The following is a 72,089-nucleotide window of genomic DNA, read 5'->3' as shown; positions in this document are numbered from 1 at the left end:
TGCTATAGTCAAGGTTGAATATGAACTGTGAGGTCAGAGGCTCAGTTAGTTACAGAGCACTTAAGGAAGAATCAGTACACCAAGAACAACAGAAACTGTTAATAAGAGCCAGTGGCTTTTGTAACAAGTGGGAGTATTCTGGCACAATTAATATGGAAGATTGACATTTTAGCAGCTAACTGTTAGCACAGATTTCACTCTCACGCACCTTCAAAAGTGCACAGCTTTCATTTTTGAGAGGAAGGATGGTGCAGTGGTTAGGGGACTAGCCTGGGACTCTGGAGACCCAAGATTCAATTCTCTGCTCCACCACAGACTTCCTGTCTGGGCAAGTCACTTAGTCTCTCAGTTCCCCATCTGTAAAATGAGGATAACAGTAATTTCCTATCTCACAGGGGTGTTCTGAGAATGAATACAATAAGCACAAAATCACATTTCTAGTACTATAGGGTATGAATATTTTAATACATTAATCTTAACATCTACAGTTTGTACTTAAAAGTTGGTGATATTTGTGGTTAATTGTTTTTATGTTTAGAGACACCATGGCAGTTCAAAGCCTTCACCTGGCTTTCCTTTTTGAGAGCACTATTGAAAGCACTGTGTCCCAGGGAGCTCCAGTGACACGGAGGAATGGGTTGGCAGTACCTTTCTTCACACATACAAGGAGCTTCTTTCCCTCTCCTCACAGACAATTCACAATTGCTGATTTTATTTCTGCATAGCAGCTTTCGTAGGACAAGTGTCACACAAAATGCTTCATGGTCTGTTGCAAAATACAAAGGGTTACAAAAGTACCTTAACAAGGTAATTACTCAGAATTATTAATAAAGATAGTGTTTTAATAATAAAAACAAAGCACTTAAACTTTAATGTACTTTATCTGACCAGTTAATTCAACTTTATTACACCCTGTAAGGTAGCTATGTAAATATTACCTCTGAGATAGGGGCAGTGAGAGATCTGAGGGCTGAGGTAGGTACGTACTATACATATCAATATTCCAGTTGTATTCCAGGGGGGAAATGAGAAGGCGAGATTAAGTCACTTGCCCAAAGCCAGAGGAAGTCAGTGTCAGGAATGTGAGGAGAACTCCTGTGCTCATTCCCAAAAACCACCCCTCTCTCTAGGCACTTACGTGGTGCATTTTTAGAAAGAATTTGAAAAGGTTACAACCAACAGCAAAATGAGGTTACAGGAACAGGGATAAGAGTCAGACTGGAGACAGCCCCTGCCACAGCAGTGGAGAGGCGAACCAAGGATGAAGGAACCAAGATTCAGAGCCAGCTGATGGGAGGACTGTCAAATGGCACATTTGCCCTGTAGACCTCCCCACCCTGCTGACCAGAGTGGCTATGCTGAGGCCTGCCTCTGTTTCTCTTTGACTCAGGGCCCCTTAAAAAGTCTACACAGGCCAGATATTCAAAACATTCCCCTTCTGCAGGCCAAGTTATTAAATCCTGCACAAAACCTTGTAAAGCAGAACTCAAACCTACGAAGTCTTCATCCCAGTTTGAGCTGGGCCCAGCCTCTACTCCCTTTGGGTCTGTCTTCCTGTCTCCCAGCACCTTTTGCCTGGAGTTTGGCCTTCTCCAGAGGGGGAAACCTGTGGAGTCTTCCCCCTGCTGACTCAGGGCCCTGCAGAAGCTTTCTTACTCCCTGCAGTGTTTGCCAACAACTCCCTTTATAAGGCCAAGGTGCCATCTCTGAAGCCCTATTGGGCATCAAGGAATAAGTCCAGGTGCACTGGACTCTGCCAGTGGGCCAGTTACCCTGTGACAAGGGATTATGTGGTGATAAGAGAGGCATAGGATGGAATAAGGTTGTATAATTACATCAAAGTCCAGAAGGCAGATCTTGCCTTGTGTTCCATAGGGAATGGCATGACAGTGGCGATCAGTTAACTCTATGTTCTATAGGAGTTGTAAGCACTCAGCACCTCTCAGACTTTAGTTTTACAAGGTCTAGAGCTTGGATAAGGGAACATTTGGGAAACCAGCACATGGGGTGGATTGAAGTAATGGAGACAGTAAGTAAGGAGGGTCTAGGCATATCTGGACAAGACCTTTCTGTGAATATTCATGCAAACTGAGTTCACCTATGGCTGTGTTTGTGCCCTTCTTTTTGCTTCCCATACATATTTTAACATGATAGTACTAGGGAATAGTCACATCAAGTTTTAAGCAAATATTAGACATTATAGAGAAAGCACATTTTTAACTCAAACATGAATATTTACACTGGAAATCTGATCCTAAGTATTATCCTTAACAGGGATACAAAAACAATGCTATGTAACCCGTGTGTCCAATCAAAACTAACCAAACAGAACTCAAACTTCAAATTTTGCACACTGAACACTCACAACGGACTCCTCACAAATGATCAACAAGGCCAATAATTAAATCAGCAAATACTTTCTAATAACTAATAAAAATCAAGAAATCTATAAGCAGCTGTTGGACAATTCAAGAACAAAAACAGGGTTAAATTCATTGATTTATCTAATTCTCCCCTCCCTCCCCAGTCCTCCAATACAAATCTCTAGCAGGGTACACAAACCATTATTTTATTTAAAGGAATGAGGAAAAAAAGATAATAATCACAGTTATTTGGTCTAATTATTCCTAAAGGATTCCACAAGAGACTAAAAATGTACAAACTCAGCCACTACTGATTTTCAACCTGGGAAAACTAAAATATATTCTGATGGGAAAGTGGGTGAAAAAATAATGAAATTAGCATCTCCAAATTGTTTAAAAAAGATCTTCAGCCTAAAGAGAATTGACAGCGTAGCTTTAAGGATAGATAAATGGCTGCCTCAAGGATCTGTCTTACCTCCTTATTTTTTTTTTAAGTAATACCTTAATTTGCATAGTAATAACCCAATTATTGTAAGATTAGGTGACAGGAATCTCATTATTACTATTCCTACAAAACAGCGAATATTCCATTCAGTACCTTTTAATGTTACATACCTTAAAACATAATTGTTCCAATATACACTCATTCATCTTTAATGCAATTTCTTTATTATTATTATTAATGATACTAAACCCCCTTTTCCTGTAATTGTTAGGTTTTTGTTTTAATATATTAGTGTTTAAACATGATTTTTCTCCTTCAGGCTGCTATAGAAACAAGCAAAGCCAACCAACTGCTTGGGGGCATGCTCCCTCCCCTCTTCCCAAGAGGGAGTGTGCCAAGAGGCCTACAGCACATATGTTAAAATCCATTGCAACAACCCCCATGCTGAGTGTTGGTCATAAGCAATGTTTTCTAGCATCAGGATTCTGATGTTAGTTTTTGTTTGGGGTTGTTGTTGTTCCTGGGGTTGGGGGAGGGTTGTGCTTTATGGGTTGAGGCATAGAGCATCAGAGACAGCACTACAGAGACCATCTGCCTGCTACCTGCCACAGGCTTTCACAGTTTCAATTACAAAGATAATAAGTACGATAAGTGGTCAGTTACCAGATTAACAGTAGAAAGGAAATAGAAGAGGCAGGACTGGCTCCACAGGGCTGCAAGTGTTACGCTTCAAAAGGATATCATAAATAGTTGAGAGAGAGAGAGAAAAGCAGCTGTTATTTTGCAATGATTTTCAATCTCGCTCAGTGTATGCAAGGTGAAGACAACAGTGCTTTTCACCTGTATCTTCTATGCTTCGCTGTTTCAAATCCAAGCCAGGCTGAAAATGACTGAAAGATGTTACCATCTGATAGCTGTTTGGCAGCCAATGCAACACAAGTGGATGGTCTAAACCAACTTCTGAATGTCCAGATCACAAATTCCATTAGTCTGTTTCACAGTCTCAGTAGAGGGGCTAGGGACTAAAGTGGTAGGCAGAGCAAACTCACTTCTAGAAGTGGTGTCATACAGTCTGGGTTGAGGTTCTGATGATGCTCTAGCTACTCTGCGTATCAAGCTAGGAATTCAGTCTGCTGGCTGTCATTTTAGCACCTATCTCACTAAATGAAGAAACGGTTTTGACCAGATGGAAATTCACATCAGTTGCTATTGTTTAAATTTTTGTGAAAGCCTCCTGTTTATTTATATCAATGTACTTAAATGTTAGAAATGAAGCTGATAAGCTGGCACCAGCCAGACCAACTGTCACACCAGTAATACTCAAATGCCAATTAACCACTACTGTGCTCCACCCAGAAATGCTGTCATCACAGTGCCAGCCAATCAGGTTTTCTGGTTCTGCAATATCACTGCAGGAAGAATAAGCTTGGGGTACTATACTTCACTGCGTAACAGAGAACTCATCATAGTTAGCAAGTAGGAGGAGATATGGGGTAGCCAAACATCCATCTCGATTGGGAACCTCCAAATTCTACATCCAATCTCAGATAAACACTACACCTCGGCCCTTCATTTGGGCGACACTGTCCTTTCTTTGCACGTATGTTGCTTATCCCACCTTCACTATTACCCAAACTTGTTCCCTTTTTAACCCTGCAGCAATGCACTGCCAAGGAAATTTCTCTTTCACCTGGCCACGTTCGCCTCCAAATCACTCGGTAGCAGAGACATTAATTACTGCACGACAAGGTGCAGCAGAACACCCAGTTCACAATGGAGTAGTGAACCTTCCCCACTTATCCTCAGGGCAGCATATCCCAAAGCATGTTGTATGCCCTGAAGATACCAGCTACAGATGTAGAAGATATATAAAAATAAGGTGTGTAGCCCTTTGAACAATACATGGTAGGTGTGTCTGGGTTCATATTCTTGAAGGGGGTTGTGACGGGACAGCCCCACCCCGCACTAGCCCCAGCGGCGTCAGACCAGTAGCTCCGACGGAGGAAGTCCCGCCCCATTCATACTGGGCATGCTCCAGATGCTCACTGAGTATAAAAGGAGGGAACTCAGCTCAGTCAGGGCTGGCGGCCGCAGGGGAAGGACTTAACTGGGAAGCTCCTGCAGAGGACCAGCCGACGCTCTTGAAGCTGCCAGGAACAGAGGCTTCTACAGGCCGGCACGAACCCCTACTGCGGGAGGAACCAGAGGAGTCGACGGATCCGGAGACTCGCAGAGAACCCTGAGATCCGTGGGAGACTCCAACTCCCAAGCCGGTAGGAAGCGACCCGGGGGAGGTGACGGACTGGTACCTTGACCCCGGTAAGCCTCAGCGTGTTTCGGTAGGACCCCCCCACTGAGCCAGTAGTAAGGTCCTACGGCCCTGCAACCAGGGGCGGTTATATGGACTTTGGCCACTAGGCCGTGCTGCCCTGCAACCAGGGGCGGTTATATGGACTTTGGCCACTAGGCCGTGCTGCCCTGCAACCAGGGGCGGTTATATGGACCCTGGCCACTAGGCCATGCTGCCCTGCGACAAGGGTTTATCCTATGGACTCTGGCCACTAGGCCGTGCTGCCCTGTAACGAGTGGCATAAACCCTCACAGGGGTACTTAGCTTTCAAGTCTGGGAAGTGCTGCGTTCAGGTTCTAACCTCAATCAAATGGTTAATGGAAACAAATAAAGGTCAGAGTTGTATAACAGTAATTGAGGTTTTCATGATGAGCAGGGGATGACTAAGGCCTAATAGGGCATGAATCTCTCTCTCACTCACACACATACACCCCTAGGGATGAACAAGAATTCTCACCAGAGGGATGCTTTGGAGTGCAGGTGATGATGGTCAGACCCTGGAGAGTATGAACATTAGTATGGCCAGGCTGATCAACTGCACTTAATCACCCACAGATGGTGAAAAAAAGTTTTGGTGGATCTGGTGCTCCTCTGAATACATAGCTACACCAAGCCTTTGTGATTAGCTGCCATTCTACTTAAGCATCTACTAAAAAATATAATCACAATACTAACGCCGTCCTCAAGCCCCAATTGTGGACTGCTTCAGAGCTGTATTTTATACAGTTTAGCAGGGTGGCTTTACACCATATCGTTAATGCACCCCCAATCTCAAGCCCATCCCAGTCCCAGGTACAAACTACCTTGGCTGCTGTACGTATGGCCCCCAAGAGGCTGTTTCAGCAGCCAGAGACCATGTGTGCACAGGAACACCTTGGCCTTGCTCCCTTTCCCCCAATCACACCCCTAGGTAGGACGTTTAAAAAGGGATACCTGTTTGGCTAAATATTCTGACAGTGTGTTGGGTGTGGCCTTTGCCAGCTGCCACAAAGGGGCTCTTAGGGTCACACAGTAGCAGGCACTACAGTATCTCTAGATCACCAAGAATTCCTCCATGATGGGGACATTCTGCACCATATGGTTGACATAGCATTACAGCTGCTTTGTGTCACTAGAGTGGTACAAAGGACTTATAGCAGGGCCCAGTCTCTGGCCCTTAGTCTCTTTGGGTATATCTACACTGCAGCGTAAGCCCACTGTTAGTAGAACTCATTTTAGCAGACCTTGAGTTTGCTAACCTTGGCTTGAGCATCTACACTCATTTGTAACCCCAGGTTAGGAATTGTTGAACCCTGGGTCCCAACTGAGCACTCTTCCAAAACGTGGCTGCTCTACCCTTTCATCATGGTGCAGTGTGGGAAGCTTCACTGTCCACCAAACTTGACTGTCCAGAGGACAAAGAAAGTCAGACTGTGGGATTGTGGAATACTTTTGGCAGACTCCCAGAACATGAGTCCAGTGGGGCTGTGTCTACACTGGAAAGCAATAGGGCTTGAATCCTGTGTCCCAGCTTGACTCAGGCTCAGACCCTCCACTTCCTGTGGGGTCCTGGAACTCTGGGTCTGAGCCCTGATTTAATACAATTTGTGTATAGATGGAAGGTAGGTTAGGCTTAAGTTTGAGTTTGAACCCTGGGCTTACACTGCAGTGTAGACATAGCATTTGTCTCTCTAATACCCTTCATAGTCCCTTCTAGCCATTGGGTTATACCGGATTCCAGTAACAAAACACAAAGTAGAGTATGCTAAATGGGAAAGAAACAATATGCAGTAATCCTCTAGAACTACAGCAGGGCATAGAAATGCAAGTTGCTATTCTTTGGGGCTGGACACTGCAGCTTTTGATTTCAGCGAGACTAAACACAAATGAAGGTTGCAGGATTGCCTTTAGATTACCCGAGAAATCATGGGACAGCAAAATATCACATGCCAACAGACAAATCCAAAGGGGAGAATTGTCTTCTGGCCATGCATACATGCCTGCAGGGAGAACAAGCTCCATTGTGAATTGTGCAGACCATTTTCTGAAGATCACAATGATTTGAATTATTTGCCTAATAGTTGTGTGCTTGAAAAAATTCAAATTATACCACATTCCACAGAAAGCAGATTATCTACTTTAAAAAACATAAAGCAGTGAATATGCTAATAATTTTTTCTTATATTTTTATCATCTCATTTCATGCTTTAAAAAAAGAAAACCTTGTGGCTTTCACTATGAAAATTATCAACAGAAAAGAAACAAAGTCTTCCTTCTTACACCAAAACTCGGTAGGTCAAGTTTATACCACCCTGACCCAATCTGACAGAACATGAAAAGTTCACTCTTCCATTAATAGCTTTTCCAATTCCGCAGTTCAAAGATGCAATCCCTCACAGTCTATACAAGGATTTGGGATCATTTTATAAATCTGGGTGGCAAACGAACATCCAAGAGAAACTCTCCTTATGGCAGGAGACTGTCCTTTGGGGGAGAGGGGGAATGTTATTAGCTTTTTAGAAAGCATTTGCAAGTGTAATTTGCACTACAGCCTCCTCTTTTTATTGGCCTTGCAAGCAAGTGTTGAAACAATTTGTCCAATCATACATCTCCATTTAGAAGAGGAACCTCATGTGAACTGGTCCCCCTAGAATAGAGAACAATGGATTAGCAAAAACCAAAAAAATAAAGTTGTTGAAGTGTTGAAACGTCTTATTTCAAGTGGTTCAAAAATAAAATAAAATACAAATGTGAAAGGCGACGGATTCCTTGCAAAAGTTGAGACTGGGAGGAATTGCTCTCATGAAGTCAATGGAGTTACGCTGATTTACACCAGCTAAAGATCTGGCCCAACAGAAAGAGAAATAATATACCTTTTATTTTAATTTCCTTTCATGCATGAGAAACTGACTAGAAAAAGAGTGTAATTCCTTCTCCGAGCTGAGGAAAATGCAAAGAGTAAGAAAACGGCAAAAAAATTAAAATTTGTAAAATAGATTTTTTTTTAATTTTGTCTTTGCAGAGCCACTGACCCTTTTTTTTAAAATAAGAAAAGGGGTTTACCCCCAAATTCCTTGGGCAAAAGAGTGTGTTCCCTAATTTGCAAATGGCTTCCCAAATCCTGCTCTTACTCATATGAGAAGTACCATCAACTTCAGTGGTCTACTCATTTGAATAAAGTAAGCCTGTTTGGCCAATAGCCTGAAATATAGTTTGGGAAGAAATGCATTGTATAATAAAAAGATATTCTTGCCAACATTATCTTCATAGGTTACACTTGTATTTTAGACTGACCTGTGTAGAATAATCCTTACAATTAATGCTAAAACTTGCACAGATATCAGTCCAAGTAAAAGGAGTAAAATTAGTCAGTCAAAAAAAAAAAAAGGCCTAAAAACTCCTATATTATACAAAATTCTCATTGATGCTTTGGTCAGCACTTTGTACCATCATGAAATGGACAAATCAATTTCTGGCAGCTTTGAACAGCAATTTAAGTCCATAGCTTAAAAGCTTACTTATAACTTGTATTAAAAGTTAAAGGTCAGAATCAAAGTATATGGCTTTTTTTTTTTTTTAAACCAAACCTGAGATGCTCTGTTCTGAGACTACGAAAGTATTTCCTCCTGTTAATCATGGGCATACCCAAGCTTTTCTGCTTTGCATTGTTTCCTTGTACCATTTCCAAATGAAGATTCAAATTACAATGTACAAATGGGTACATCCATAAGTCCATCTGTTTGTTGCAATACAATATACTGTAACTATTGCATTAGAGGTTTAACTGGGTATACAAGTCCCGGGTTCAGCAAGATTCTTAAGAATGTGCCTAACTTGCAGCATGCGACTACTGACACTGACTTCTATTACTCATGCGCTTAAAGTCAGGCATGCACTGAAGTACTTTGATGAATCGGAGTCAAAGAGAGAATACATGATGATGTGGGATAATACAGAGGATTAATCGCACGCATTTGGGACAGCCATATCACTCATGAGTGATGAAGCCAAAACCAAAGTCCGATCTAGTGAATTTTACTGTCACTATTTTGAAAACACTCAAAGCTTATGAAGAACTCAGGTATAATGAAACTATATTTAAAGTGAAGTAGAATGAAAATTCCCAGTTCATTAAATGTGAAAACAGCATTACTAGTCACTGAATAGTCAGCTTCCACCAAGCATGAAGCTGATTTGGTTATGATCAAAATTTGTCTGCATGCATAACAAAGGGACTTGAAACCGAAAAACTGAACGCAAGGTTTAAAATATGGAGGAGCTATTTTGAGCTCCATAACAAGGATAGAAAATTTCATAAACACCCGTTTAACATTTTTTTAATTGCAAAAGACTTGATAATATTCCTGATTATCTTCCACTATATCCTCTTGCTAATTCGACATGATTTTTAAAAATAGAAGAGAACAAAAAAAATCCTGTGCATTAAAGGTTTCAGGAAAACTAAATAGTTAATAGAGGAACATTAGCACTGACTATACTGAATGTCCAGGGTATTTCTAAGATGTTTTAATATTTAACACTCTTTAGTTTTAACCTAGTCGCACGTGGTTGAAACATTAAAAGCATATGTCTGAACCACACAAAGACAAGAGTTTGAGGCAATATATATTTTTACCAGTGTGTGGCTTCCAGTAAAATCTGGGGAGTTCACCATCATGTAACGTGTCACTTTATGTAAAATAAAATCTGGGGATTACTGAAGTCACTGTCATTTCAGATGACAAAAATATCAACGTTAAATGTGCCTTTAAAACATTTATCAGTCACGTGTGTCAAGAAGCAAGAGATAAGGAATATTTCATGTGAGTAAAATTTGGGTAAGTTAACTTGGCAAGAACATGCATCCACTTAAGGATGGGGATGTGTCCCTCTTGGCTTGGGCATCATATTGTGCAGGCACTTCAAGCATTTAATTAGAGCTTGTAATATAGTAATTAACTACGGTATATTGAAATCATTTGATTTTTTTTTTTGAGTGGTGGGTGGGAAGAGGGAAATGATCATGCTGGAAAAATGTATGGCACCAGAAATCAAAATCCACAGGCAGGAGAAACGTGAATGCCAGTTTTTGTTCTACCAACGACCTCATCTCAGCCCTGATCATCAAGACACCTTCTCTCTGCATTGCATAAATGATGCATTAAAACCCTATTTTTTGCTGATAATTTTCTGAAAGTTACTCTCCTGCATTCAGAGAAAGCCTTGCTCCCACTGACCTTGATGGGTGCAGAATGGGGCTTGATATCAGAAGTGTTACAATTAAGGAGGCATGAACCAGTTCTGATAAAGGAAGAACCATCCCAAACCTTTGTCCAAAACTCACAGACATTTGGAAATATTGTAAACTGTTTCCTTTTCATCATTTGCATGCCCCTCAGAGCTTTTTGCCTTTCACAAACACTGATGGGAGGAAAGGAAGCCAGATCTTGTTTCATTTTTTATAAACCGGACCAAACCAGGAATTAGAAATGGGCCCGAACTGGAGTCCTTCCACCCATCATCCCTCCACAAGCAAACACTGAATCTTGGGAACATTCAGGTTCACACTTGAACCCAGTTCCAAGCTTCACAGCCTGAACTCAATCTCTACTAGGAGCTCTCAGAAATTTCACATGAAATCACAGTCTCACAGAGGGAGCATGATCCAGCGAACAGGGCAGTAGATTGGGACTTGGGAGAAATGGGTTCATTTCCCACATCTGCCACTGTCCTGCAGTATGGCCTTGTGTGAATCACATAGATTCCAAGGCCAGGAAGGACCAATGTGATCATCTAGTCTGATCTCCTGTACAGCACACACCATACAACTTTCCCAAAATTCTTAGAGCAGATCTTTTAGAAACACATCCAGTCTTGATTTAAAAAACGGTCAGTGATGGAGAATCCACCACTGCCTTTGTTAAGTTGTTCCAATGGTTAATTGCTCTCATTGCTAAAAATGTCTGCCTTATTTCCAGTCTGAATTGTGTTATATTTTCTCTATTGTACTGAAGAGCCCATTATTAAATATGTGTTCCCCATGTAGGTAATTATAGACTGTAATTAAGCCATCCCTTAGCCTTGTCTTTGTTAAGCTAAATAGACTGAGTTCCTTGAATCTATCATTATAAGGCATACTTTCTAATCTCTCTCATTAGGGCTCTTCTCTGAACCCTGTCCAATTTATCAACATCCTTATTGAACTGTGGGCACTAGAACTGGACACAGGATTCCAGCAGTGGTCACACCAGTGCCAAATACAGAGGTAAAACAACCTCTCGACTCCTAGTTGAGGTTCCCTTGTTTCAGCATTCAAGGATTGAATTAGCCCTTTTGACCACAGCATTGCACTGGGAGCTCATGTTCAGCTGATTATCCACCAGGAACCCCAAATATTTTTTCAGAGTTGTTGCTTTCCAGGATAGAATCCCCCATCCCGTAAGTATGGCCTATATTCTTTGTCCCTAAATGTATATACAGGGGAACCCTGCTATAACGCTCCCTGCGATACCACAAATTCGGTTGTAACGCGGTGGCTGCAGTGGGCGTGGGGCGTTTGGGATCCATGTCCCGGCGGCTGCAGCAGGAGCGACTCTCCCTGCAGCCCCGGCGGGCCCCTGGGGTTCTCACCTCTGTCCCCGGCAGGGCTGGCTCCAGCCCGCCCCGGCGGCTGTGGCGGGCCGGCCGGGAGAGCGGGACTGCCGCGCTCCGGCCAGCGTCTGGCTGGCGTCACGGGGCTGCGGGGCTGCCGCGCTCCGGCCGGCGCTCTGGCCAGGGGAGCAGGGCCCCCAAAAACGACCACCGCCGGGGCGAATCGGCCTAAAGCTGGCCCTGCTGGCCGCCCCCCTTCTCTCTCTCCCCCCGCACCCTCCCTCCCGCTAGCCAGGGCGCACACTCTGCTGCAAACTGAACACAAGTACAGTGGAATCCCGCTATAACGCGACCCCGCATTTACCGCGATTGAATTTTTTGGACCCCAATGATCGCGTTATAGCGGGGTTCCATTGTATTTACATTTAGCTGTATTAAAACACATATTGTTTGCTTGCACCTAGGTAACAAAGTGATCCAGATCAGTCTGTATCAGCGACTTGTCCTCTGGATTATTTACCACTCCCCCAATTTGTGTCATCTGCAAACTTTATCAGTGATGATTTTATGTTTTCTTCTACGTCATTAAAAAATGATTATCTACCTTTTCGTAACTTGATCTTCAAGATGTGTTGCTCATGTCCATTCCATTCTAGGTGTAGGCACACCCATGTGCACAGTTGTTGGAGATTTTTACCTTAGTGGTATCCATAGGGTCAGTTGTAGCACCCTCTTGAGTGCCGCTCTCATGCTTTGGTACATTAGGCACTGCTGACCCTACGCTCTCTCAGTTCCTTCTTGCTGGCTACTCCGACAGAGGGGTAGGAGGGCGGGTAATGGAATGGACATGAGCAACACATCTCAAAGAACAGTAGTTATGAAAAGGTAGGTAACTGTTTTTTCTTCTTCGAGTGCTTGCTCATATCAATTTCATTTTAGGTGACTCACAAGCAGTATCCTCGGAGGTGAGCTCATAGTTCACACACTAGCAGCTTGCAGTACAGCTCTACCGAAGCCAGCATCATCCCGGGCCTGCTGGGTAAAGTGCGTAATAGGACGTGAACTGTAGCCCATGTTTGACTCAGACAAGGATGTGTATAAGCAATTGGCTGCAGTTCAGTCCATAGGTCACCTTGAAAATGGCATCTATAAAGGAATGTGTCAACGTTCCTGCCTTGGTAGTCTATCACAAACTGACCCAAACCTGGAAAGTTCCGCAGATGGCCTGTTGCTCTGTAAAGGGGTCTCAGTATATCTGTAGATGCAATGTGTCTGAGGCAGATACTGTCTTGTGTGAACTGCATGGAGAGCTCCGGAATCAATCATCATCAGTGTGCACTGTCCGACTGACCAGATAGAAAACTCCTATGAAGAGGGTGATCTATGCGGGAAATGGCCGATTTTGCATAGTAACTAACCAGGAATGAGTAGTTTCTTTACTATATGGTTCCTTGGAGTGTCAGGTCACCGATCGGAATTTCTGTTTTACTCCAAAGTAGTTTACTTCATTTGGAAACCAAGTGATTTCCACTATTCCCGCCTTTGAAAATACTACCATTATTTTTTCTGATCCCTTTTATCAGGACTTGACTGTCCAAAACACTCCAACATTTTTGGTATATATTCCCCCTCTGGGACTACGATTAAAACAATTATTAATTTGAAAGGAAACCCACCTCATTCAAATTACAAATAACACGAATGAGGCTAAACAAGCTATTGACCAATTATTAGATGGGGGAGATTAGGTAGTAGATGCCGCCTGGGAAGAAGTTGGGTTAAAGGGATGTATTATTGTCCAAGGTATTGAAAAAGGAATTATTTTAATCACTTTAGGATACATGCAATGTAAGATCAACAAATTAAAAGAAAGAGAGCAATTGCCCGTACAACCGACAGATATAGATGCTGGTGAATATGTATCCATAATGTCTATGGTAGAAATATATCAGGAGGTAGATCATTATGACATCTTACCTCCACCCCGAGAGGTGGAAATTAATGTGGAACCTGTCGCCACACATCCACTATCCACCCCCTTATCTATGTGATGGGGTTTTTATGCAATCACCCCCATCAAAGGGGGGATTTGTAGCCCATAAGGCCAGTTTGCTAGCTTGCTATATTGCACAATGTGTTTTCTTCACTGGTTTGACTGATTATATTATTTTCTTGGGTTTTGTTTATGTCAAATTCCAGTATATGTTATTCATAATAGTTATTCATGGTTATTCATAATAGTTGGAAATAACACAAGGAACCTACAGGCCTGTATCCTGTATGATTAGCTAGAGCAAGTCAGTATGAGTGTTTGTAACCTTTGAACAATCTGTGTTGTCTAACCTTGTAGCCTGAATTGGGACAAGAACCTAAATATCTTCTGAACAAAAACCGAATATGTTTACCATAGGTCTGGAACAGACCAGTAACAGGAGTGTACACTGCAGAACATGGAAGTCATAAGTTAGGCCAAAGGTAACGGTTTTGGGGATGAGATAATCGATATTAATAGGCATGAATATATGACATAATATGTTCATCTATAGAGTAAGTGTACCCGAAGATCTATCTGGGTGAAGAAATAATATTTGGGCAGGGTAGGTTGGGCCTGGATTAAGGTAGTCCCAGGACCCTATAAAAGGGCAAACAACCATGCGGGAGGGGGTCGCTCTTTCCTACCTTCTATCAAGCTATCAGCTCAGATTTTCAATACAGTTTAGCTACTCAACACTTGAACCTAATCCCTACCAATTTGGGAAGCCTGGACCATCGAAGTCACTGGGCATGCCAGATACGACACTGATCCTCTGTCTCCCACTACCAGGTCTTCAAGGAAGGGTGTGAGTATGCTAGTTTAAGTAGTCTTTTAGAATAGAGATGTTACCACCAGGGGTCATAGAACTGTTTTACTTCTTTGTGACTCTGGGTTTTATAGCGTTTATTATTCTTTCATTCATTTTAATAAAGATCTTAACAATTTGGTACTGTCCTCAGTATAAGTGTCCTTGCCACACAACCCGAGAGTCCTCTCACACTGTTGAACAATCTGTGTTCTCTAACCCTGTAGCCTGAATTGGGACAAGAACCTAAATATCTTCTGGTCAGATCATTGTTGAGTCGTAATATACTAACCCATAAATTCAGGTCAACAGAACGTGTGGACAGACGACCAGGTGACCGCCATACAGATCTCCTGGATAGGCACTTGGGCTAGGAAAGCTGCCGAGGAGGCTTGCGCCCTGGTTAAATGGGCGGTTACGATCACCGGAGGCAGTACCTTTGCCTGACCGTGACAGCAGCAAATGCAGGAATGAATGCAGGAAAAAATTCTTTGAGTGAACACTGGACGACCTTTCATCCTGTCAGCCACTGCAACGAACAATTGCATCGACTTGCAAAATGGCTTGGTCCTTTTAATGTAGAAGGCTAGCATCTTCCTGATGTCTAGGGAATGCAATCTATGCTCCTCCTCCAACTTATGCAGCTTTGGAAAAAAGACAGGTAAGTAAATGTCCTGTCCCGTATGAAACTGCAAGACCACCTTGGGCAGGAAAGCCGGGTGTGGCCGCAGCTGTACCTTGTCTTTGTAGAAGACCGTATAGCGCCCTAATCTCGGAGACCCGGCGGGCGGATGTTATCGCAACTAGGAACGCAACCTTTCAGGACAGCATAATGAGAGAGCAGAGGCTTGAAGGGGGGTCCCATGAGCTGTGACAGCACAAGATTCAGGGCCCATGGCAGAACGGGGTCCCTGACATGTGGGTAGAGGTGCTTGAGGCCTTTGAGGAAGCTCGCAGTCATGTCCTGGGCGAAAACCAACCTATCCTTGAGCAGCAGATGGAAGGTCGAGATAGTGGCCACCTATATCTTGATTAGATTAAAGGGACAGGCCTTGGAGCTTGAGATGCAGAAGGTAGTCCAGGATCAACTACAGCGAGGCCCGCTCAGGCCGAATACGTTTATCCGAGGTCCAACAAGCGAACCACTTCCATTTGGCCAGGTGGGTTGCTCTGGTGGAGGGCTTTCTGCTGCCCAGAAGGACCTGCTGGACAGCGGCCGAGCACTCCTGCTCCCCTGCATTTAACCATGCAGCAGCCAACCTGTCAGGTGCAGCACCGCCAGGTTCGGATGCAGAAGACTGGCATGGTTTTGGGACAGCAGCTCTGGCCTGAGGGGCAGCCATAACAGAGCAGTCACCTAGAGGTCCAGCAGAGTGCCGAACCAGTGCTGGTGTGGCCAAGCCGGCACTATGAGGATTGTCTTCACCCTGTTCTGCTCGATTTTCATGAAGACTCTGAAGTAGTGGCACTGGAGGAAAGGCATAGAACAGAACCCCCGACCAAGGGGGCAGAAAAGCGTCCGACAGGGAGCCTCTGTTGATCCCCAAATCGAGCAGAAAACAGGCAGTTGAGAAAAGAGCAGGGGGGATGGATCCTGGGAAGTGACTGGGGTGCCGTCTTCAGGCACATCCTCAAAATGCCTGCTCCTGGCTTCCTTGGCCTCTGGAAGAACCAGGCTTGGCAGAGGAACGGGAAGACGAAGGGTGACACCGTTTAAATCCTTTGTCTCTGTCCTTCTTTCTGTAGGAGCTGGACTGGGGGACACCCCAGGACCTCAACGGAGGCCGAGGCGGCAGGGGACAGAAAGGCTTTCTAGCCTGCTGAGGGGTGTGAAGGCCCAAGGAACAGAGGGTGGCATGGGAGTCTTTAAGGCCATTGACCCATGCATCGGTCAGCTCTGAAAAGAGCCCTGCTCCCTCAAACGGAAGGTCCTGCAGGGTTGTCTGCAGGCTGGCTGTCGAATAAAATTTCCTGCCAAACAAGTCCAGCCTCTTGGCATCTTTATTTTTCGGCGTGCCGCTCACCTGTCCCTGCCTGTCCCTTCCGTTGACGGCGGACATGACCACGGATCCTGATGGAGGGTGGGTGACAGGTACTCAAACCCCTTTGCGTGGACATAGTCTGTCTTTTCTGCCTTCTTGGAGTTAGGCGGAATAGAAGAGGGGTTCTGCCACACAGACTTGGCAATTTTAAGGACCCCTAGGTGACAGGCAATGCGACCCAGGCCAGGATGGAGGAGAGTATAACATTAAAGAGGTCGCCTGACTCCTCCGTTAGCTCCTCAACCTCCAAGTTCAGGTTGGCAGCTACCCTTTTGAACAGGGCCTGGTGCTCCTTGAAGTCGTCGGGGGAGCTGCTCTTTTGCAAGGGACCCGTGCCACTGCTTCGTCTGGAGATAACAAAGATGACTGCACAGCAGGGGGAAGAGGCGACTTCCCCTTGCTCATCCGGGGATGGCTCCTTGGGCATCAGAGCCCACAGTGTCACCCCCACTTCAGATTCGGCACCGTGCACCGACTTGGGTGCCAGCCGTGCCAGGGGCAGTTTGTCCGATGAGACCTGGGAGGAACAGTGGGAGTACGGGACCAGCATAACAGGTACACTCCATGGGTTCCTGTACTGCCACTGAGTGGGCCACTGTCCCTGCCTCCACGCTGCTGCTGCAGGAGCCGCACCGGTCTCACGGGCCAGTGGCAATTCGCCTTTTAAAAGCGAGGGGCTAAACTCCCCTTCAGGCTTGGACCATTGCCCTTCCGGTGACCAGAGCGGAGCCGTAGATGCCTGAGTCTGCCGACTAACCCTTGTCGGCGACTGGTAAGGAGAGGGCGAGGACCAGCGCCTGCCCGAAGAGTGGTACCAGGGAGCCAGAATACCACTGGTACAACCAGGAATGATCCTGCACCAGGGGGAAATAGATGCCTGGGAGACCGCCGAGGCAATGGCGATCTGCACTGTGGTGAACTCTGGCAGGAGGCCGAACAGTACCATAGGTACAGGGATCGGCATTGTGACTCAGGTGTCCCGGGCCTTGCAGGCGAAGACTTTGGCAGCAGGGACCTATGTCTTCTAACCAGGGACCGAGGCCACAGTGATGAGGACCTGCGGTCTGGGGATGCTCTGCTGCTTTAGGGGGCAGTCCCATAACCGGCTTGCCCATAGATGCCGGGGCCTTGGCTGGATCCGTCGCCTGGCTTGGCATCTGTGATGTTGTTCGGCCTGCCTGCTCTTTGGCCACCAGACCTGCTTTGGGCACAGATGACCCTACTAGGGGCCGGGACCCCCTGCCGCTCCCAGGAGTCAGAGGCGAGTCCCTGGCTGGACTAGGGGGTCTGACTGCAGTGGTACCCCCGAGCAGCTCCAAGGCGGGCACGTGGCCTGACACAGGGCCTTTGCCCAAAGCCCCCTTTTTCTGTGGTACTGGCGGGCCCAGCGACTTCAACCACTTCTTAGGCACCAGGGAGGAGAACCGGTGCCGGGAGGGTTCTAGTACTGGTGGTGCACTGTGTGTCAACACCGAGGTGCTGCGCATGGAGTCCCATCAAGAGGACTCCAAGGTAGGACGAAGCGCAGCCTCCATGAGGTAAGCCCTCAAGCAGATATCCCGCTCCTTCTGAGTTCGAGGGCAAAAGTTTTTGCAGATTATGCAGTTATTCTTTCTGTGGGACTCCCACAAACACTTCAAACAGCTATTGTGGGGGGTCACTAACAGGCATCAGCCAGCTGCACAATGAACATGGATTAAAACCTGGGGAACGAGGCATGCCCCACTCCAAGGCGAAGTCCCAGCTGGGACTCTAACTCCTAAACAACTACTCTCTAACACTTAACTGAAATGTCTAACTAAGAACCTATCAACTAACAACAAAGGAGACAGAACAATGAACTGTAAAAACCATGAACGCTCTTGCGATGCAAGACAAGGTGCTCCGACCAACCGTCATAGGCGGTAAGAAGGAACTGAGAGAATGTAGGGTCAACAGTGCCTAATATACCCAAACATGAGTGCGGCACTCAAGCGGGTGCTACAGTCGATACCATGAAGGCAAAACTCTCTGACAACTGTGCACGTGGGTGCGCACACACCTAGAATGGAATTGACATGAGCAAGCACTCGAAGAATAAAAAAAAGTTAAATAACAGAGGCCCAAGAACAGATCCCTGCAGGACCCCACTGGAAACACACCCACTCACTGATGATTCCCTGTTTATTATTACATTTTGAGTAATATCAGTTAGCCAACTTTTAATCTACCTCATGTCTATTTCCCCCTCAAACACTTTGACTGACTTGTCTATTCAGACTGTAAATTCTTTGGGGGCAGGAACAATCTTGTATTATGCTACTTGTATGGAACCTAACATGGAGATGCCTTGCGCTGAGCTTGGACCTCTATGCTGCAAAATGGACAGAGCACTGGACTAGGACTCAGGAGACTTAGGTTCAATTCCCAGTTCTATCACTGGCCTGCTGTGTAATTGTGGGCATATCACTTCCCTTCCTGTGTTTCAATTTTCCCACCTAGAAAATACAGAGAATGAGCTCCTTCAGAAAGCACTTTGAGATCGATGGATGAAAAGTGCTATCCGAGAGGTGGGTATTATTATTATCAGGAGTTACTATAAATATAAACAACACATTGCAAGATTTCCATATTAAAGAGGACCTAAGCATCTGAGGTCCGATTCATCACTGTCTGACTTCACGTGGCTGTATCTCCATTGCAGGAGGCCTAAAGGAGACTTGGAGCCACCCTGGCCTTCCCCACTCAGCAGCATCAAGTGGAAGCTCAGTGCAGCGGAGTCTGAGCCTGTTGCATTCATGGAAACCTCAGAGCTGTAATTTTAATTTATTTTAGAATCATACTATTTCTATTAGGGGCAGATGGACTTAAACTTTTACCTACTCCTCCAAGTGAACTTCTTTTTGGGGGGAGGGGAAAGGTATCCAGACACGGTTGAGGTTCCAAAAAGTTTAGTTATTTCCACATGCTTTCTTCTCCCCATGTTTTTGATTTTCACATGAACTCTGTGCTGTCATAAGCCATCCAGAACCAGACATAACCATTACCATAAGGAGGGCCTATGGTGCAGTGGATTATGGGCCAGTTCAAGCACTATTGGATACTACTAGGAATCTATTTAATACTACCCCCATTTCCCAAATAAATCTTTTAGTTAAATTTGTTAGCGAATATAAAGGTGAGGACAAGACAGAAAAAGCAAGGGCCAGATGCCGGGGCAGGCTCTCTGGGGATGGTGGGAGAAGAGGCTCAGAGAGATGGACAGGCTGGCTAGCAGAGCCATTGTAAGACTAAAGCAGGCTGCTGCAGCAGTTAGCATTACCTGGAAAGGCCCCAGCCAAAGACAGTGGTACCAGTAATATGGAATGGGTGCAGAAACTGAAAAAGCCCTGTTTGAGTCTGTAATTTCTTTTCTGTGAGGGCCCTCCTCAAGCCAGGGCTCTGCCACCACCTACAAGATGTGGCCTTGAGTGCATTAGGCACAGGCCTACTAGACAGACTTGGGTTCCAAACCTGATTCAGATAATGTCTTTTTTGACCTTGGCCAAAAACACATCCCCTCTCCGTGCTCAGTTTCCCCATCTGTTATATAGGGGTAATAATATTCACTCAACTCTGTAAAGTATCTGTGGTCTACATATGAAAAAAAAATGCTAAGTGCCATGTCTAGTCTGACAGAGGGCAGGAAGCACCCAAAGTCTCTCAAGAAAGCCTGTTCTTATGAGATTTCCAGGTGAGCCTTCCTGATCAAAAAGCCCCAGATAAAGAAGCCAGACTTGGGGGAGCTTATCCAAACTCAAGCTTTGATCTTCACCCATCTCATTTCCATTACAGGGACCCTGCAAGGACACCTTCTTATTCTTACAGACTATCTGCACAGGAACATTAGTTAGCCACACCCTCATTCTGATCTTCTTCCACTTCTCTTGTTGGAATCCTTCTGCTAATATAAATGCAGACTGCAATCAATCAAACGCACCCCCAACTACTTCGTTTCTTCTTCACCTGCTCAATAATCCATGTCCTCCTTCCATCCAGACCAAAATCCTCCTGTAGCACATAAAATATGACAAATATCGGGGCAATATATGTCTGACTATCAAAATCATTGTAATTCTTCCTCTTCTACATTAAAAAAAGTAATCCTCCCACCTCCTCCTTGTTTGCATGCATCTAATTCTTCATCCTCTCACTCATTACATTAGATACATGCATAATCCTTCTCCTCCCACAGAACATCTCAAGAAATACAATCCCTCTCTTCCTCCTCCTCCCCCCATCACACAAAGTTTAATCCCAATATTTGATATTACCAGCAAAATAGCCATCAGTAAAGCATGAACACAGAACAAAGTGTGCTATCCATGCATTATTTAAACTATGTCATTGTGGTTTATGACACTAGTTCTCTACTTAATCAGGTCTCATGTTCCAGTCTATACCTGCAACTAGAAGTTATTTCTCTATATGATATCACCATTTTTATTTTTAGTGGGAGAGAGGTGGAGAAGTGGGTGTTGCATAATTTCACAGCATTTAATTTTTCGTTCCTTTAAAAGTACATAGTTGTTTGTAGGGTATGTGTGTTTTGTTCCTGGTTTTGGTTTTTTGTTGTTTTTGTTTTGGGGGGGGGGGCGCATTTTATGGCTCTGTGTTACAGACAAGTTCATAGTAAGTTCAGAGGAAAGGAATTTTCAAAGAAAGTCCAGCACAAAGCATTGTGGGGAATGATATGGAAGGTTGACAAAATGATGATAAACAATGAAAAAAAAGAAATAATTAAGTGAGTTGGAACACTGCATTAGCATTTAGCACATTGTTAACTTTTCTTAGGGAAAATGTTTTATTGTGTGCAGTTTCACAGAGAGATCTTAACCCAGGCTATGGAAGCAGAATGCTGCATGTATAATGGTTCTGAAACAATTTTTTAGAGAGAGAGAGAGAAAAAAAGAAAATGAGCAAATATGTCTGTATTAGATAAGGCTTTTAGAACAAAATATAATACATGGAAATCCTTTCTTGAAGTGCTTTGTGTCTTAAGGAGGTAGGAAACTTAAAACAGTGGAATTCCAGTAAACACACACATCCAAACAAGGTGTGAAAAATTGGGGTATAGGGAGAAACAAGCTAGACAAAAAGTCAATATAAAGTAGCCAAAAGAAGAGGGTAAAGTGACGTCTTAAGGGATGTGGCTAATCTTTGTACAGCTATTTCAAAAACCGTTTGAGTACTGAATCACAAATAAAAACAGAAAGGCTGTGCCCAGCAGTTTGGAAGAGTCAATGAGAGAAAGAAATGAGCACAGACTTGGACACCCAGTCTGCTATGATGCCTTAGTCAAGTTGTGTCTTAGTCTCAGCTTCACCTTCCAGTAAAACGAGGGAGATAACACTGAACTCACAAGGGGGCTGTCAGGATTAATTACCTACATTAAATTATTTTAAATGTCACCTAATTGTCCTCCTTCAAATCTTCTCTCAAAACTCTCCTTTGCCATGATGCCTACCAGAAACCTGACAACTGTTAGGCAGCTAGGGCACTATGACTACTGCCTACATGCTGACCAATATTGTCTCACTGTTTCCTTATACTCCCTCGTCAATCTGACCGTACCAATCTGTTGTCCCATGACTTTGGGGCAGGTACCATTTGTTTGTTCAGTGTTTATGCAGCACCTACCTCAACGGGGTCCTGGTCCATGCTTAGGGCCCCAAAATGCTACCAAAATGCAAACAAGTAAACAGGGCCGGCACCAGCCCAGCAAGCAGGTGCTTGGGGCGGCCCAGGGGAAGGGGTGGCACGTTGGGCTGTTCGATGGCAATTCGGTGGCGGGTCCCTCTCAGAGGAAAGCATCTGCCACCGAATGCCCGAAGAAGAAAGCGGCGCGGTGGAGCTGCCGCCGGAGTGCCGCCAATCGCAATTGCGATCGCGGCTTTTTTTTTTTTTTTTCCCCCGCCGCTTGGGGCGGCAAAAACCCTGGAGTCGGTCCTGCAAGTAAATAAATGTGAATTAAGTTACACCAGGCATTGATTTGGCCAAATGTCCATACAGCATTTTTTAAACAGGTAAAAGCACTGTTAGCAATAATTTATATAAACATGAATGTTAATAATGTCACTTTTTTGCTGCACATTTTCCCTATCAATTTATTATCCTCCTGAAAGGAACTTTTACTTATTGAGATAAACCATGTTAATGCGAAAGAATAAATGATACATGTTTACAATTGTCTAGAGTTAGTTTAGTTATGTTCAGTGTTGTATCTGAAACCGCTACCCAAAACGGTCACTTTATTGCAGACATTTGATACGGCAGTGCTGAGAGTGGTTGGCAGATGCAGGAAAAGGATAATATCTTGGAACAGGCCAGATAATATTACAATTAAGACGAATTCACATGAGCTCTTACTGTGTATTTGAAATGTAACAGGTGAAGTCTTGTATTGTTCTTGGTGGAAAATCAGGTTTGGACCAGCAAAGAGAAGGAGTGTCTGCAAATTGCAGCTCCATACGCACTGTGCGCATGACTACAGAGTCAAAACAACACTGTTTTACAACATTGACAGAACCAGCTTGTGCTAACTTATTTCCAGTGGACTCTTACAGAGTTCTAACATTTCATATGGGTGACTGAATGCTCTTAAAAAATGCTATAGTAACCACTGAAAATGGCAATTTTTCTACTTTAGGATACCATAGTCTGGATTCTTGATTATTGTTGTAGTGGACTTTTTTATATGGAGGCTTGGTGCATTGATGTTCAATAAAGAGCCACTTTGTGCCCATTCAAATTTGAGCATGACTAGAAGTAACTAAAACCTGTTTTCAGTGCCACTTATGTGGAATTATTTGATAGTCTGTCCTATCCATATGCACATAACTAAAATCACTGGGTGAAAGAAGCCAAGGATTCAACGAGCATGAAGAGTGAGCTCTCTCTTCAGCTCTGATCAGGGCTGATCCTCCAGGTCAGGGATGAAGCACATTCTTCCATGGATAAATAGAGGAAAGTAATCTCCAGAGACATCCATCTGTCATATTTCAAGACAAGTAAATGACAGACACATGGCTTTGGCAAAGGTAAGAATTTCTTCACTGAACAATCCAAACCATGGTGATATCTAAACAACAATACCACAGCTTTAACTCTTGGAAATACTTAGATTTTTGTTGTTTTGTTTGCTTGTTTTTAATCTGCTCTTTTATAAAGAGCAACAAGGCACAGGAGAGTAGGACGATACTAGTCTATCAAACACTGCCCACGGTGCAACAAGAGTCATAGGCCTTTAGATTCAGACTCCGATCTCAAGGTTATCACCTGTCCTGATGTTTCTGTGATCATTCCAGTTTCACTCATTTCACAAGCACCTGATTACGGGTTATTCCCAGATCCCAAAATCTATGATGTGGCCCAGGAATGTCACTGCCTCGCCACATTATCGTGACACACAAACCTTTTGGTGAAACCTGGTGATTATGCTTTGAAGTATTTTTTATTAAATTGCACCAAAATGTCCTATTACATTGTGACAGTATCACTGGATCATGATTGCCAGAAGAGACTCTGTAATGGCAATCTCAGGTGGTGAAAATGTACATAGCTTCCTCCCGTCATGTTTTTTTATTTATCCTCATGTAAACTCGTTCAATTGCTATTGCTACTTAAGGGCCAAATTCTACAAGCTTTACCACACGGAGCAATACTTATTCACATGGGCAGTCCTGTTGACTTCAATGATACACTGGATTCCATGTCCTCCAGGGGCCTACTTGCATGAGTAAGTCATATTCAGTGTGAGTAAGGGCTGTTGAATCTGGGATAAGTGTTTAGCTATGTACTTCCCCCACAATGTACAAAACTTTCTCTCCTTTGAATTAGTGTCAGAGTTGCGCTTTTAATACATGGCCTTGGTTTGATTTATGAGTACACTTGTGGAATGTGAGGTCACTCAAGTTAGAAAACCAGCTGGCTTCTATGCAACCTAACAAAACAGAAAAGGCTTAAAACTTAATCTAATTGTAGTTGTTTCAAATAATGTATAAAAATTCTGTTTTTTATTTTATTTTAAATAAAGAAATCCATACTTTTACTTCTAAAATATTTAACCCTTTGTACACAAGAGTCCTTTTGAGCTCAGTGTGGACCTCAGCACCCTGGCGGCAGGCACAGATGTGCTGGAGTTGAAGCATCCTTTGAAATCTCTACCTATGTTAGCGGAACAGCATCTGTACATGGGTGGCTAGCTCATTCTCCTGGTTAGCAGTCAAGCTTCAAGAAGGGAACATCTATTCCAACCCTAATATTCAGTGATTCTATGATTCTAATGCCACATATTCAATTCCCTCAAAATAAAAATGAATTAATAAAATCACGACTGTTATGAGATGTCATATGCAATTTGCAAAAAAAAAAAAAAAAGCTTTTTGCACAATTTATGCAATTTCTATTTGGTTGGCAGCTTGGAAATGCAGGTGCTGTAAGGGTTAGTACTATATACATTAAATTAATGTTAGAGTCAGAGTTAGCCAGTTTCTGATAAATCAGACATATTCAATCCTCCACTCTTGAGGTGCATTCTCATAGCCCCACACTCAGTTATGTTGTAAGTCAATGAGGCAGCGTGTGGAACCTAGACAAGAATGGGGTGCTTGCTTCAATATGGCACTTTAAAACAAAGACAGAAACAAACACTTATACAGATGGATGCATACTTGCACAGGCTTAGTATTGCCAACTCTCATGATTTTAACATGAGTATCGTATTTGGTGTACTACTTAAAGCCCCAGCTCCTGGAATTATGTTAGTATTTGAGAATCTCAGCTTTATTTAAAAAAGAAAGAAGGAAAGAAAGTTTCTATCCCTGGTGATTACAGAGAAAAGCCTGAAAACATGAAGCCTAAGGGCTCAAAAACCAGAAGACAAATAACCTTCCCCCCGCCCCCTCTTTTTTTTTTTTTTTTTTTTAAGATCTCATGATTTTCAAGTCAATCTCATGTTCTTTTGTGGTGTGATTCCTGATCTCTGAATGATTGAAGATGGCACTACTGCAGTTTCAACCAGACACAACTGGTGACACATCATAGATGGTTAAATCTGGTTTGGTTCTGCTAGTCAAAGTCCTGCTCCTAAAGCCTTTTTACTCATCTGAGTAGTCCCAGTGTTTTAAATGGGCCTATACAGATGACTAAAGAGACCCATTCATGCATAGAACTGAGAACTCCCATTTCCTACTGAAAAGAAGATTGGGCGCCAAGGTAAGGAAAAACTTCTGCTCACATTGGCTCTGATCCTGCTTCCATTTAATTTAGTACCAAAACTTCCACTCACTTCTATAGTCAGCATCAGGCCCACTGCATTAACTAGGGGAGATAAAAACTCTCATTAGAAAACCTAAACCGCGTAACACTCACCTGGCTTCAGAACTCGGAATGAATTCAAAAGACTTGACCTAGACTCGTCTATCTGTGAACATGGGTCACTCTGGGTATGTCTACACTGTGTTTTAAAACATGCGGCAGCAAGTCTGAAGCCCGGGGCTACAGACTCAGGCTCATGCTATAGTGCTAAAAGTAGTTATGTAGATGTTCAGAGCCCAGGTTGGGCTCTGAAGCCCAGGGAGAGGGGTAGGTTTCAGAGGCTGAGCTCCAGCCTGAACTGCAGTGTCTACACTGCGGTTTTTAGTTCCATAGCATGAGCCCTGCAAGCTCAAGTCTGTAGACCTAGGCTCTGAGACTAGCTGCCGCATGTTTCAAAATACAGTGTAGACATACCCTGTATGGATGAAGTGGAAACGATGGGGAACTTGTGGTTTTTAGGCAAAAGCAGATAAAACTTGGAGCTTTCATTCAAAGCTCAACCTTCATTGAATCCAACAGATATGCGCCCATTTACACAAGGTCTGAATTTGGTCCAAGTGGTGCAAACCCAAGTGAGTCACAACCAAAGGAAAGGTTTGTCTGAACCCTGGTAAACTGAAACTACTATGCTTGGCACAGCTCTGGCTACTGCTTTGCAGCCAACCTGCTCAGTGAAGTTCTTAAATTCTAAATAATTTTTACTCCTTTTGCTTCTCTCTGTAACTGTTTGAAGCAAGACTACATTAATGTGCATTAGGGAACTTTTTGCTCATGACAGCAGGTCCACACAGGCTGGTTTTTGTGCCACATGTGAGTGTGGGCTAAAATTTACACCCCTCTGGTGTGGACTAAAGCACGATATAGACAAGCCCTTAGTTTCCTCACAGAGCAGTTCTTTGGCAGCAAAAAGAGCTAGTGCCAATGTGGGCTCCGTTATTCTACAGAAATCCAGTTTTGCCACATCATGCTTTTCCTAGTAAAGCTTCAAAGGGGAGCAGATATATTCCTCTTAAGTTACCCTTTTAATCAATCCCCTTTCCCCCTTGGAAGGTGGTTAGATAAGGATAACTAAAATCTGAAAATAACCTCCTTACCTGATCAATTAAACCTGAAAAATCCACTTATCAGCACAGTACTAATTCTCACTCTGCTCTGACAGCACAGGGGCTGAATCTGAATGTCTGTTACCAGAGCTATAGGCTGTATATGTGTTCCAAAGAAAGTTGAGCCTTTTTACTCTCTCTCTCTCTCTCTTTTCTTTTCTTTTTTTTTGGCAGACTAACATCAGACAAGGTTTTTTTTTTAGTATGTATAATGAATAAAATTATATGCTTGGAATGCAACCCTCAGCATAACAGTATTAAAAACTAAATTTTTATTTGGATTATATTTATGGTAATAACAACTAATGTTTTTTCCGTGACATAGGTTAAAAAGTCTGTAACCTCTAATTTGACAGGAACTCTATTATCACTCTCTGGAAAATTAGACAAGATGGAATATTAAGACTTCCAAAAACTGACACAAATAGAAAACTAGGTCTCTCACTTGCTCTTTTTCTCTAAACAAGGAAGATGATTATATGCTGTTTGACATTCCATTTTCAGGGCAACTAAAGAGATGCCGAGAGTCACACTTCATTTATTCTTCCAAATGCCACCAAAGAAAAAAACCTCATTGGTATTTGATGGCACCATGCTCCCACAAATAGAGGCCAGAATTAACCTTGTCTTCCCGATGGTCTCATTTGTGAATTTGCTTAGTTGAGTTTCTCAAGACAAAAAATAAAAACAGCCTTTCTTTTAAGTGTGAACCTATGATGCATATATACTACTCGCTGGGTCAAAATCACCTCTGATGTAATTCCATTGAAGTCAATGTATTAGACAAGTTATGGGAAAGTTTGTTCCTTGGGAGATTTTCAGCCTAAAGATGTTTGGATTTGCTTACAATTAACATCTGAAGATTTAGAAATTTAGAAAATTTTGCAGATATTGTGATACCTTGAAAATGTTAGAGATTCAGCCTGCAGGATACCTCACAGCAGGACTTCTGATGGAGTACAAACAAAAATTAATGCTATTTCACTTTCCATCATAATGCATAGGAGCAGAAGACATTTCAAACCATTTTGTCGATATTTATCTCCTTATATTTATGTCAAAATTTTGACAGCAAAAATCATCAACATTTTGAAATACAAAAAATTTCAAGCAACTCTGGATTAAATACTGAAGTCCTTAATCAGTTTTACTCTGCCCTTAGTCACATGAAACTTCCATTGCATGAAGTCAACGCTCAGTAAAGGATGTCAGGATTTGAACATGGCTTTTCATTCAACTTCCAGGTGGTTTACATTAACACACAGCTGAAACCTTTAGTCACATATTCTCCCTCTCAGTGTTTGTCATGGGTATGATCTCATTAACACTGATGCACCTAGGCATTTCACTGAAGTATAATCTCTCTACTCCTTACCTATCTTTGAGGTATAGCCAATGAAATACATATAAAAAAACAATATTACTGTATGTGAATAAAATTTGATGTTTATTGTACCGAAAAACATCTTTGACAACCTAGAAAAGCTCAAATATACATTGTATGCAAGTTCAAATCCTAAGGTATTTTAAAGACAGCAATTAACATTTATGTTGACATGTACTAAAAGGAACATCTGAAACCAGATGAAGGTGGAGAAAGGGAAAATAAAACTTTAAGTATCTCACCCTAACATGAGGCTTCTCAACGTTCTCTACTACACCATGATTAAAAACCCACTAAAGATATAATATTTAGCTATTAATAAGAATGTTTGCAAAGTGCTTTCCATATTAAAAGCATTATGGACATGCAAAATATTATTATAACCACATTCAATAATAAAACAAATTATCTCTGAGACCTCTCAACCCTCCAATACCCAAATGTTTGACGCTGGTCTTGTTAATGTATGATAAAAAAAAACCCTCAAAAATGAAGGACACAATGAAAAAATAATAGAAGAAAAAAGATGAAATAAAGAAATTCTAGTGGTTAAGGGGCAAGATTGAGTAGCAGAATATCTGGGTTGTATTCCTAGCTCTGCCACTGACTTGTTTGTTTTTGTCATCGACCAAGCCAAGTTTGAAATCAATCAAGCCAAGGATGTATTACTGTACTGCAACTGTTAAAGGTTGTGTAAGAAATTCCAGCTTGTATTAGATCAGGGATCGGCAAAGTTTGGCACGCGGCCCGCCAGGGTAAGCCCCCTGGCGGGCCGGGCCGGTTTGTTTACCTGCCGTGTCTACAGGTTCGGCCGATCGCGCCTCCCACTGGCCGCAGTTCACGCTCCAGGCCAATGGGGGCTGTGGGAAGCGGCAAGGGCCGAGGGATGTGCTGGCCGTGGCTTCTCACAGCCCCCATTGGCCTGGAGCGGTGAACCGCGGCCAGTGGGAGCCGCGATCGGCCGAACCTGTGGACACGGCAGGTAAACAAACCGGCTGCGTGCCAAAGGTTGCCGATCCCTATATTATATTATATACTATATTAGCTAACAAATAATTTAAATGATATATGGAGAATATTTGAAGCCATTAGGCCAAAAGAGCACAGCTAAGCCTGAGGAACTTCAACTCAGTGTTCCGACTCTTATGATATTATCACAAGTCTTGGACTATTTGGCATTTTTCCTAAAGCCCCAATCCTAGTGTCATGTCATGACAAGTATCTCTGCAGCCAAATTTTTTTAAAGTAAGATTATTTAGTCCTCATGGTTGGGAGGAAAAGCTTAAAAATGAGAACCTTACCAGCTCAAAACCCAAAGACAAATAAAAAGAACCCCAAATGTATTTGGCTTAAAAACAATAAATATTCAATGTCATGATACTTTGGGGGCCTGACTCTCAATTTTTGAATGCTTGGGGTTGACAGTACTGTTAACTGTGCATTTCCTTAATTCTGAAGGCTTCATTTTACAACTTTAATGTTGACTTAGCACTAAACGACTTAGCACTAAACGAGTTTTTTGGTTTGTTTTTGTTGCATAGAACACAATTTAAAACAGTTCAATGTTTCCAACATTGGCTTACAGGCAAAGCGAACAATTAGTCACATACGGTGTTTTAGTTTCAGGATGATGTGAACATATAGTACTCAGTGACATTTCTTGGGATTCTGGGAATTGTAGTTTGTCAGTTTAATCTGCTCTTGAACTGTAATAATTTAAGGGAATCCATCCAGAGATTTCTACAGGTAAGAATGATTCAAGATATTGCAACGTGCGAATATCTCCACAACTGAAGGGGAGAAAAACAAGTGAGCCTATTCCTCTAGTGTAAAAAGATAATCCCTCTACTTAAAGTGATGAAGCGGTCTCTCCCTGTTGCACAAATATATAAAACAATATATCTTATCTATTTACCATGGTACTGGGTAATGTCTCCGGGGCTGACTATGAGCTGCTTTAATTGTAAGACAGTTTTATATTACGCATAGAAGATGGGAATTTGGTATGCACTGTGGAGGAGGCAGGAGAAGAAATAGGTCAGATAGCATGCCAGAAACACAGACTAATAGTTTTAGTTTTTATTCTATAATAAAATTAATGTTGCCCCAACAGCATGCTATCTGGTACATCCATCTAATTTATTAAACAAACCAACCAAAAGACAAAACATTTGCTGAGGATTGTACTGCTATTGTGTGTTTGTGAACTAGTTTCTTGCAGTTCATGAAATGATTGTTAAATTTAATTTTGTTTACATTTTCTTTGTTTTCTTATATAGACCAGCAAGAATAAAACTTGATACATTAATTACAAAGCTACTACTCCACTATTCATCTTTATGGTTATTAACAGTGTTTTCCCTTCCTTGGTTCATTCACTTGTTAAAAAAGAAAAAGAAAAAAGACCAAAATAGGACATGCAGAATGTCATACACTCAGACTATAAGGCCAGAAGGGACCATCAAGATCATCTAGTTTGATTTCCTGCACATTGCAGGCCACAGAACGCATTCACTCCTGTAACCCATCTCTGGTGGAGTTAACGAAGTCCTCAAATCATTATTTAAAGCCTTCAAGTTACAGAGAATCAACCATTTGCTCTAGTTTAAACCAATAAGTGACCTGCCCCATGCTGTAGATGAAGGCAAAAAACAGGGTCTCTGGCAATCTGACCTGGGGGGAAATTCCTTTCCAATCCCAAATATGGTGACCAGTTAGATCCTAAATATGTCAATGAGATCCACCAGCCAGACACCTGGGAAAGAATTATCTGTAGTAATAACTCAGAGCTCTTCCCATCTAGTGTCCCATCTCCAGTCATTGTAGATATTTGCTATAGCAATCGCTGATGGGCCACATGCCATTGCAGGCAGTCTCATCATACCATCCCCTCCATAAATTTATCAAGCTCAATCTTTAAAGCAATTAGGTTTTTTGCCCCACACTGCTCCTCCTGGGAGGCTGTTCCAGAACTGCACTTCTCTGATGGTTAGAAACCTTCGTCTAATTTCAAGCCTAAACTTGTTGATGGGCAGGTTTATATCCATTGGCACTTAACTTAAATAACTCTTCTCCCTCCCTGGTGTTTATCTCTCCGATGTATTTATAGACAGCAATCATATCTCCCCTCAGCCTTTGTTTAGTTAGGCTAAACAAGCCAAGCTCCTTAAGCCTCCTCTCATAGGATAGGTTCTCCATTCTTCAGATCATCCTAGTAGCCCTTCTCTGCACCTATTCCAGTTTGAATTAATCTTTCTTAAACATAGGAGACCAGAATTGCACATAATATTCCAGATGACTTCATGCAAAGTCATATATCAGATTTGTATATTAAATCCTACTATGCACATGCCACATGTACTGTACGTTCATGAACAGCTAAGCAAATGTAGTATAGAAAAAGAAGCACTGGATAACAGTGGACAAAAATTATCATGAGTACTGTAAATTACAAAGGTTGGAGAGAAGCTCTATAAACTGGAGGGTAGAGGTTATTTCTAAACATATAAATATAAATACCAAAGAAGCCCATCATAGTAGCATTTAACTACAAGAAGAGTAACTACACAAAAATGAGGAAGCTAGTTAAATTAAATTAAAAGGAGCAGTCACAAAAGTGAAATGCCTGCAAGCTGCATAGAAACTTTTAAAAAACACCATAATAGAGGCTCAAATTAAATGTATATCCCAAATTAAAAAGAAAATTGTAAAACAAAAAAATGTCACCATGGCTAAACAGAATAAACGAGGCAGTTAGAGGCAAAAAGCTTCCTTCAAAAATTGGAAGTCAGATCCTACCGAGGAATATAGAAAGTAGCATAACTCTGGCAAACCAAGTGTAAAGGTATAATTAGGCAGGCCAAAAAAGAATTTGAACAACAACTAGAAAAAGACACACAAATGAACAGTAAAAAACTTTTAAATACATCAGAAGCAGGAAGCCTGCCAAACAAGTCCGTGGGGCCACTGGACGATCAAGGTGCTAATGGAGCACTCGAGGAAGATGAATTCATCTAGCTTCTCTGCAATGGCTTTTTTACATCAGTCTTCACCACAGAGCATATGACAGAGATTCCCACACCTGAGCCATTCTTTTTAGATGACAAACATGAGAAACTGTCCCAGATTGAGGTGTCAATAAAAAAGGTTTTGGAACAAACTGATAAATTAAACAGTAATAAGTAACCATGACTACATGGTATTCACCCAAGAGTTCCGAAGGCATTCTAATATGAACTTCCAGAACTACTAAATGGGGTATGTAACCTATTGCTTAAATCAGCTTCTGTACCAGATGACTGGAGGATAGCTAATGTGACACCATTTTTTAAAAAAGGCTCCAGAGGCAATCCTGGCAATTACAGGCTAGTCAGCCTAACTTCAGTACCAGGCAAATTGTTTGAAACTGTAGTGAAGAACAGAAATATCAGAAACAGACGAACATGACTTGTTGGGGAAAGAGTCAACATGGCTTCTGTAAAGGGAAATCATGCCTCACCAATCTAGTTCAATTTTTTGAGGGGGTCAGGAAGCATGTGCACAAAGGTGATCCAGTGAATATAGTGTACTTGAACTTTCAGAAATCCTTTGATAGATTCCTCACCAAAGGCTCTTAAGCGAAGTAAGCAGTCATGGGATAAGAGGGAAGGTCTTGGCATGGATCAGAATCTGGTTAAAAGACAGGAAACAAAGGGTAGTTTTCAGAATGTAGAGAGGTAAATGGTGGGGTCCTTAGGGATCTATACTGGGACCAGTGCTGTTCAATATATTCATAAATGATCTGGAAGAAGAGGTAAACAGTGGGGTGGCAAAGTTTGCAGACAATAAAAAATTACTCAAGATAGTTAAGTCCAAAGCAGACTGCAAAGAGTTAAAAATGGACCTCACAAAACTGGGTGACTCAGCAACAAAATGACAGATGAAATTCAGTGTTGATATATGCAAAGTAATGCACACTAGAAAACAAACCCATTTATAAAAGGGATAGATAAGATGCAAATATCATAATGCCACTATATAAATCCATGGTACCCCCACACCTCGAGTACTGCATGCAGTTCTGGTGGCCCCATCTCAAAAAAGATATATCAGAATTAGAAAAGGTATAAAGAAAGGCAATAAAAAATGATTGGGGTATGGTACAGCTTCCATACGAGGAGAGATTTAAAAGACTGGGACTGTTCAGCTTGGAAAAGAGACAACTAAGAGGAGGTATGATAGAGATCTATAAAATCATGAATGGTGCAGAGAAAATGAATAGGGAAGTGTTGTTTATCCCTTCACATAACACAAGAATCAGAGGGTCACCCGATAAAATTAATAGGTAGCAGGTTTAAAACAAACAAAAGAAAGTACTTCTTCACACAACACACAATCAACGTGTGGAACTCTTTGTCAAAGGATGTTGTGAAGGCCAAAAGTATAACTGGGTTCAAAAAAGAATTAGGTAAGTTCATGGAAGATAGGTCCATCAGTGGCTGTTAGGCAAGGTGGTCAAGGATGCAATCCCATGCTCTTGGTGTCCTTCAGCTTCTGACTGCCAGATGCTGTGACTGGAGGACGGGGCATGGATGAATCGTGCAATAGTTGTCCTGTTCAGTTTACTCTCTCTGAAGCACCTGGGATTGGCCACTGTCAGAAGACGGGATACTGGGCTAGATGGACCATTAGTCTGACCCAGTATGGCCATTCTTATGTTATCGGTCACTCACAAATCAGTCCTATTACTGTGCATGATTTTACAGTCTTTACTGCCACTAAGATAGTACTACAGGATGGCCTTGTTCACATTGCATTTACTATAAAAGATAGAGGTTTAGACCTGCTGTAGCAGTAAAGTTTTACCATGATGAAACCTAACGGAAAACCCATCATGAATTTTAATAATATGAAAGCAGTTGTATGATTTCATCTTACTGTTACTATACATACACACACTAAGGTAGTGCCCAAAGGCCTCGTTTGTGTTTGAAAGAGCTCACAATCTGAATTAAAGTTTGCATTCTAACTTAAGAGTTTACAGTCCAAATTTCCTTCTCTAAAAGTAGGGACACCACCCATACCTACATTCAGAGAATACATGTGATTTTCATTGCTCTGTTCCACGTGTCCAGTGGTCAGGCCAATTCAGTTAAAAACTCCCAGATCCATGGTATGTGTCGCAATGGCAATACACTGATATGATGAGTATAGCCATGACATAAACCCATGATAAATGTCTGTGAAGCTATTTCAGTTCATAAGGGTTCACTGTAACCTCTTCACTTTGGGTTACAACTCCCTGTGGTTCAATACGTTTTAGGTTTCACGAAACCCAAAGAGTCCAAAACAAAGTCCCAACCAAGCTTTGTCTGTTTTTGGACTGAACTGGTGCAAAAGACTCTGACCTCTGTAGCTTTCCACCCAAAAAAAAAAAAAAAAAGTGTGTGTGTGTGTGTATTCAGCTTTACTCAAAATTCAGCCCCAGTTTAGTGCTGTCAGTGAACCTGGCCAAGTTTTGTGTTTGTAATAAAATCTAAAAACGGGTGACAAAATCATCTAAGTGTTTTGTTTGTTTGGTTTTTTTTGGGGGGGGTCCCTACAAAAGTTTTGTGCAGCTCTAATCACTAAACAGAACAGCAGATATCACAATATGCAATATCACAATATGAAAACATGGATGTCATGATTATTCAGGTCTCACAAGGAAAGAGAAAGAGGTGGAATCCCACTATAAATGGTTTTCTTTTAAAAGCAAACAGCACTTAGAAGTGTATGCAAGAGGGGGGCAGCATATAAAAGGTTCTGAAGAATGCAGCATGGTCTGAGGGTGTGCATGACAGAGAGGGTGGGAGTAGTTTCAAACAGGTCCTGTCAGACCCCAGAATTAGCCATCCTCCTCCAAATCTCCCTACTTTTTCCTTTTATTCTTTGCCTCGGTTTTTTTGTTCTTGTTTGAAAGAAAACAGCAAGAAATGATTCTGGGGGAGAAGTGCCAGGACTCAACTCCTGCTGGGAAGAGAGAAAAAAAAATTCTGGAGCTGCCTCCAAGTCCTGCTCACTTTGTGTAATGAAATCACACAGCATCTCTTTCAGAGATTGAAATAGGACAAATAATGTTTACCCGGGTAAGATCACATCTTTTGTTAATGAAGCAAAACTAAAGCCTCAAAAAACAATGATGCACTTCTGAGGTATAAAAATATCTGCTAATTTGACTCCAGTGCCACCGTGTGCACTGAGGGCCCAAACACTTTGAAGTGTGGAGAGCCCCAAGCAAGTTGCCTCATGGCTTACTGAAGTCTACAGGAACTGAAGCTCAGCATCTCCTGGGAGGAACTCAGCACCTTGCAGGATCAGGCAGAGTGACAATACAGGCAGTCCTTGACTTTACAACGTTCGATTTATGACGAACGGCACTTATGATGCTTCTGAATCGACACCCTGATTTGACTTATGACAATTGGTTTCGACTTTACGACACTCCGTCCCGCAATGGAGTGGATTGAGGTTCCGAGTTACAATGTTTCGATTTACAACAATTTTCAGGAACCAATTGTGTCATAAGTTGGAGGACTGCCTGTAGTACCTTTTGGTAACAGGGTGGACACTGTGGAGTGGGAGTGGTTGGAAGGAACGTCAGGGAGTTGAGAATCGTGGCTTTATAACAACAAATTCCCCTGTTGTTCAAGAGAAAATGCACTGAAAATGTCTGTCCTTTGTCAGCAATGATTCAAGCTAGAGTGCAGTGGGAGATGCTAGGATTTCTGTCATCCTATTCACTTTTCCTAGCCACCCTGTTTTTACACACAAGGATTATAATAAAAAATGTGACATACAGGAATGCTAGCAAGATACTGCACTTTATATCCTGGCTTCTGTCCTATGACATGGCTTGGTGTTCCAAAACTTTATACCCCTGCCATGTGGCACCATGGCTGGGATCAGCACACACTGATTCTAGTGGTTACTGTTATGCCCTTATTTTTTGTTCAAAAATAGCCCATAAGAATGAAAATTAACAATGCTTAGTACTTAAATCTGAGAATCAGAAAGTGCTTTTATGAAGGGGGCCAAATATTGTTATCCCTATTTTACAGAATGGAAAATTGAAGCACAAAGAGCGGGAAGAACTCAGAGCATGTTAACAACTCGCTCAATAGGAAAATGGATCAGTTTTCTCCAACCTTTCCTAACAATGAATCAGACAGGAAGTGGCAAGGGGTTGCTACAGGAGCCTTGTCATACAGACACTTACTAGAGTGAGCCAGTCACCACTAGGTGGATATGCTATTTTCCATCAGTCTTTGGACAAGTCTCTTTCCACTCATAAACCTAGGTCCTAGGCTATGGCAATGTACTACTCGTTTCTTCATACTTGTTTTTTGACAAGTTAGGTGGCTTCCTCTTCCCTCTCCTTTTCCCCCTCCACTTTTCATTGGTTTATTTTTCTTTCAATGTTTTTGGAGGTACTGGGGGGGAAGTAATGGCAGTAACTCATGCTAGGGAAGAGCGTGCAATGTAACACACTGTGTGGATTGTGTCCCCCGCTGGTGGCCAGTCTATATATAAAATATAATAGCTAACAGTCACTACCACTACCAACTCAGTAAGCTACCCATTCAGCTCTACTGATAGAGGCCTGTGTGCTGAAAGTCCCAAGTTCAATCCCCACCAACAACTCATGATGGGAGTTGATACAAGGTTATTTAAATAGTAATGTTATTTCCTCCCCAAACCTCCCATTCATCTGCCCCTTCCACATTTTCTCCTATGATCCCTGCCTAGGAGTCACTAACAAGTCAACTTTTATAAACGTTTACAAATTATTTTAAACTTTGTTCTCTATTCCAGAGAGACAAAGATACCTCAGAGAGTCTGGCCCAGGCTATTGCCACAAGTCACAAAAAAGGGAAGAGAAAAAAAGGAAAAAAACCCAAAACACTGCATCCTGCCCCTCAGAGGTCCCTTCAAGTTGGTCCAAATCTCCTACCAGAAAGCAACAGGATTTCATATTTAGCTTAGTTCAGCCAGCGGAAGAAAAACAGTCCTAAAATTACAAAGTCCTTTAAGCTGTACTCAGTCCTTCCATTTCCCAGTTTTTCCTTGTGTCCCTACCCGGTGGCTGGGTGAATATTTCCTCTCCCTTGACCCCTTCAGGACTTCTCTCTCAGCATCCTATTTATATCTCTGATTTAACGAGTTTTAGTTAAACCTTCTCTGCCTACTAAGCTGTTTTAATATTTTGATTTTATTTATTTTTCATTTCCACACAAGGCTCGTCTACACATTGCTTTAGTCCACACCAGAGGGGTGTCAATTTTTAGTCCACACTAGAATAGCCTCAGGGCCACCCAGAGGATTCAGGGGGGCTGGGGCAAAGCAATTTCCTTAAAAAAAAGTTGCAATACTATAGAATACTATATTCTCGTGGGGGCCCCTGCGGGGCCCGGGGCCTGGGGCAAATTGCCCCACATGAGCCCCCCCCACTGGGCGGCCCTGAATAGCCTGCACTGACTGACCCACATGTGGACTCTGCCGGTGTGCACTACAAGTTCCCTAATGCGCAGTAACGTAGTCCCATTTCAAACACTACAACATAAGGAACTTTTAGCATGTGCCTACAGGGTCCACCCAGGCCAATTAGTGTGCGACATGCAAGTGCACCCTAGAATTTATACACCCCTAATGCACACTAACGCACCGTGTAGACAAGCTCACAAACTGGAAAAATTAAGAATTTCTCGGCGAAGCCATTTTAGAGAGCTTCTGAGACCATAAAAAAAGTTTCAAAAAGTTTCTAAATAATGTTTTAAATATTTCTGTAACAAACACCTGGTAAATTTGAAAAACAACATAACATTAAAATGTCTTTCCCTCAGTTTTTACCGAACTACTCTGGAAAAATTTCACCCTGGCATGAGATGCAACATGCAAAATTTCAAGAAGTTTCTTTTAGTTGAAGTGGAGCTAGAAGGTTGAAAACCTGGCTTGTAACAGGAAGCTAGATATGATCTTAACTATGTACAGTAATTTATGTTTCTGATTATATGAGTTTTCATTTCTAGAGATGAGCACAGATGGAGGTTATTTGGATTTTGTAAAACCACACTGCTCAAATTCTATTTTATCCAATCCCTCCCATCCTCTCTCTCTCTCTCTCTCTCACACACACACACACACACACACAATTTTGGAGTGAAGATCTGGGTGGAGATGAGAAACCATTATAAATTACACTACAAATATTGTACCTTTATGGTCCAAAGCAGAGCAGTGTGTGTCACCCTTGTAAGTTACAGTGTTTTGACCATTATGGTAGAATAAGGAAGTATTAGAAAGGTTGGTTGTTTTTGTTTGTTTTTAATAAGGGATGGCTTGTTTATATAGTCCCTGTTTTGGCCAGTCTGTAATTTTGATCCTCTTCTACCAATGCTCTAAAATATCTGTTTGATGCCTATTACATAATCAGCAAATGCCAAAACAACTAGAAACAATCTGTCCAAAAGAGAGTTCTTTGCACTGAGCTTCCACTAATTACTAGTGTTAACAAAGCCAGCAGGCAGTCATTATACACCCTATGGATAAAGCAGACTTTGATAAAGAGATGACGTCCTCTTTCAAATATCGTTTCTGGGTATGAAAAGTGTTGGAGCATAAATTCATTTTTATTTTACTTTTCAGGGTGATATAGTGGAAAGACAGAAATCAAGTCAGAAATCAAGAAATCCATTAATGCAACAAATCCTTATTTTTCAAAAAAAACCACAGTCATCTATGGAAATGCTGCACAAATCTGCATCTTGCCATACTGCTGCTGCATTGTTTTTGGCTATTACTCAAGAACATTGTAGGAATTAAAAGAGAGATAAAGAAAGGAGTTTTCATTTTTCATCTGAAAAGCCCATCTGTATTGATATCAGAAAAGGGTGGGGGGAGCAAAATGACAGCCACTGGCCTGTCCTTTAACCTTTCTAACAGGGCTGGTGGCAGCAATGAAGCTTAATCAATGCAATGGAAGTGACATTTTGCAGTCAAATCAAATTAAATGGAAAGGAAAGGAAAATCTGAGGTCCAACCTAAAGGCTGTTCCCTCTTGCCACCGAGGTCATTGCCATGGCAACTAAACACTACAAATGTGTAGAGTAAATCCTTAACAAATCTGTAGAAAGCATGTCCAATTCAATATGATGGTTTCTGTCACTGTACTTTTCAGCTTTCAAAAGAAAAGAAAAACCCCACACACATCTTACACTGAAATTAACAAAAAAGAAGTTCAGTCAGAAACTAAGCAGAACAACAACATGGTTAATCTGTCCCCTACTCCAGGGGATAGAAATATTTGCACTGATAGGGCCAGCTATATAAGAATGAGCAGATAGTTAAAGATGGAGACCATGTTAAGTGGATTAGAGCATGGAAAGTTATGTTTACCTGTCTTGTTTCAACATGAGAACTGGTCACTTCTGAAGCTTCTTTGGATCACTGTAAAAGCATTTAATACAGTTGAGACCAATTCCTACTGCAGATTGCTCATGGCTGTCATTCCTCTCAGCTTCAAAGTTATTTCCCCTCACCTCTCTGCCTTGGGGTGTTTTTTTGGTTTTTTTTGGATGGTGGAAAGAAGAATGTATTTTAGGGCTCATGACAACTCCAGACTGATAGCCCTGGCTAAAATTCAGCCATGGTGCAGACAGAGACTGAGCGAGCTTCCCACCTACCTGCACACAGCTTCGCCTGCACTCAGGCTTTGCCTGGAATGCTCTCCCCCCACCACCCTGCTATGTTGGCACTGAGCAGTCTCTTCTGCACAGACCGTCAATCAAGTTAAAATGTGTAGCTCATGGAATGGAGGTGAAATAGTTATAGGAGAGAGGCAAAAATACTCACAGAGAACTAGACGGAGATTGCTAAATTCATTTCTAACCAAAGTGCTATTGGAAAGCAGGTCTCTGAAGGGGAAAGAAAAATACATTTTAACCCATTTTGCCATCTCTCCAAATCATGTGCACCCTTTTCCCTTTTACGATCACCATTCACACTTTGAGCTCTTTCTGACACCCATGCAAATGCCCCTATTTCCCCCAACCCACCGCCTGTGCACACACCTGTACAGAATTAAAGATCATTACGAATTCCTACCAACACTCAGAGCATATTTCACCCTCCAACTTAAAAACATTTAACAATGAAAGACCATTTAAGAACCACATCATAAATATAACACCACTATGCTCACTCTCATTCCTCTGGGTACCTGTTCAGTCCTAAATTCCTATCTGCACATCCAATGGCAAAGAAGAGAGTCCAACCAGAGCGTCGGGAAAATATTTTTCTGTACAATGAGGTAGTCTTAACATAGCGAGCTCTGACCTTTCCCAAACTTGTCATCTATCTAAGGTGGCAACCATTATCCTCTCCTTGGACACATTGGAATTTTGAGTCTGCTGCGGTGATGCAGTCACTGTGCATTATGGAAGAATTCAAGAGATTATATGCCCTGGGCCAGTAGAGGTTGGGAGTATTACAAATCTGATGTGAGGTGACATTTTCTACTCAAATACATACAGCCATGGGTCATCACACACCTTCCTGCATGAACAGCAATACACACTAATGAACTAATTTCTGGGAGAAATTGTTACTTCCCAAGTGTGGGAACAAAAGACCACTCTGCTACCTCAAACCACAGTAGATTCTGTTTTTCCTACAAGCTTTTGCTGCAGTTTCATCTTTTCCAGACAGTGCTTGTACACAGCCTTAAACAGAGCATCTTCAGACAAAGCCATTTAGTTGGGAGCTGTGTGTGACATTTTCTACACTCGTGGACATTAATACACAGAGAAGCACACAGTATTTATTGTACACTGATCTGCAAACCAACACTTCTAATTATGCATATGCAAAGATGAGTATACAGCAGAACCCCAATTATCTGAAAGAAATGAACTTATATGGAATTTATTTGGCTAAGCAAGCTGCTCTCAGATAAAAGAGAAGTCTTCATTGTAACAAATTAATACTGGTAGACATAACCTAACTTTCGATCATAGCTAGGGTGCAAGGTGTTGGCTTGTCCCCAACCCATAAAGGGCCAACAGCCATACAGTACTCTGAGTCTCTTCCTAGGCACAGTTTTATTTCCCAAACATAGACAAACACAAAACAGTTCTTTAGCCTACCCTGCGCTTCTCTCGGTCCCTCCTGCCTGTTGCAGGACTCTTCTGTGCTCTTTTAATTGAGCATCACCTTTCAGGGCTTTCTCCTTGGAGGGCCTCTGCCTCTGCCCCTGCCCCACCCCCGCCAGCCAGCCAGCCAGCCAGCCAGTCAGCCCGCCCTGGGCAGGTTCCCACCCCTCCCAGGGAACAGGAACCTGCACCCGCACCTTCTTTACTGACAGCCTCTTTATAATCCCAGGGGCTGCTCTGCCCTCTTAATTGGCCAAACTAGCAGCACCTGTTCCAGCACAAGGGAGCTGGACCTACTTCCTTTAAAGGGGCCACCCTGTGACTGAGGGTATTCATATTAGGGACTTTTATTGCAAAAAACCTTGTACAGTAATATTTACACCCTGTGGGCCATTTCACATGTCCTTTCTTTAACCCTCTAAATGCTGCAATATGCTATCTCTATTTCTCACTAAACATTAATTTGGCTGGCAGGCTGGAAAAGATGTCAGTGCTGCAAGAGTTAAGGGGCCAATTTATTATAAAATATGCCTGAGCTTTGACTCAAGGCCACAAAAGACCATGGAAAATTGATTTTTCATGACTTCTGTCATGGCCTCTTACAAGCTTCCACGGTGCTAAAGCCAAACATATATTTTATTGAATCAGGTCCTACATGAGCAGCCATCAGTAAATTAATTTATGGAGAATGGAGCTGCATAGCTCCTGGGACGAGGACCCGGGGCTACTGCTGCATTTTAGGAGATGGAGATGTTACTCTTCTACCCAAGCAAGCAAGTTGTCTCCTGATCTTTTCAATGGCAACCTCATGTGCTAATTCCTAAGTGAACACTTAATTTCGGACCATCATAAACTAAAATTCTGAGCAGTCAAATAGGAAGTGTCAGTGAAATGCAACTGGGATGAGAATAAGTGAGCGTAGGGCACCTGCATCCCAAGCACAGACTATCAGAAGATAATCCAACATTTAACCTATAGGTCTTTTATGTTTGTTTTGGTTAAAGGAGATAAGCCATGGTTTTATCTTGTAGGATCTGCTATATAATGGATCCATAAGTAGCTAAGATGAGGAAATACAAAATACACTAACTAAACACAGAAATAAAACACTGGAAAATAAAGATTAACACTAGCAACTCTAACATATGATAGTCACAAATCCCAATAAATTAAGAATCTACTCTTATTTTCTTATTTTTATTGGTAGCTGCTTATTCAAAATCCTATAGAATGTAACAAACAATGACAGCCCTTCTATAGTGCTTTTTATTATTATTACAAACTATCCTACAGATGTTTATTTTATATACCTTGATAATGTCTCCTCTTATTCATCTCTTCTCTCAACTCAATAACAGAGATGGTCAAAAAATTTCGGACAGAATATTTTTCCATCAGAAATTACCTTTTCATCAAAACCAGAACTTCCCATGGGAACATGTAAATTCTGATGACATTTTGTTTTAAAAATTTGGGGGTGGGTGGGTGGAAGTGTTTTGATAAGGTCAAAACATTCAATTTCTACATTTTTGGAACACATGAATATTGATTAATTGTTTTGAAACAACTTTTTATTTTGAAATTTCTTTTATTGTATTTTTAAAAGGTTAAAATTAAAACAAAATATTTTGATTTTATCTAACTGAAATGTTTTGATTGACCCATTCAATGGAAATTTCGAAATTCTTTGTTTTCATTCAAATTTGGAAATTCCAGTTCATATACAGCTCTACTAAACAATGTTAACATTTTCAATCTCTCTTCATATTGAAGTCTTTCTAAAACTCATTTTTGTTATCCATGTCTAGGTCCCCTCTATTCCACATAGAATAATAATAATAAATCTAAGTGAGAGCAAAGCTTTAATTTATGTAATGGCATCAGAAAAATTTCAATATTCTTTTACATTAATGCAGACATTATATAATATAATTTTAATATATAAATACTGTACAATCATGTTATCAGGCAATAATTTTCTTATTTCATCAAAATCAAATGTGTACTTGGGGAATCATTACCAAAGAATATAAAAATGTGAAGTGAAAACAAAACCAGCAAATGGTCTAAGTAACCCTACTGCCTTTGTTACTCATATTAGTTCTGCATTTATCACTTGATTTGTATTTGATTTTCTCCAAGCAACATAACCATTTCATCCTGCATCCTTGAATGAAGGCCAGTTAACAAAAAAAGGTAGATAGTTAATGACACACCAGTATAATAAATTATAATTAGAAGTAATAGGTTAAAAGGTCAATTTAGGCTGATCAACAGAAAACAGTGAAAGTTAACAATGAAATTTATTAGATTCTGGAATAGTCTCTCTAGGGAAGTGGTGAACACTTAATTGGCAGGGATATTTAAGTTTAGATTGAACACAAGGTCTATATATACACACACACACACATACATACACATACATACATACTGCAGTTCATAATTCTGCATTGAGAAGAGAATGAAGCAGATGACCTACTAAGTCATTTTCATCTCTAATTTCTATTGTCCAGAGTCACAATTTCTCCAAAAGCAATTAGAAATTTCTTTTTTGTGCCCAACTTGAGACACCTTAAAGGGGCTAGATTTTCAGAAAGTGCTAAGCACCAGCCCTCTGAAAATTAGGCTCCTTTAAGATGTCTCAAGTTGGGCACCCAGAATTAAAGGCACTCAAAGTTACCACTGACTTTTGAAAATCACGATCCCTTGCCTCACACGAGTGAACAGTCATGTGCATGAAGACAGGGGGTTTACACAAGAGTAATGGCTAGGCTAGCTAACATGAGTAAGGAAATCACAATCTGCGCCCATTATTCTATGCCTTTCCTATCCTAAAACACAGCCACAATGCATTGAAGCATGTCTATGGGAACCTCTCTCCTACTACTGTAATTGAATACCAAGAGGTAGTTGAAATTTTAAAATAAAAAGCTCGGAAGACGTCACTCTCACAAAGTCAGTGATGAGGCATCTAAATGAGACTACCCAGAACTGTATCTTAGCTGTTAAACACTACACATATGGGTTTAATTAAGTCATCAAAAAAAAATGAAGGAAAAAAGAAAAAATAGGACACAAAAGGCAAGGGAAACTTCTTCAGTAAGTTAAAGCACTCTTAATAAGTAACAACATGACATTAGTCATTAAGAAACAAGAACTCTAAATAATGCATTCAGAACCTATAGATCTAAACCAGAAGATAACAAAGCCTCATAAATCTGTTTGTTCATTAAGTTAAAAAAAAACCTAGACTTTGTGCTGCTATCATGTCAGCTGGCACCAAACTGTATGCAATTTAGTGCAACTACAAAGTGAAACCCATAGTCTACAATGGCAGGGTTTTTGATCACGCTAATTAACAGCCATTTTGTTTAAAATAAACAGATACGACTCTAATTGCCTTTTTTACATAAGAAAGAGAAGATCTTAAAAGTGAAAGCATGCAAAAGGAAAGATCAGACAGACGCCTTTCAGACTGATAAGCAAACTCTGTGTGAAATGCGCACAAATGAAGTTTGAGACACTCTGGATTGACATCAGGGAGAGTGCAAAGCAAGGGAATGAATGGCTTCTAGAGGTGAATAGGCATGGCCACATTTTCCTTCCAGTGGGACAATTAGACACGGTTGAACATTCTATCCTCTTTATTTTCTTCCATCTGTTTTATGAGGATCCATTCCTAAGTAGTTAAACCTTCTCTAGGACCTAACTTACAACAATACCACCTAATTCTATGAACTCAACAGATCTCTTAAGGGATCTGGTTCGTATTTGGGTGGGAGACCTCCAAAGAAAATCCAGATTTTGCAAGAAGTGAAGTGATTTAGAAGAAGGCATTCTAACCTCTGTGTTTACTTAACCAATGTTCATGCCAACTTCAACATGGCCAACTTCAAAATGGGCAATTACATTTAGTCTAAAATGAAACCTGGAGTTGCTGTTGAAGAAAGTGTTCTTTCTTCTCTGCACCCAGATTGTGCAGTGTTACCACTGGTCCCTTTCCCCAAAGATAAAGCTGCATTTCAGTAATGGACAATGCAATCCCTACATACACCCTGATCCTTCAATGAGCTCCACACAGACAGAACCCTGCCCCCACACAAAGCGCATTGCAGAATGGGAGCTACAGTCTGTAGCGTACTTTTCTGTGTCACTGTCCAAACAAAGATCCCAGGGTGCATCATAGGAGCATTCTGAGACTTAACATCTCAGAGGAGCTCTCTCTCTCTCTTTTTTTTTTTTTTTTAATTATTAAAGAGAGAGAGAATGATTACAGCTGGTTGGAAAATGGTTGCTTATTTTCCCCACTGAAAATTTTGCCTTTTCCATGAAAAATTGGAAACAAAGTTTTTAGCTGGAAATCAATTTTTTTTTTTTTGAAATGTCACTGTGGTGTCACATAGGAACTGTAGTTCAGGTACCTCACACCCTCATCCTCCTCTAAAGACTGGGCTCCCTGCAGAAAATACTGCAACACATCTCCTTAGCAATATGGGCTATGGAGAGCACATCAAGACTGCCCTTCCCTAGCTACACTGTCTTTCATAGAACATTGGGTGACAGTTCAAGGTCTGTCTTAATCTTCAAGGTGCTCAATGGCCTGGACCGAGGGTATCCGAAAGATCCCTTGAAGTTCTGAGATGAAGATCAGGGTCAACAGCTCCATTCCTGGAGGTGGAACAAACTCCTCCAGGAACTAAGGACCATCACAAACCACACCACCTTCCACACAAACTCTACTCCCCCCCCCCCCCAAAAAAAAACCAACAGAACTTGCAGGAGGTATGATGGCAGCATTCCTGAATTTAATTTTTTTTTATTTTCAGCAGAAAAGTTTCAGTTCTGGGGGCATTCTGTTTCTGAATGAAAAGTTGAAGTTTTCCAAAGAAAGCAAAAAAATCTATTTCTCCGAAACCCAATTTTCTGTCAAAAACAGGTTCAACAGAAAAATTTCCACAAGTTCTAATGAAGATTAAGTTAGAGAATAACTTCATCACAAGAGCAGTTTCCATGGCCTTTAAATATTTTGTTAATGTAACTATGAACATCAAGCTCATTTCCCTTTTGAAAATGAGCAACAATATATAATTTAGGGCAATTTTATTACTAGTCAAACAGTACAAGGTATTGAGCTATTGGTTGGGGACCCCAGACTGAATGACTTGAGTTTTCTGTTCACCAGCCCTTATAGACTAACGCTTGGCTAATTTCATTTAGAAAGGGCCAGGTTATTTTTCCAATGCTAAAAACCTGCAGAATCATAATACAGCAACAGTGTCGTTGCCTGAATGTGAGAGACAAAGATTCAGTAGTTTTCCAAGAAACACAAGCCAGGTTGCTAGAAATGTGCCTGAAAGAATTACACTGTAAAATTAAGTCATAAAAAGGAAAACAGGATAGACAACAAATTGCATATCAGCATTACCTTAATACCAGCATAACATCAACAGCAATACAACAGAGGACAATGAATGTTATGCATTCAGGTGGTAAATCCTCACACTATGGCCACAGTTACACCTTTAAATACAGACTCTTAACATATTATATTCATTTTTTGCTGAAGCTTAATTGTAGTGAATGCTTTTAGTAATCCTGGTGGCAAAATCTGCCCTTGAATTCTGGACCAAAAAAAGTGCCAACAGAAATCATTGGCAATTTAGGGTTTGGTTCTGTTTTACATGAAAATAGTTTCCCACAGAGCAGCAGAGCTAAAATTACAACCATGATCACTAAGTTTTCCCTGGATCTCACACACACAAATCAACCTCTTTCTATCCACCAGATGAGAATTCATTTTTTGTGGAAAAAGGTCAGAGAGAGTTTGGCCTCTGCACTCGACAGTCATCCTTGATTTAGATTCCGAGTAAAATCTTCAAAAGCACCAAATAATTTCAGAGCCTACATTCCAGTGACTTTTCAATTACACGTCGGCTTCTAGTGACTACGTCATTTTTGAAAATAGGACTTAAGAGCTTTAGAAAATTTTACCCACTGTTTTGTCTTAACTGGGCACAAAAGGACATGGTTTTGACAAACATAACCCGATTCCACAAAAGAAGTGTCAAATGAACCTTCAAGTCTCACTTGCCCATTTCTGCGCCCTCTCCATCCCCCATTGTCCCATAATATATTATAAAGGGCAAGTCCACATTACACTAATAGTTGGGATATATGAATCTAGATTTTACCATCAGATTTTACTGTGCAGCAATGGTGCCGTGGCTTCAAGCAACATTTTTTGCATGGCACAATGGGTGAAATGACATTTGCCTCCAAAGACTCAACTACTTATATTAATTGTCATCAAGCTTCTAAAGGAGATAATTTAAAAAAAAATCAACTTAAGTTGATTCCTGAAGACTATGTTGAAAAAAAAATCAATTGCAAATGGGAATTAAATCCAATTGCAAAATACCTGTGGTTTTTAGGAAATTTATAGAAGATAGCTAGAAGGTAAGTCCTAGAAAGTACTTTTAAATGTAATTCAGTGTTAACTGTACGTAGTGCGCATGCTGATTTCAATGGGACAATCTCTCTTACTACGAAGTGTGGAGACAATTAGGCACTTAAGCAGAACTGGGACAAGAATGAGAAAACTGAAGGTGATTAACAATAATAAACATGATAATATCTTGCATTTACATAGATACTCTCATCCCAAAGGATCTCCAAATGTTACAACAGACACCTCTGCAGTGGAACAGAGCAGCTGTTGAATAGCACAGTAGAAAGATTACATGGCAGTTTATGGCTAGAAGTGGAGTATAACTTAGCCAACATGCAAGGGGACTTTTAGGTGGGCAAAATATGAGCTGGAATTTAGCCAGGACACAGAGGCTAACACCCCAGTCTACAAAATATGCCATGGGCTCTTTAACGATAACTGGAACATGTCTTGGTTTTATTTCTCTCCCTAAAGATAGATCGAAACCCAAGAAGTAGTTTAAATTTGTTTTCACTCCAGTACTTTAAAAACTATCATATACAGTACAGTAAAATATGCTCTTCTGAAGTTGTATTGCACCATAGTGATATCTTTGTCAAGTTTAACATGGTGACTTTTACTGTAAAAAAAAAAACTATGCTTATTTTTGTACTGACCACTTTCATATTGTGCTTGAATAAATCCAACTGGATGACACACCCATCATAGTATATTTTCAAATACTGGAATAAAACTAAATTATCACGTTGCCTTGTGCCATAAAAAACCCCTATTTTCATATCAAAAGTATAGATGAATATTTATTCAGTCATGATGACCGACAATACGTAAATTATTAGTATAGAGAAGAGGCATATGTAGGGAGAAACTAACCCATCTATTTTGCTGTATTATATATTCATTATAAGAAAATACCCAAGTAAGAATATCACACAAAGCCAAGAGAAGCAGAGTTAACAGTGATATCTGTTACCAAGATATAAAGGTAACAGATAAAATCCTGAATATCAGATTGAGAGAGTTCCTACACCAGGATACTAGACACTGTACTGAATAAGAGAGAGCCTTCTAGTCTCTCCTTACTTCTTACAGCACCCTCTACAGGAATTACATTCCAGACTCACGACTACATTGTAGCCAACTTGACCTTATAGGAAGGAACCACACAGACGATTCACAGCAGAAGACAGACTCCAATCACTCTACTCAGACATTTTGGGGGTGCAGATATACTACTAGATGGGGTACTTTCCTATCAGAATTTTATTGACAGCTGTATGCAGAGGGAAAAAGTATATCCAGCTCCTATTTGGATTCACAAAATATGTTGAATCAGACTCAGGTTGTCCCTTGAACTCTATACCTCACTACTACCTTAACCAAAGCTGATTCTTCTCTTCCTGTAGTGGTTAGAGAACCTTCAATAAGTATAAACAGTACGATCCTGTTCTATCGTTCTTCTGCACAGTACTTAGCTACTGAGCATTACCACCACCAAGGCCTTAGCAAAATGCTTCATCCTGGCCAATTCTGCTCGCTAGTCTGCTGTTCACTTCAAGGTTCTGTTCAGGAGTCTGAGCTACTCCTATTCACACATACAAAGTGACCAGTCATGTGATCCTAGTTTTGGTTTTGTTTTAGAGTCAAGGATTCCATTTAGTTACATCAAGTCAAAATCTGCCTGAGATCTATAAAGCCAGCATTCAATCAAGTCAAAAGAGATCTGAGAACAGAATTTGGCCATTTGAGTCAAGGGCGTTTGTACTCTCTCTGACGTGGGACACTGGATAAAAAAATTAATTTAAGGGCACAAGTCAGGCAAATAATTTTGTGAGAGTTTTAGATACAGTATTTAGGGCTTGCACTAGTTGGTTGGGTTAGTCTGACACAAGGCTTTAAAAGACCAGTTTTTCTTAAACTAAAAATAATGTCCGTACCGTTGCTTTTAAGTCATTACAATTATGTAATCTTTTCCTCTAATGTAGAATATTACTTACCCCGCTTAACACTGTCATTTAAATTAGAATACTCTAAATATTTTGGCTTTTCAAATGTTCTTCATTTAGAATAAAAAAAAGCAGGAATATGTACTGTTTGAAACCATCTGTGTCATTAGATCACATCATCACATCATGATGCAACGTGATGAGGTTTCACAGGCGCCAAGTGAGCTGCAAGCAAGTGTATTACACAAAATAACCAGGGTAAAAATCACAAGTACCAAGTTCAGCAGCAAATGTCACAGGCCTTCATAGGCATTCCTTGCATGTTCCAGTATAGAAAAATCAAATCGACACTGACAGGTTTCAGAAGCGGATTTGCACCTTTACGTTTAAGATTTATAAAAATAGGTCTAATCACACTGTTCTAAAGCACATCTGTACAACACATAAATTAACAGATCAACCCAATAGCTGTTAATGGACTCCAACACAATCTCAAAGGACTCAGAAAAGCTCTTCCCCAAAAAAGGCCACAGTCAAAATCACCCCCTTCAAGGAAATACCTGATCAGAAACCACAGAAGGACCTTGTAGCATGCTCTTGTGTAACTCAACAGTTTGTGCCTTAACATTTAATTTCAGTTTTTTCACTGTTTACCAAAATGAAAAGGAAGGAGATATTCTGGCATAAGCTACTAAGTGTAAACACAATTTCCAGTTTAGTAAATGTGGCAAGTTCCCTAAACACAAAATAGTACACACCTGCTTTCATTACCTTTTCTTCTCTTGCATTCCACTTGCTGAATGACTTGCACTCTGAAAGGTGACTAAATCTGTTTACACTCAATAAAATTATTAGTTATATTTACATAGGACTTTTCATACTAAAAAGGATCCCATCAGACAGGCATGACTTCCTCACTACTGAAATTCAACCACCTGATTAACGGTGCACAGCAACACTTACAGAACACTACAGTTTAGGGCGGGAAATAAAGTAAAATACTGACCCAACTGCAACTGAATTAACCAATTGACTTAAGTGACTCTAAAATAGACATTCTGGTCTCTCAGGTGCACAAATACGTTTTAAAAGTAAGCATCCTGAAGGAGATGACTATACAATCTGCCCTATCCCATATGGCCTGATGCCAGGAGTTCTGCACGACCGTTGATGAGCTTCCAACAACATTTACATGCACCTAAAAATGATGGTTCTGCCCTTCAACACGCACATGCAGCTCCCCCGGAAGTCAATGACAGCTGTGCCTGTGAAGCTGAGGGCAGAATTTGGCCTTATGTACTTCGTTATCAAAGAGACCAAGGGAGCTCTTTCAAGAACTCAGTGAGTTTAAAAACCATCTAAGAAAATGTGCCACCACTACAAAAGGAATTAGAATGCTTCAGCAAAAACAAGTGCACAAAAGTCAAGTTTTAGTAGTTGCAGTGAAGTGACTTAAAACAAATATATAGCAGAGAAATCAAAAGGAAGGGTTTTTTCCTAATAAAAATAATCTTTAATTTATCCTATGTCAACATTTATTATTATTATTTTTAGGGAAGATGGGTTGCGCTAGATATGGTGTGTAAATCTTAACTTTGATATTCCTGACATTCATCAGTTTATTTTGGACCTTTAATACTATTTAAACACAGTTTATTGTGTAAGATATTAAAATCCCTGCTTTGCAAAAAGAACAGCTTTTCCTCTTTACATTAAAAAAAATGAATGAAGAGCTAGAGATCTTCCTGGCATCTTCACTTCCTCACTGTATTCAATTTTATTTATTTTTATGGCAAAGTGAAAAGGGAAAACAACTGCCCAAGATCAAACAAGAAGTCTGTGGCAGAACCAGGTATAGAACCCAGATGTGCTGCTTCCCTGCCCTAAGTTTTAGCTCACAGGAACATCCTTACCCTGTAAATAGTAGTGATGCTGCAGTGTGGGATATTTTGCAATTCCATACTAATACTGGTAAATTGATACATTTGAAGAGTGCAACACTAGAAAATTAAAAGCATCGCTGATTATTCATGTGGCTTATGGAAATGTAGCACAAGAGTACCTTATTTCAGGTGACACTGCTTAGCTTCCCAAGGTGCTTGTGATGGGACTTCAAAAAGGTACTTAAATGATTTGGGGGGGAAGTAAATATTGATCAGTCCTAGTCAGAAAATACCTTCAAAACCCTTGTGATACTGTACCACTGTGTGTAATTTGGGGTTTTCATGGCCAGATTCTGAAGGGGAAAAGTGTGGGATGCCATATCCCTGGTATTTTTTGAACACTAATCACTGAACACTGTAGGCCAAATCCCCAGCTATTATAAATCAGTGTGGCTTCAGTGAAGTCACACTGATTTACATCAGCAGAGGATCTGGTCTTGTTTCTTTAAACAATTGGGAAATGACATTTCAGTCCTCACCATGATGATGAGAACAAATTTTACATCTAAGCATGGACTATAATTTGGCCTGTAGATTCACATCAGGAAATAGAAATAACATTCTTCTAAGTTAGCTTGCAATTTTTGAAAGTTTTTAACATTTACTGACTGTTCTTATTTCATTTCTTTTACTGTCAATGAATTTGCTAACATGCAAACTACATTTTAGCTTCTGTATTGACCTCTCTAGAAGAGCTGTGTACTCAGAAAAAGTTAATATGCATACAAGGGAAAGCCTGCGTGCAGGACCAGATTTTCAAGAGCTCAGCAGCCATAAGGGAAGGGGAATAAGCTATACAAGCATAAGGCACTTTTATACTGGTATAATTGCATTCACTCTAGAGGTGGTATAGGTATAACTATATCAGTAAGAAATCACACCCCTAACCAAAATAATTATTATAATAGTACAAAAAAAACTGTACAAAGACCAGACCTTAATATTTTTTTACATTCCATGGTGCCAGGTTCCCAGCTAAAGTGACACATACTCCAGTAGACCCCGTGCTGACTCATGCAAGAGCCATTCCAGTGCCTTTCCTCCCTTCTCCTTTGAAAAGAAACAGCTTTCATGTCTGTTCTTTAAACACCACCTTGTTTGGATTTAAGCCCCCAGCTCTCCTCCAAGTTATTTCTTGTACTCAAAGGCACAAGCTTCCAGTAAAGCCAAAGCAGCAAAGAGGCATCTGTGAGCATAGCTAGTTCTCTTTAAACTTCCTGTTTCGGTGCAAATTCTATATATTCTGGGACTGCCATTGCAGCACAAAAGAAAAATCACCAAACATTCTGGGTAATCCCCTTCTGTCACTTTTATTCTTCTGACGAATAAATTAGTGATGACGTGTCTACTTAGGCATGGTATTGGGCAGCAGGGTTTTCTTTATTTGCAGCTAAGTCAGGAAATGAGTAATAGATTTCCTCTGCAGTCTCACGGTTGTTTTAGACTGATTGAAAAGAGCCTTGCCCTGTCAATGCTTCAGCCTTGCTCCGAAAGGGACTATGAAAGTGTGACGTGTTTTTAGTCTTCACATGCTTAAAGTGTTAAATACTTATTAACTAACTAAACCTCATAACAGCTCTGAAAGATAAGTTTTATCCCCATTTTATAGATTCGGAAACTTAAGACAGGAACAGGTGAAGTGACTTGCCTAAAGCCACACAGGCAAGTCAGTGGCGGAGCCAAAAGAAGAAGTCAGGACTTCCTGATTGTCTATCTTAGCTTATTTTCCCTCAAAATTTCCAACCATTATTAACACAAGTTCAGTTCCTCCACTGGTAGCAGTGGTGGATTGTTAGTGTAGACATTCAACCTGCAGGTGGCTTAATTATTCCATCATCTAATCTTGCTTAGAGCAGGTCCAGATGACATGGTGAGAAAAAACACAAGCAGCCACCTATGCTCCTTCTACACTAGACTTCCTACCATTAGTCCCACTGATGAAGATGCAATGGTGGGAAATTTTAGGAGGGAAAATGTTAGTGTAGACCACAGGTTCTCAAACTGTGGTCCGTGGACCACCAGCGGTCTGTGAACTCCATTCAGGTGGTCTGTGGATAGTTCCCTCTAAGGTGCGCGCCTGGGCAGCCGCACACAAGAGAATGAAGGGCCACCCACCTAATTAGTGGAGCCGCGCAGGCATGGCTCCACTAATTAGGTGCCTGGACCCTGGAGAAGACACACATGTAAGGTGAGGTGGTGGCCTTGGGGTGAATAGGGTATAGATGGGAGGGGGTACTGGGGTGAGAAGAGGGGGTGGGGGGGAATTTGGGATGTGCAGGGCTGCGGCAGCCAGAGAAAGAGGCGAATTTCCCCAGCTCCAGGGCTGCAGCTGCCATGGAGAGGTGGCTCTCCTTCTCAGCCCCAGCTCGGGGGCTGCCATGGCGGGGAAGAGGCCCCCCTCCTTCTCAGGCCCAGCTCAGGGGCTGCTGCGGTGGTGGAAAGAGGGCACATCCATCACATTAGAAAGGTAAGACTACTGATATTAAAATATGAGTTGTGCGCTTTTATTTGTAGAACAAAAATTTGTTAATTATTATTAAGGTTTTTTTTATATAGTGCTTTCATCCAAAGCACTTCATAATAGTTAGCTAACCGTACAAATGACATTTGGAAAGATCATTAAGTGGTCCACTGAGAGCCTCAACAATTTTCAAGTGGTCGCAAAAAGAAAAGTTTGAGCACCACTGGTGTAGACAAAGACCCTAACTGCGAATCTTGTGCTCATGTCACTAGCCCATGCTGTCTTTCCAGGACTAACCTTACATTTGAGAGAACAGCTCAGTCCCTGTATCCCTTCTTCAACAAAGCTGAGATTGCCAGCCTATCTGACAATTAGGGCCAAAGGTTCATGCCAGTAAATTTCCCTCTGTAGAAAAACAAATGCATGGAAAGGGCTAAGGCCCAAAGAAGTCTGGGACAAAAATGAGTTATACAAGTTAATACACAGTGGGAAGAGTGGAAAAGGGAAAAACAATTTTGAAAAAAAAAAAAATCAACGGGTTTAAAATGGATTGCTTTTTTCAAAGATTTTGATGAAATTTTTAATCAAACATCACTGTAAAAGGGAAAAATTTCAATAACCATTTCTATTCCCATTTTGATAATATCTGATTAAAAAAAAATCAATGCTACTGGTCAGAAATTTTTCACAAACATTTTTTTTTTAAATACAATTTTCTGACAAAAACAATGTTAGCAGTAAAATTTTTGAGTTGCTTCTAATAGTGAGCTATCCTCTTCTGGGGGGAAAAAATATTTGTAGTAACTGACAATGGGTGTGTATACCTTGAATTGCACTACTACACATATAACAGCATCTGTAGTATTGGATCTGGGAACTCATAATTATGGAGCAGCCTTAAATTAAGCCCCTTGCAGTCTGAGACAAAGCCCATTCACCACCCTCATTTGCAGATGGCCCTGTAAATGCCTCAAAACCCAATGGAACATTTACATCGTTCCACACCCAACTGCAGATGTTTTCTGATAATAAATTAGTGCAGCCTAGAACAATAATAAATCACCCTAGGCCAGATCTGCAATGGCAGAAATTGGCACAGCCCCACTTAAGTCAATAGATCTATGTTGATTTACATCAGCTGAGGATCTGGCCCTATGTCTTAAGCGGATTCCCTCCCCGCCCGATATTGTATGTAGCAGTTTGGCTACTCATTTACTACCTCTAATCTAAAACCCCCATCTGTGCTTTATGAACATCTTTTGAGGCTTTTTTGTACAGGGCCTTTTTTTTTTTTTTTGGTCCTCATCATGTCATCTAGATGGTCTTATTTGTGTTTAAGATTTATGTTTGTGTTTAGGATTTCAATGCAGCTTTTGAAGTTAGGAACTATACTTTTTCCGTGTCCAGGCAAGCAGACTGACTGCAATGCTGCTGCTGCTTCAGTTTCCATTTAGGAACATCTTTTGCAATTTCACTTTTTTTTAAAGTTACGTCAAATGTAGGACTCGTGGCATGTGTCAGACTGATCAACTTTGTGATTAATTGTTTCTCAAAAGAACATGTACAGCTTCCCAATGCTGCTCTGCAAATGGGCCTCACGCAATCCTAGAGAATCTCTACAGATGAGAAGCTCATTCCATTTTCCACACTCATTCTGTCCTAGTAGCCTTCACGGCTGACACAGACAACTTGGCCCCTCCTCGGTCTGAATTACTACTTGTTTTCCTGGCAGAGAAGAACAGCTGTCCCCACAGCAGTCCTCAGAGCCCTGGCCAATACTAACATGTTAATTGGAGTTTGGGGGGGGAGGGGAGGAGGAAGAACATGTTCTGAACACAAGGCCCTCATGGGTCTAACTAGCCTCACTAATGTCCTTGAAGTCATTTCATTCCCTCCCCTTGTCCATGGACCTGAGAAGATTGTGTCCCTCTTTAATTAATTAATCAAAAGAAAAATCACATGTTAAGGTATGCATTTTAAAAGTACTTTTTCCTGTCTTAAACAACTCAGCTTCTGGAATATGAAATAATTTTCACAACTGGTGAACTTGCTTTTCGTCGTGTGGCTTCCTCTCCCCTATCATCTTTCTGGATTTCACTCAGATTGAAGGCCTGATTCTCCACTACTCTGCACCTTGTGCAGTCATTTACATCAGTGCAAAGTGGGAGTAAAAAAACCCTACCAAATATAACGATAGCATTTGATGCCTATTTTGCACAGTTTGTAAATGAATACACAAGGTGCAAGGACTATGGAGAATCAAGTCTTGAACTAGACTAGTCTACTATAGTGAGTTTCACACTGATTCTCATTCACTACCACAATAGGACCAAGTGTTTCCAACAGCACAGAGGAATCTTCACTCAACCCCCACTTCTCCCTCTATCACTAATCTCCCTTCTTCCCTTTATTTCGCAGCTCCTCACATGCTCGGTTTATTCCCAGTGCCTAGACTTCCTCTCTCCCTACTCCACCTTTGATCCTCTCCAGTCAGGTTTCTGCCCAGTCTACTAAAGCTGCATTCATTTTCATCCTCTTCCTTGCCAACTCATTCTCCTTGATCTCCCTGCCCCTTGTTACATTGTTAACCACTTATTTATCTTCAAGAACCCCTCCCCAGGGCCGCCGAGAGCGGGTTCGGGCCCCGGTGAAAAAAAATGTTCAGGCCCCCCCCAGCAAGGGCAGACTGGCTAAACAGGGCCGACGAGAGGAGGGGTAAGCCAGGGAAGCCGGGCCCTGGGCCCCCTTCCAGACTGCCGGGCCCCGGTAAGGCGACAAGGGCAGGGGGGAAACCGGGCCCCAGTAATTTGTACCGGCTTCCCTCCCCCCCCAACTTTCTCTGACACTGCTCATGCCTACTTCTCCTTCAACCATGCCAGGTTCAGGTACCAAGGCGATGGGCACAGTATAAAAATTAGAAGAATGGAAAACAATATAAAATACCTCATGTACCTCTTGATTCCATTGAAGTCAATGGCAAAACTCCTACTGAGTAACACAAGATCAAGAGCACACACCCAAACTGTGTGCATGAGGGGGTGGGGGCAAAGGGGTAGAGAACTGGATCTAGGACTCCATTTGTCTTCCTGTTTTGTGTGTGTGTTGGGGTGGGGGGGGTTCTGGTTACTATTTCCCTAGACGTTTTTCTTGTAAAAAATTTGCATACCCTTGTTTCCACTTCAAAACGCTATTCTGAAAATCCACATAGAAAATCTATTTAAAAAGAAACTCTCAAAATTACCAGCGAAGCAGAAATTCTCATTCTCGATGACTCGCTCGTGTTATTTCCCTGTATGCGCTGCTGACCTGTGTTTCTTTTTTTCTCCCTTCCCCCAGAATGAAGGCTTGACTCTGGACTCTAGTCAAAGGTATCCTCAAGGTTTCCCATGCTGTTGTACAAAGGGATGAGCAATCAAGAGGATGATGACCAGCAGTCTTAGGAGTTTCGGAGAACCAGAAAGATGGGAGATATTTAGGGACTCTCAAACTTAATTAATTAAAAAAAAAAAATAAGGGCTGGAAAATAAGGGGCCTGACTCTTGTGATATTACCATGAGTCTTGCAATATTTGGTGTCTTTCTTAAAGCCTCAGCTCCTGGAGTCATGCAATTTTGTAAGAATCTCCACTTTCATTTTTAATAAAGGCAGTACACGTCTAGGCATTAAAGTTATGGATAAAAGCTTGAAAATGTGAAATCTAAAGACTTAAAACCCAGTAGGTTAGTATAAAGGACCCCAAATGTATTATTTTTAAAAAAATATTGATTTTTTTGGCCAATCTCATAATTCTGACCTGGCATCTGGACTATATGCCACTTAAGTCCCACTTGGGCCCTTGGGCTCCAATTTGGCACTTACGCATATGAGGATAAATTCATGCCCCTCAATAGTCCCCACTGAGCTCAATGGGACACTTCTGATAGGTGTAAAGTTGCTCACATGTGTAAGGGTATGTCTACACTACGAAATTAGGTCGAATTTATAGAAACCGGTTTTATAGAAATCGGTTTTATACAGTCGATTGTGTGTGTCCCCACATAAAATGCTCTAAGTACATTAAGTCGGCGGACCGCGTCCACAGTACCAAGGCTAGTGTCGACTTTCGGAGCGTTGCACTGTGGGTAGCTATCCCACAGTTCCCACAGTCTCCGCCACACATTGGAATTCTGGGTTGAGATCCCAATGCCTGATGAGGCAAAAACAGTGTCGCGGGGGATTCTGGGTACATGTCGTCAGCCCCCCCGCCCCCTCCGTGAGAGCAACGGCAGACAATCGTTTCGCACCTTTTTTCCTGGGTTACCTGTGCAGATGACATACACGGCAAGCATGGAGCCCGCTCAGCTCACCGTCACCATATGTCATCTGGGTGCCGGCAGACGTGGTACTGCATTGCTACACAGCAGCAGCTAATTGCCTTTTGGCAGTAGACGGTGCAGTATGACTGGTAGCCGTCATCGGCTATCTGGGTGCTGGCAGACGTGGGACTGCATTGCTATACAGCAGCAGCTCCTTGCCTTTTGGCAGTAGATGGTGTATTACGATTGGTATCCATCGTCGTCATACTCCTCAGTGAGTTCGGTCAGAGGCACCTGGGCAGACACATTTTGTCTCCTGGAGACTCAGTCCTGCCGGCAGTCCTATTGCACTGTCTTGATGATGATGGCTAGCAATCGTAATGCAGCATCTTCTGCCAAGCACCCAGAAGATGCCGATGGCTATCAGTCATGCTGCACTGTCTGCTGCCAGCCTAAGATGTAAAAAATAGATGGACCAGATTTGTTCTGTATTCATTTGCTTCCCCCTCCCTCCATGAAATCAACGGCCTGCTAAACCCAGGGTTTTGAGTTCAATCTTTGGGGGGGCCATTCTGTGTGACAGTTGTTTGTGTTTCTCCCTGATGCACAGCCACCTTTGTTGATTTTAATTCCCTGTAAGCCATGTCGTCACTCGCCCCTCCCTCCCTCCGTCAGACAATAGTTTTGCGCCTTTTTTCAGCCCAGACGCCATAGCACTGGGATCATGGAGCCCGCTCAGATCACTGTGGCAATTACGAGCACTATGAACACCACGCGCATTGTCCTGGAGTATATGCAGAGCCAGAACATGCCAAAGCAAAACCAGGCGAGGAGGCGATTGCAGCTGGCGACGAGAGTGATGAAGAAACTGACATGGACATAGACCTCTCCCAAAGTACAGGCCCCAGCAATGTGCAAATCATGGTGTTACTGGGGCAGGTTCATGGCGTGGAACGCCGATTCTGGGCCCGGGAAACAAGCATAGACTGGTGGGACCGCATCGTGTTGCAGGTGTGGGACGATTCCCAGTGGCTGCAAAACTTTCGCATGCTTAAGGGCACTTTCATGGAACTTTGTGACTTGCTTTCCCCTGCCCTGAAGCTCCAGAATACCAGGATGAGAGCAGCCCTCACAGTTGAGAAGCGAGTGGCGATAGCCCTGTGGAAGCTTGCAATGCCAGACAGCTACCGGTCAGTCGGGAATCAATTTGGAGTGGGCAAATCTAATGTGGGGGCTGCTGTGATCCAAGTAGCCAACGCAATCAAAGACCTGCTGATATCAAGGGTAGTGACTCTGGGAAACGTGCAGGCCATAGTGGATGGCTTTGCTGCAATGGGATTCCCAAACTGTGGTGGGGCAATAGACGGAACCCATATCCCTATCTTGTCACCGGAGCACCAAGCCACCGAGTACATAAACCGAAAAGGGTACTTTTCAATGCTGCTGCAAGCCCTGGTGGATCACAAGGGACGTTTCACTAACATCAACGTGGGATGGCCGAGAAAGGTACATGATGCTCGCGTCTTCAGGAACTCTGGTCTGTTTCAAAAGCTGGAGGAAGGGACTTTCTTCCCGGATCAGAAAATAACCATTGGGGATGTTGAAATGCCTATAGTTATCCTTGGGGACCCAGCCTACCCCTTAATGCCATGGCTCATGAAGCCGTACACAGGCAGCCTGGACAGTAGTCAAGACCTGTTCAACTATAGGCTGAGCAAGTGCAGAATGGTGGTAGAATGTGCATTTGAACGTTTAAAAGCGCGCTGGCACAGTTTACTGACTTGAATAGACCTCAGCGAAACCAATATTCCAATTGCACCTTTAAGACTAACAGAAGTATTGGGAGCATAAGCTTTCGTGGGTAAGAACCTCACTTCTTCAGATGCATGTCTTGCATCTGAAGAAGTGAGGTTCTTACTCACGAAAGCTTATGCTCCCAATACTTCTGTTAGTCTTAAAGGTGCCACAGGACCCTCTGTTGCTTTTTACAGATTCAGAGTAACACGGCTACCCCTCTGATAATATTCCAATTGTTATTGCTGCTTGCTGTGCACTCCACAATATCTGTGAGAGTAAGGGGGAGACATTTATGGCGGGGTGGGAGGTTGAGGCAAATTGTCTGGCCGCTGATTACGCGCAGGCCAGACACCAGGGCGGTTAGAAGAGTACAGCAGGGTGCGGTGCGCATCACAGAAGCTTTGAAAACCAGTTTTGTGACTGGCCAGGCTACGGTGTGAAACTTCTGTTTGTTTCTCCTTGATGAACCCCCCACCCCCTCCTGGTTCACTCTACTTCCCTGTAAGCAAACCACCCTCCCCTCCCCCCTTCGAGCACCACTTGCAGAGGCAATAAAGTCATTGTTACTTCACATTCATGCATTCTTTATTAATTCATCACACAACTAGGGGGATAACTGCCAAGATAGCCTGGGAGGGGTGGAGGAGGAGTGAAGGACAAGGACACACTGCAGCTTAAAACTTTAAGACTAACTCTTATTGAAGGCCAGCCTTCTGATGCTCGGGCAATCATCAGGGGTGGAGTGGCTGGGTGGCCATAGGCCCCCCCCACCGCGTTCTTCGGCGTCTGGGTGAGGAGGCTATGGAACTTGGGGAGGAGGGCTGTTGGTTACACAGGGGCTGTAGCGGTGGTCTCTGCTCCTGCTGCCTTTCCTGCAGCTCAACCATAAGCTGGAGCATATCAGTTTGATGCTCCAGCAGCCGGAGCATCGACTCTTGCCTTCTGTCAGCAAGCTGACGCCACCTATCCTCTTCAGCCCGCCACTTGCTCTCTTCAGCCCGTGATTCAGCCCGCCACCTCTCCTCTCGTTCAAATTGTGCTTTTCTGCACTCTGACATTGTCTGCCTCCACGCATTCTGCTGTGCTCTGTCAGCGTGGGAGGACATCTGGAGCTCCAAGAACATATCATCCTGAGTCCGCCATTTTCTCCTTCTAATCTTCACTAGCCTCTGCGAAGGAGAAACATTTGCAGCTGGTGGAGGAGAAGGGAGAGGTGGTTAAAAAAAAGACATTTTAGAGAACAATGGGTACACTCTTTCACGTTAAATTTTGCTGTTCACATTACACAGCACATGTGCTTTCGTTACAAGGTCGCATTTTTCCTCTTATATTGAGGGCCTGCCGGTTTGGTGCGAGAGATCACTCACGCAGAATTCGGCTTGCAGGCAGCCATGGTAAGCCACAGTCTTTTGGCTTTTTTAACCTTCATAACATGTGGGAATGGTTTCAAACAGCAGCGCCCTTATTTCCCATACCAAGCACCCGTTGGGTTGGCCATTTAAAATGGGTTTGCAATGTAAAAGGAGGGGCTGCGGTTTCCGGGTTAACATGCAGCACAAACCCAACTAACCCCCCTTCCCCCCCACACCCAATTCTCTGGGATGATCACTTCACCCCTCCCCCCCACCGCGTGGCTAAAGGCGGGGAATATTTCTGTTCAGCCGAGCAAGAGCGGGCACCTCTGAATGTCCCCTTAATAAAATCACCCCATTTCAACCAGGTGACCGTGAATGATATCACTCTCCTGAGGATAACAAAGAGCGATAAGGAATGGATGTTGTCTGCATGCCAGCAAACACCGGGACCATACGCTGCCATGCTTTGTTATGCAATGATTCCAGACTACGTGCTACTGGCCTGGCGTGGTAAAGTGTCCTACCATGGCGGACGGGATAAGGCAGCCCTCCCCAGAAACCTTTTGCAAAGGCTTTGGGAGTACATGAAGGAGAGCTTTCTGGAGATGTCCCTGGAGGATTTCCGCTCCATCCCCATACATGTTAACAGACTTTTCCAGTAGCTGTACTGGCCGCGGTTGCCAGGGCAAATTAATCATTAAACACGCTTGCTTTTAAACCATGTGTAATATTTACAAAGGTACACTCACCAGAGGTCTGTTGTGCGCCCTCAGGGTCTGGGAGCACGCCTTGGGTGAGTTAGGGGGTTACTGGTTCCAGGTCCAGGGTGATAAACATATCCTGGCTGTTGGGGAAACCGGTTTCTCCGCTTCCTTGCCGTGAGCTATCTTCATTGTCTTCATCATCATCATCTTCCTCGTACCCCGAACCCGCTTCCCTGTTGCGTGCGTCTCCATTGATGGAGTCAAAGCACACAGTTGGGGTAGTGGTGGCTGCACCCCCTAGCATGGCATGCAGCTCCGCGTAGAAGCGGCATGTTTGCGGCTCTGCCCCGGACCTTCCGTTTGCCTCTCTGGCTTTGTGGTAGGCTTGCCTTAGCTCCTTAATTTTCACGCGGCACTGCTGTGTGTCCCTGTTATGGCCGCTGTCCTTCATGGCCTTTGAGACTTTTTCTAATATTTTGCCATTTCGTTTACTGCTACGGAGTTCAGCTAGCACTGATTCATCTCCCCATATGGCGAGCAGATCCTGTACTTCCCGTTCGGTCCATGCTGGAGCTTTTTTGCGATCCTGGGACTCCATCATGGTTACCTGTGCCGATGAGATCTGCGTGGTCACGTGTGCTCTCCACGCTGGGCAAACAGGAAATGAAATTCAAAAGTTCGCGGGGCTTTTCCTGTCTACCTGGTCAGTGCATCTGAGTTGAGAGTGCTGTCCAGAGCGGTCACAATGAAGCACTCTGGGCTAGCTCCCGGAGGCCAATACCATCGAATTCCATCCACACTACCCCAAATCCAACCCGGAAAGGCCGATTTCAGCGCTAATCCCCTCGTCGGAGGTGGAGTAAAGAAACCGGTTTAAAGTGCCCTTTAAGTCGAAAAAAAGGGCTTTGTCGTGTGGACATGTCCAGGCTTAATTCGATTTAACGCTGCTAAATTCGACCTGGCCAGTGTAGACCAGTGTAGGCCAGTGTAGACCAGGCCTAAGTGTTTGCAAGTTTGGGCCCATAGGGCTTAAATAAGATGTAAGTGATATAGGCCTTGCGGTGCCCTCTTCCCCCAAAATAAGCTGAGAGTTTAAGGACTGCTAGGTTCCACATTTTGTTGCAGCATTTTCTGCACATTCTGATAATTTCTCGGTTGGTTTTGCTGTGTCTTTTTCTCCATTTAGCTACAGAATCTAAAGTAGCCAGCAGTATTAGTGAGTGCTACAAAAATAGCCATCCCATCCCCCTTTCTAAAGTTAGAGGCAGAAGACATCTGTCAGAGAAGTGCAGGAAAATGGAGAATTCAACGACTTACTAACCTAACAGTGGGGTGTCTTGCTTTTTTACCTCTCCTTTCATCAGATTTGTTCACTCCATCTCCATATTATTCTCTCTCGCTCTCTCTAGTTCTTACTGTGAAAAATACCATCACATTTTAGGGTCTCAGTCCCCACCTCAGTTCTCTCTCAAGGAAATTACCTCCTGCACATAGGGTGAGCATAAATTCTGTGCTCGTTATGCCCTCTAACTAGGGCTTGCATGGGACTGTAGTAATCCCTAGGTCTGTGTTGGCTCTCTGCACAGGGCAGAATTATACACTCTAAGCCTAAATATGCTCCTATTAATGGCAAGGAAATTTTATCACTGACTTCAGTGGAGGCAGGATCAAGCCCTCTCCTGCTTTTTCTCTCCCCTACTAATAGTCTTCCCCATGCTCTCCTCCAACCCTTGCCTCCCCACTAATGACAACCTCTCTAAGTATCCCCTTCTCACATGGTACCTTCTTTTCCCCATACTTCTTCACTGGAGCTCACTCTACTCTCCATGATTATAACATAGGAGCATAAGAATGGCCACACTGGGTCAGACCAATGAAAGACAGGATACTGAGCTAGAGGGACCAACAGTGGCTGGTGCCAGATGCTTCAGAGGGAATGCACAGAAGAAGGCAATTATCGAATGACCCATCCCCCCTGCCATCCAGCCCCAGCTTCTGGCAGTCTGAGGCTGAAGGACACGCAGAGCATGGAGTTACATCCCTAACCATTTGGCTAACAGCCATTGATGGACCTATTCTCCATTGTCTCATCTAATTCTTTTGCTTTTACAACATCCCCCGGCAATGAGTTCCACAGGCTGACGGTGTGTTATGTGAAGTACTTCCTTATGTTTGTTTTAAATGTCCTGCTAATGAATTTAATTGGGTGACCTCTGGTTCGTGTGTTATGTAAAGGGGTAGATAACACTTCCTTTTTCACTTTCTCCACGCTACTCATGGTTTTATAAACCTCTACGCATCCCTCCCCGCTTTTCTTTTCTGAGCTGAACAATCCCAGTCTTTTTAATATCTCCTTATATGGAAGCTGTTTCATACCTCTAATAATTTTGTTGCCCTTCTCTGTACCTTTTCTAAATCTAATATAGCTTTTTTGAGATAGGGTGACCAGAACTGCATGCAGGCAGCATGCAGGGTGTGGGCATACCACACATTTATACAGTGACATTATGATATTTTCTGTTATCTATCCCTTTCCTAATTGTTCCTAACATTCTGTTAGCTTTTTGACCACCACTGCACAGTCCCTCCTTCCACAGACTCTACTACCATTAGCTGCTAAGGAGGGAGAGGATGAAGGGTATTCATCTTCTCCCCTCATATGCTAGCCGCCTGGAAGCTTAGCCTCTTCCTCCAGTGAACTGCCCAATCCCTGTGCAGGCAGCCCAGAGGGAGCAAGCAGCCAGCTAGCCTGTGACTGACAGGACGCTCACAACCGCCTCAACAGCAGCAGTGGAAACTCAGGTGCTGCCACACTGACAACTCATGATACATTTTCAGGCCTAATGATCAGTTTGCATTTTGGTGGCTAGCTTCACAATAACATGGTCTGGACGTCTAACTTTAAAAATAAATGAAAGCAGAGATTAACAGCGGCACTTCATAGTCCCATAAACCAAAGTTTGAGTCCCAAAACCTGCATCTCATCCCTCCCTGATGTAAATGGAGAGAATTTCACCTTTGATATCCAATCTCATTTCTATTTAATCCTTTTCTCTCACACTATCAAAATTCAGTTAAACAAAAGCTATGCGTACCAGCACCAATGCTTTAATAGCTCCATCCCTTAACTCCCTGTATTCTGCTCTCAGAGGAGATCTATACTGTGGTGTCTGACAGCCACCCACCCACTCACCCATAGACACATTTTATCCAGCCCACTTTGAGAAGAATACAAGACACACTGTCCCTTAACACAAGGAAATGTACTATACGGTCAGTAATTGTCAGTGAATATTACCCATCCAAGAGAGGGCAAGGAAATCTCTGTCACAGAGTCAAAGCATGAAAATGCACTTTTTTAGTCCTTTGCAAGGAAGAAAGAAAGATAGATAACAATTCTAATTGAAAATTAAACCAAGAGGCATGATACTAGCAAAGTATATTTATTGTGTTAACATACCATTTGTCTTCTGGGCAAGTTACTAAAAGGTCATTTGTTCTTCATGGCAAGTGTTGAAAATAGTTTATGTTGAGGGTCTAACTTAAAGGAACAATGTCAAAACCCTCAGGCCCAAAATGACCTTTTTACATCAACACAGAGATCTAAATCTTGTACTGAGGATAGTGGTGATGTTTACATTTAGCTTCTCCCCCCTCCTTTCAACTCCCCCTTTCAACATAAAATACCTCACAAAAGAGAAAATGGACTGCAAAGTTAATGCACTTACTGTATGCCTCTAAATCCTCATGCCCAACTCCACCATTGCTGCCTGGTATCAAAGGCAAGAGACTCGCTGATGTGGCAAGTTCCCAAATCTCTCTCTTGCCAAGTAAAAGGGTGGAGGAGTGAGAGGGGAAGAATAGAAAATGCTAGTAGTATAGCCTCTTGGAGGAGAAGGAACATATGATACCATATGTTTTGGGAGGTAGAAGGGGACAGGGCTTGACTGGTTCTTGCTTTGAAAAGTTAAGGAGACTCCATTCTGCTAACTGAGTAGAGCAATTTTTGGAGGCAACTGGCCAAGCTGTCTCTCAGAGGGGCCTGGCTGTTCATAAGGGGAAGGACCACAAAATTGGGAAGGTGATACTAATGAAATAAAAAAGAGGCTGATACACATGAAAGAGTAAATTCAAGGAAACGCAATAGCTCAAGGGAGTGGCAATGCATTTGGAGTCTAAAATCCAGCCCACCCTCAACAGATTATCACTATCCCATGAACATTCATGCAAAATGAGCTTAGTGGTCAAATCCTGATCCTGGCAAGATGCTGAGTAACCTCAACTCCCATTAGACCAAGAGCCTTGTGTGATCAAGCCCCAGGACACAAGAAATAATACACACAAATGGCACTAAGTGGCATCTCAGGAAAAAAAGCCAAGGTCTGTACAAGGTGGGTGAGGCAGTATCTTTTACTGGACCAACTTCTGTTGGTAAGAGAGACAAGCTTTTGAACTTACATAGAGCTCTTCCTCAGGTCACCTGTAGCTCAAAAGCTTGTCTCTCTCACCAACAGAAGTTGGTCCAAGATATTACTCCACCCACCAGGTCTGTCTAATAACCTGGGACCAACACTGCTACAACAACACCGCGTACACCAATGGAAGTCTGTTTGCAGTGTTGTTGTAGACGTGTAGGTCCCAGCAGTGGTGAGCTGGAGCCGGTTCGCACCGGTTCACGCGAACCAGTTGTTAAATTTAGAAGCTGGTTTAGAACTGGTTGTTAAAGGGCTGGACAAAGTCCGGCCCGCGGGCCACATCCGGCCCGCGGGACCGTCCTGTCCGGCCCGCCTGAACTCCCGGCTGGGGAGGCTCCCCCGGCCCCTCCCCGCCATCCCCCCTCTCGCAGAGCCTGGCGCCAGTGCTCTGGACCGCTCCTGGGCAGCTTGGCAGCTCCTGCCGCTTTGAGCGGCATGGTAAGGGGGTGGGATTGCGAGCTCCAGTGGGCTGCGCGGCCTCCATAGACACTGCCCTGAGCAGCATGGTAAGGGGGCTGGGCCGGGGCTGAGAGGTGGGGTAGCGGCAGCGGGGCTCTGGGGGCTATTTAGAGGGATGGGGCTCCTGCTGCCTCTACTGCCCTGGGCCCTTTAAATAGCCACCAGAGCCCCGCCACCGCTACTCCAGGGCTCCCGGGGCTATTTAAAGGGCTGGGGCGGTAGAAGCAGGGGAATCCTGGGCCCTGTAAATAGCCCCCGGAGCCCTGGAGTAGCAGCGGCAGCTGGGGGCTCCGGCAGCAGTTTAAAGGGCCCAGGGCGGTAGCAGCAGCCGAGCCCTGGGCCCTGTAAACTGCTGCCGGAGCCCCCGGCTGCCACTGCTACCCCGGCGGGGGAGGGGGAGGGCACTTACCGGTAGAGGGCGGGCCAGGCTGGCTCTGACCCCCCCCATCCCCGCCCCTCCTGCCCGAGGCCCCGCCCCTTCCAGGGGCCAGAGCTGGCCCCAACCCAGCCCCGTACTGGTAAGTCCCTATTTCTACTTTCACCCCTGGGGTTGGGGCAGTCAGGGGACAGGGAGCGGGGCGAGTTGGGTAGGGGGTGGGACCCTGGGGGGCAGTTAGGGTGGGGGGGTCTCGGGCTTGTACTCACCGAGCGGCGCTTAATAACCGGTTCCCTACCGGGTAGGCGACAGCACTTCGGCGGCGGGTCGTTCACTCACTCCGGGTCTTCGGCGGCACTGAAGGACCCACCGCCGAAGTTCCACCAAAAACCCGGTAGGGAACCGGTTGTTAACATTCTGGCAGCGTATCCTGGGTCCCAGAATACCAGAGAGACAGGGTGAGCGAGGTAACATCTTGTGGAGTGAAAGCTTGTCTCTTTCACAGAAAGTTTTCACCGCTTGTCTCTTTCACAGAAGTTAGTCCAATAAAAGCTATTATGTAACAGCAGGTCTGTACACACATGGAGCTTTAATTACCCATTCACTCCCAGAGATGGTCCCTCTAGGTCAGGCCTGAGTGGCGTGGCAGAGTAGGAGAGGTTGTACCACTGCTGTCTATACTATACCTGCTTCACTCTATGGGTAAAGAGAGGCATTCTGCATCCAGGGCTGTCAATCCAATACTTTTCACAAACTCTAAATTCACTTAACAGCATGTGTTAAAATTTGAGATTCCGGGGAGCATGCTGAGTCCTCCTGTCACAGACTTCACAAGAGGGAGTTCCAGGCAGAAGGCACACATTATAGGCAGAATCCTGCAAGGTGAAAGTCTCTTGTAAAGTAGTATTGGGGGAGGGAGGGAGGTTGCATCACCTTTCAGGAGGCAGTCCGCAATTTGCAAAATTTAAGTGCAAAAGAAGTCTTAAAAAGACAAATTTCATTTTCCTGAATACCCAGTTATCGCTGCCATTTGTGACAAAGTTCACACATTTTACATGCTGCCCGGTCATATCTGGGTAGCAAAAAAAAAATGGCAAAATAGAGATGCCATGACAAGTAGATGAGATGTTTTTTCTCTTTAATGTTCTTAGGTTCAGATTGCCCTTCAACATGTAGAGGGGAAAAGAAACCCTCGGGGCAAATAAAGCAGCTTTAGGTTAGTTACTTGGTAATTTTTCTAAAAATTAAAAATTATTAAAATTAAAACCATGAAAAATAAGCTGTGCCTTACGCTTCTTGAAATTCTGGGAATTATAGTAAATGGTTGTTATAATAAACACGCACACTATATTCATATTACACACACACACACGGCATGAGGTCCATTGCAAATCTCTGGATTACAACATTAAGCAATTTTCTAGGTGCCCTTTTCTTTCTCTGTCTTTCTGCCTGTTGCACAGACCACAGTTTTAAAGAAAAATATATGAACAAGACAAGTAAGGCAGATACATTTTAAAATATGGGATGGAGGTGGTGCCCCCAATTATAGTTCAAATCAGTTCAGCTATTTCTTTTCCATTTATGTAAGGAAATACAAGAACAAACTGGTTACAAGGGCATCTAACAGTTTCTCTTGGAAAGCATTTATGGAAATCTGGCTGTATTTAATACTAGTTGTATACATTTTCAAAAAATAGTATTGTGTAGGTGGGGGTCTGGAGAAGTAAGGACAGTAAGTTCATACTATATCTGGACGTGAATTCCATTTGGATTTCACATTTGGTGGTGGCTCTGGGAGGCCGGAGGATGTTACCCAGCCCACAGATGGAAACTCTCCTAACAGAAGTCTACAAAAGCACAGTCAGTCATCAAGGGTTTTTGGTTCTCTCACAACTGCATGAAATGGTGTCACTGAAACAAAACAAAAAATTAAAAAGGTTAGACCGTAAGCCCTATGTCCCCCTTCCTTTCTCCCAGTGAAACCTGTACTCTGTGTGTGTGTGTGTGTGTGTGTGTGTGTGCGCGCCAGTATTCATCAAAACCAAAATCCTACGTGGTAAGAATTAAAAAGTCAGAGCATGCTGCATGGGTGGTATCCCCTCCCTTTAGCTCATACATGCCTTCTGAGTCAGGGGCTTTTATTAAATGGACAAATTAACACTTGCCTTTTTGGTAGATTCTATCCTTTTACATCTGTGGCAAACCCCATCCAACTGATGGGTAATTGTGAATTGAACTGGGCCCCAACATGGAAATTTTCCCACACCCTCGTCACCTGTGTCTGCATCCAAAACAGCATATCTGGGTTGAATCCAGCAGCCATAGCCAGATTATTTTAAATTGCAAATAATATACTCCCATTACTTCAGTGGGGCCAGGATTTCCACCCATTGAGAACAACAAGGAATTCATTTTGCAAAGTTGAAGCTAAAAGGGCTTGATCCAATTCCTACTGAAGTCAACGGAAAGACTCCCATTCACATCAATGGAGTGGATCAGACCCTAAGCTACTCTTGGCAGAGCTAGGAGCCATATCCTTCACAGATAGTGAAATAATTGTTGTAAATGCCAGTCAGAATTAAGCAGTAGGAGAACAATCGGTACTTACACAGTGTTTTACAAGTTCAAAGCACTTGGCAGGCAATAAAATAAAAGAAATTACAATCATCATCTCAGACTTTTCAATATATAAAAAAAACTTGGGACATTTTTTATTTTAATGGTTTAACTAAGGAAAGAAGGCATAGATGCATAACAAACTATGTCAATATAAAAGTTACCTGCTTGAGGAAGGAGCGGGATGGGAAGAAGAGAAGCGAAAGAAAAACTATTGTCCCAGCAACATTTCTCATGGTTAAAACAAACAGTAAACTTTAGAAGTAATAGTGACCCCTTAACCAGGAGTGATGCTCCCTAGATACCTTTTTTAATCAATGTTCTTGCTTTCATGCAATCTTCTATACGATGGCCGTTCATACAGATATATCAAAAATGGTCAGATTAGAAACTGTGATAGGCAGTAGATGTTGCCATCAAAAATGTTACTAGGATGGAATAAGGTTTCTAGCTCAGGCTTATTAGTATCAGTTAACACATAGAAAATGACAGAAATCAAGAACATTCCCTGAGATCAGTTTTCATTGCAAGGGTTTCCCTGTGGCAGGAGTAGATGTTATGACTGTGTTAATAGTTGTGAGGACTTGCTGTTTCATGATACCGGCACGACTCTGTTCAAAAGAAAACCATGACACAGCAAGTGGCCATATACTCGCAATTTGTTTACTGCTTTTTTTTTATCCTTCTGTCCTCACCAAGTTTAATTGCTTTGAGGCAATGAGCTATAAACAGCAATGGTTACAGTATGCAGTTGACACACAATTCCTTCCTCCTGGCTTAGTGAAGTCTTCGAATTCAGAGAGCTCATCCAATAAACCACATGACAATTGTAATGGAGGGAAAGGCACCTTTGTTCATACCATTAACTTTCTAGCTTCCAAACATGGAATAAAGTAAGTCCACCAAACTGGAAAGTACCACTGAAGTGCAATAAACAACAAAACGTCAGTTGCTGTATCAGTAGCATTTCATATCTGAAGGCAATGGGTTTATTAACTTCCATGAACTTACAATAAAATATGCACAATGTGTTATTTGTCTCAGCTGTTTGAACTCCAGTAGAATAACATGGACGCTCGCCTTTTTCAGCATGGAACAAAGGAAGCCAGTTCTTCCAAAAAGAAATGTTTCATTTCATGCAAAGAGTATTTATTCCCATAGGTATTTCTACTTTCAACAGTTTGGACTGGACAAAAGGCACCTAAATACCCAAGAGAGATTTTTTTTTCGTCTCTGTTAATAAGCAATAGAACCTAACAGCACATCAGAATTGTTCAAGAACTTAGAAAATATTCTTTAAAGCTTCTAAGACACCAAAACACACAAGAAGGTAATCAAGAAACCCTCCTTACATCAAAGATAAAGGTTCTCTGCTTTTTCTTTCAATTGGTCCCACTCCATCTCACTCTAATGTGACGGAGCTAGTGATGAGCAAACCTCCAAGGGTTCAGATATAGTTAGGTATAGACAAACCAAAGAAAATATGAATGCTTATACATGAATCATACAAACTTTCTGAGGTCTTATCCCTCCCCCTTCCTGTTCTTTGCATTTCATCTGTCTCTCTACATACACCTCTACCTCGATATAACGCGACCTGATACAACACGAA

Source organism: Emys orbicularis, chromosome 1 (genome assembly GCF_028017835.1).
Source record: "Emys orbicularis isolate rEmyOrb1 chromosome 1, rEmyOrb1.hap1, whole genome shotgun sequence".
Classification (NCBI taxonomy): Eukaryota; Metazoa; Chordata; order Testudines; family Emydidae; genus Emys; species Emys orbicularis.
This window is presented reverse-complemented; position numbering follows the sequence as displayed.